General features: G+C 37.5%; 2 protein-coding genes across 4 annotated transcripts; both read left to right on the top strand.

The window, feature by feature from the left end:
* The first annotated feature begins 21,531 nt into the window (after positions 1-21,531).
* LOC142522253 (phosphoglucomutase, cytoplasmic) lies at positions 21,532-43,770 on the top strand. 3 transcript variants are annotated; one of them, XM_075625488.1, is made up of 19 exons: positions 21,532-21,733; positions 21,823-21,914; positions 22,861-22,942; positions 23,912-23,967; positions 33,023-33,136; positions 33,236-33,298; positions 40,849-40,968; positions 41,089-41,189; positions 41,470-41,529; positions 41,625-41,724; positions 41,824-41,981; positions 42,055-42,150; positions 42,250-42,313; positions 42,405-42,486; positions 42,604-42,779; positions 42,879-42,955; positions 43,030-43,165; positions 43,242-43,358; positions 43,495-43,770. In XM_075625488.1, exons 2-19 carry the CDS (start codon positions 21,834-21,836, stop codon positions 43,564-43,566), a joined length of 1,755 nt encoding a protein of 584 aa, XP_075481603.1. In that variant the 5' UTR covers positions 21,532-21,733; positions 21,823-21,833; the 3' UTR covers positions 43,567-43,770. The 3 variants fall into 3 exon arrangements, with proteins under 3 accessions (XP_075481603.1, XP_075481605.1, XP_075481602.1); XM_075625490.1 differs by having other exon boundaries at positions 21,532-21,706; XM_075625487.1 differs by having other exon boundaries at positions 21,533-21,702.
* Positions 43,771-51,968: 8,198 nt separating this feature from the next.
* Positions 51,969-53,930, top strand: LOC142521895 (uncharacterized). Its single transcript, XM_075625071.1, has 3 exons — positions 51,969-52,863; positions 52,981-53,313; positions 53,398-53,930. Exons 1-3 carry the CDS (start codon positions 51,969-51,971, stop codon positions 53,928-53,930), a joined length of 1,761 nt encoding a protein of 586 aa, XP_075481186.1.
* The last annotated feature ends 18,159 nt before the right edge of the window (positions 53,931-72,089 follow it).

Consider the following 72,089-nt stretch of genomic DNA (forward strand, 5'->3'; position numbering starts at 1 on the left):
TTGAACCATGGCTAAGGGCCCTAGGCCAGCCACAATCCGCATCACACCAAATCTTAACCGAAGGGTCCAACCGAGAGCAACGTGCATGCGTGTGTAGTGTTTATGCTATGATCGATGTCTTGCGTCGTTCCAGTGGCCATTTGATTGACCATGGCTCGATCTAGACATCTAGGAGCATGATATGAACCGTGGCTAAGGGCCATAGGCCAACCAAGATCCACACCAAGCCACAAAAGAAACGAACCATATGCTGAAAAATGGAAGGGCCGAATGGGGAAAGGGGCTGTTCTGACGTTTTGATTAAAAACCGATGAACCATGGACCAAGCCACCAAAAGGGCAACTTAGTCACGTCTTAGACATGCTAGGGAAGTGATCCAACCATGGCTATAGGCCCTTGGGGCAGCCAAGATCAGATCCAACCCCTTGACACAAAACTGAAATTTTCGAACCACATTTTTCTGCACCTAAGGGACTTGCTGTCATTCTGAATTTCCAGCAAGCATGGGGCTGGTTTGAATGGACCAACATGGTCTTAATGCATCCTAATACATGTATACAAGCCGCCTTGGGAGCCTGGAATCGAACCAATCACCTGAAACCACAAAACTCAGAAAAACGTGAAGCTTGTCATGAAAGGGCCGAAATTCTGCATGTGTGTTCCAAAAATATTTTGACATGTATCTCGGTTTTTGCTTGCTAAAACATGATCATGTACTGAAAAATAAATGATAATATGACTTGATTGAGGTTTGAAAGAAATCTAGACATGCCTGGTTTCGTTTCGAAAGAAAACGAAAAGAAGAGACGAGACGGCGCGGAGGAGACGGAGTGGCTTGCTTCTCTACCTTTCTTGGCTCTCGATTTTTCTCCCTTTCTCCCTAGCTGCTATCCACGTTTTTTCTACTGAAAAGGGGTCTTATTTTCGGTGGAGGTGGAGGGGGGAGTGATGGTTATGAAGGTGAGGAGAAGGGTGCACAAAAATAGGATCATATCAAGACCAAGTCCACTCCCCTTTTGAATTTGAATTTTGAATTGATATCAAATGAGTTGGTGGATGCTTCTAGGAGGTGGTGGCCGAAATTTAGCTTGATTCTAGACTAGGATATGTCCATTTATTTAATTAAATTGTGCTCCCAAAAATCCTAGAATTATCCTACTAATTACATGCAAAGAATTGGTCAAAGTTGGTGAGTTGGAAAATGAATCTTCTAGCACTAAGGGTGGCCGAAAAATGCATGATAAAATAAAGGAAAATGTTGATTATCTAGTCAACTAATAATCCTTGAAAGCCTTACTAATCCTTTAAATAATTTAGTGAGCTAACCCCTTAATTTAATAACTTAAATGAGTTCATTTCTTAATCACCTCAAATAATTAAATTAAATCTTCAAACCTTCCTTTCTAACTTAAATGAACTTAGTTACTAGCTAAATTAACTTCTGGAAATATTTCTCAAATCTTAAATTCTATCTCAAAACTCCAACTCCGGTCCGGCCTCACTGAAAATACTGAAATGCTAAAAATCAATCTACTGAACTGAAATAATGAAATAATTAACTTCAAACAAATGCATTTAAAATAATCATGCAATGAAGTCAATTAAATTTAAAAATCTAGAATTATGCATGGCTTATACGTCTACTGATTTACGGGTTCTACATCCCCGGCACAAGATCAATACTAAAACTCAACTTCTCGATGAGGAGGAAAATCAGAAATCTCATCGGGAAATACATCCGGAAATTCTTTCGCAACTGGAATCTCAGATAAAGAAGACTCCTTCTTCAAAATATCAATAGCGTAGATAAGATAACCTTCATCTCCGCTAGTCAACAATCGGGACATTTCCAAGGAAGATACCAATGGAATTTTGGCTTGGGAACCCTTGCCATAAAAATTCCACTTGGGTCCATCAATCGGTCGAAATCGAACCACTCCATGACAACAATCAACAGTAGCTCGATTTGTTGTCAAGATATCCATGCCAACAATACAATCAAAGTCGTGCATTGGGAGGACAATCAAATTCAGAAATACCACATTATCCTCATATATCAATACACAATTATGCACAACTCTTTCAGACAAAATAATCTTCCCGGCTGGCGTGGCTATCGACAAAGTATCATACAACGGGGTACACTCAATATCGTGAGATGCAACAAATGCATGAGATATGAATGAATGAGATGCTCCTGTATCAAATAAAACACGTGCAGGATAATCGCAAAGTGTGCAAATACCTGCAATCACGCCTTCAGGAGCTTCTCTCGCCTGATCCTGATCCTCAGTCATGGCATACACTCTCACTTGAGGAGGAACTTGAGCACTCTGACCACCCGGTCCTCGATATCGTGGGACACTCGACTGCTGAAAAGATGGAACAGGAAGAGCAGGTCTCATCATAGTACTAGGGCCACCTCTAAATCCTGGCTGGGGTTGAGCAGAAGTTGTACCCATGTTCGGACATACTCGAGAGAAATGGCCTTCCTGCCCACATTGATAACAAGTACCAAACATACCTCGACACTGCTCGATAGTATGTTTACCTCCACAATGACTCTAGTAGGGAGCAATCACACGAATCCCTCACTGTGATCCACTAGAACTCGAAGAAGACGAAGAAACAGAGCCAGTCTTCTTGAACTTCTTACCTCTCGGCCTCAAAGTAGGCTGCTGAGCTGACATCGGAGATGGAGGAATATATTGTGGACCTCCCCGCCTAAGTCCAGCCTCGGCTGCCTTAGCTCGTTCAACTGCCTCTGCGTAGCTGGTAGGCAATCCAGAAACAATATAAGTATATAAAGCAGGATGTAATCCATTTACAAACCTGTTATATTTTGCCCTCGCATTCCCAGCTACGTGAGGTGCATACTTCAACAGAGTAGAAAATTTCGAAGCATACTCTGCAACAGACATCGTTCCCTGCTGCAGATTATTGAATTCATTCTCTTGAGCAGTATAATAGGATGGAGGGGAATACTGCTCCAAAAACTGGGCCTTGAAGACATCCCAAGTGACTTCAATCCCGGCCTCTTTCAATCCAATCTCAGTGGCTTCCCACCAAGATTTAGCTCGGTCTTTCAACTGATACAAAGCAAATTTCAGTCTCTGAGCCTTGGAATACTCAACAATATTAAACAAGTGCTCGATATCCTTCAGCCAGGCCTCAGCTCTTTCAGCACTCTCACTGCCAAAGAACCTCGGTGGTTTGAGATCCTGGAATCGAGCCATCACTACATCCATGGACAATCCTTCAAATTGTCCAACTATCCTCTCAGTACTGCTACTCGCAGTTTCATTTGTGGGATCCATCTACAAATCAAATGATGAATATCACAATTCAATATCAATTTCATAATCTCATCATCTCATATCATCAATCTCATCAGATACATACTCGAATCAAATCAAGTAGGAGCAAGTAATACAAATAAGTCAAACACAAGCGCACAATTCATTTGTGCCTATTCAAGTGTACACAAGACTCAATCGAGCATTCCCAGCTATGCTCTGATACCATCTAGTGTGGGGCCCTTAGCTCCTAATCGCTATTACAATGCAATCTGATTAGGGTTAACTAATTACAGCGTAAAGCGAGTTTAAAATTTTTTTACAATGAGCCCAAATCATTTTATTTGAATACTAAAAATAGTATTTCATCTTAAATCATAAACACGCCCACACGTAATCAAAACTAATCATATAAAAACAACTCACATCCTCGGGACATGCCCCGGTATATAGATACATATACATATATACTGGGAACAAGACATAAACATAAAACCTCAGCCCAAGCTGTGGCTCTCTCCAGAAGTACCCTCTCCGGTCTCCTGATATCCTGGAGTACCTACCATTGTCCAAACACAAAGACAACAACAGCCCCCCTTGGGGGTGAGCAAAGCTCCGTATGAACAACCAATCATATATACCACAGATATCTAAACAATGATATATGGTATGCAATGCATGTATGTCGTGGAGGTACCAGGTCAAATGCCCATCCACTGAGCACATGTCAGAATCAATCGAATCGCTATCAAATCAATGCTCGAGCTGGCACACCGGCCAAGGGATACTCGTATGATAGCATCGGCAAAGCGCCATCAAATCCCAAATCTCATATCCAATCATATGGGGCCACAGTTGTCTATGCTTTACGGGTCATATAATACCGGCATAGTGATTGTGTTCACAAACCCCGGAATCCAATCCAATCATATCAAGGTATCCAAGGATCATAGCTCAACGTGCATGTCATGTATCGATGTATGCATAAAATGATGTGTGTTAACAAAACATTTATTTTATACATCGATATCTCAATCTCAATGTCATGTATGCCACATCAATCAACAAATAAGGCATATAGACACATAATCTCATTCCAATCAATCAAATCAATCCGACATATATCATATAATACAGATACCTGTCGTATGTTACCTGGTCGCAACATACCTCAATTCTTCGTTTCCAGTTGATGTAGCCTGAAGATATTGATATTACACTTTATCTAAATCAATTACATACTCATTTCAATCAATAACATACTCCAAAATCATTAATATGAGTTTCAAATATCATTTGAAACTTCAAAAATTCATATCAAATCAAATTCATATCATAATTCAATTTCGACTTCGAATATAAGTTTCTTGTCGGTTATTCTACTACATATAGGAAATTCAACTTCAAATACATGCTATTCCAGCACTTTGATATTTAGAGCTGCTGGAACTAGAAGAAAATTACCTCAGTCAGAAGCCCTCGACGCGAAGATCACAAATATATAATTTGTTTCGCCTTTAGACAGCGTTTCGAAGTCAATTTGGACGAAAGAAAATGAAGATCTCTCGTTTTTTTGAAGTTGCTAAAAGATAGAATGAAGAAATCGAATAGCAAAATCATTCTTATCCTTCAACCGTTTCGGCGCTCGGGCGGTAGACTTCTCGCGCCCGAGCGCGAGAGGTTCTGCCCCCGAGTTGTATTTGTGCCGCGCTCGGGCGGTCAAAAGTTACCGCTCGGGCGCGGAACATCCTGCCCGAACACAAATCTCATATATCCTGGCGCTCGGGCGGTCATTTCCTACCGCTCGGGCGCCACATGTTCTGTACAAATATTGGCGTCCGACTTCTCTACTCGAGCTCTTACAACGTCAACTCATATTCAATATTCATTTTCTCAATTTCATTGTCATAATATACATCAAATGTATAATCACATATCAAATTCCTGAATTATCGATAATCATATAAGATTTACGATAATACGATATACGGTCCTTACATCAGAAGCATGTTTATTATGTCAGCCATGCTCTCAGAGGCCCTGAGCTCCGATACAGTGAAATGGAGAAAATACCTTTGGCTTTGGTTATGACTGCTCGGAAACTGCAACCTTATTTTCCGTCGCATCAAATTATTGTGCTTACCAACAGTCCTCTCGGAAGAATTATGACTCATTCTAAAGTATCCGGGAGGATGATCAAGTGGACAGTGGAATTGAGAGAATATGACATTGAGTACAGGTATAACGTACCGTACTTCTAACTATTTTAAAATTTACGGAAAAATTAAAATTTTCTTAAATACAAAATAAACTTTCAAATTTGCATTAAAATAACTTGCTCGTCTAAAAATGTTTGCAATAAAAACAACCACAACCAATTTTTCCAAAAGTAATAATCGTTTAAACATCATAAACCACTTCATGAAAATCAGATTATTTGAAACAACATGCATAAAAGTATTCGTAAAAACATGGGCGGTCCTCAGGTTTAGCCTCCTGCGCAGTCCAAGCAAGCTCATTGATCCCCACCCTCGTCTGCTCAAAGTCGTCCTCACCTGCATCGATCAAGTCTAGTGAGTCTAAAGACTCAACATGTATAAACTAGAAATAACAAGTAATACGTAATAAAATCACATACATCTTTCAAATAGAGTGTACATACTTGAAACTTGAACATGCATATATAAGCTTGAACGTGCATACATAACATAGACAGGCAATCAACGTTAAACTTTTCTTGAACATGCTTGCCTCATACATACTTGAACATATATAAATTTCATCATTTTTCGTAGAGATATGTTTCAAAACAAGTGACCCATACATAAATGTGCCTGATCAGACTAAACCACAGTACTGGGCTAGCAGGAAAAGTCCACTACCACATACATGAGATCCCCGGTCATGTTTTACCGGGTGGATTGGTCCATGGTCATACTTTACCGCTTTTCAATCCTAATCTAAACTCGGTCATGATTTCCGTGGTGGAGAGGTCCTCGGCCACGTTCACCGACTTCCAAACCCGTTCATAATTTGGTCACAAGACATTTAGCATACCTCAAAAACTTAAAATATTTTCTTTTGCACGTCGAACAAACTTACTTGGTGTTGATGGATTCTTTGGATCTCGCTTGGGGCCACTGCTGCACATACTAATATGAGTTCAAACACTTATCTTTCATAACTTAGACGTATTAGTCATGCTCACACCTAAAAATGACAAATTACCTTATGACGTTCTAAATCTCTCGGGGCTCGACCTCGTTTAATCATCGTACTAAATCATGACACCAAACCCCAAAACAATCCCTAAAAAAATTAATTTTTTTATTATGGAGGACACAGACCCCGTGTAAGGGTACGGGTAGATGCTGAAATTTTTCATTTCGAAGGAAACAAGGGCACGAACCCCGTGTCGGGGTTCGGCTAAGGATCCTTTAAAATGCAGCAGCGATCACCCGTCAATCCCTAACAAAGCTTGCAACAATAAAACTAAATAAATCATTTAAAATGTCTCATTCTTAACTTAAAATAAAATACCACATTTTAAATTTTTTAAAATCGTCGTCGGTTTCTTTTCCTCGATCCCGCATCGAATAATTGCATGAAACATGAAACTCGAGAAAACATTTTAACGTGCATCATATAAACATAAATAATTAAATTTCATAAATCATGCATCGCTAAACTCATTTTAAAATTAAATAAATTATTTAACAATTTAATTAAATGAATGGGTTTTACGTGTGCTGAATTTTGGCTCTACAGTTCCTCCCCAACTTAAATAAATTTCGTCCTCGAAATTAAACTTTCCAAACAGTTCCGCGTAGCGAATTCTCATATCTGCCTCGGCCTTCCAAGTGGCCTCCTCCACTGCCTTGTTCAGCCACCAGACTTTCACCAGCTTAATTACTTTGTTCCGAAGTCTCCAGTTCCTGTCGGTCTAGGATTTGGACAGGTCTTTCCTCATATAACAAATCCGCCGCAAACTGCAACGGCTCATAGCTCAAAACATGCTAAGGATTCTCTAGGTATTTCCTCAGCATCGAGACGTGGAACACATTGTGTACACCGGCCAGATTCGACAGTAGGGCTACACGAAGTCCATGGTGATATTCTCCCATTTCCACTCGGGGATAGAGAGCGGTTTAAGCATCCCTGCTGGCCTATGATGCTCTACCTTCACCTACTGACAAGTGAGACATTCAGAAAAAAATCGGCGGATGTTTCTCTTCATACCTGGCCACCAATACAGAATCTATAAATCCTTGTACATCTTGGTACCTCCTGGATGAAGGGAATACGGAGATGTATGTGCCGCTGTCAGAATATCCTCTATGATTGAATAAACACTAGGCATCCACATCCTTCCTCTGTATCTCACAATACCATCGGACACTGCGTAGAGTACACTGCCCTTGGCTTCATCCTTCAGTCTCAGTTTCTGCAACTGCTCATCAGAAGGCTGACCTCTACGGATTCGGTCAAACAAAGAAGACTGGACTGTCAGATTAGACAGCTTAGGAACTCTGCCCTTAGGATAAACCTCTAACCCAAATCTTTGAATCTCTGACGGCAGAGATCTCTGTACTGACAGCTGTGCTACGACTGCAACCTTTCTGCTCAAAGCATATGCCACAACATTAGCTTTCCCCGGATGGTAGCTAATCTCACAATCGTAGTCTTTCACTAACTCTAACCACCATCTTTGTCTCATATTCAGCTCTTTCTGTGTGAAGATATACTTGAGACTCTTATGATCAGTAAATATCTGGCATTTCTCGCCGTACAAGTAATGTCTCTATATCTTCAATGCAAAGACAACGGCGATTAACTCAAGATCATGAGTCAGATAATTTTTCTCATGCACCTTCAACTGTCTAGAGGCATAAGCTATGACCCGACCATGCTGCATCAACACTACGCCTAACCCGAGCTTAGATGCATCGGTGTACAACACGAAATTGTCTTGCCCTGCTGGCATGGCTAGCACTGGCGTTGAAATAAGAGCTTGCTTCAACGAATCAAAGCTCTTCTGACACTCTCCACTCCATATGAATTTAGCATTCTTCTTAGTCAATGAAGTGAGTGGCACTGCAATTGAAGAAAATCCCTAAATAAATTTCCTGTAGTAGCATGCTAAGCCTAAGAAACTACGGATATTTGACGCATTCTTCGGCTCAACCCATTCCTTAACTGCTGCCACTTTGGCTGGGTTCACCTCGACACCACTGCTAGATATTATATGCCCCAAAAATGCTACCTTTTTCCAACGAGAATTAACACTTACTGAATTTTGCAAACAACCTGCGGCTCTGCAAGACCTGCAAAACTATACCCAAGTGCTGAATGTGCTCCTGTTGGCTCTTCGAGTAGATAAGAATGTCGTCAATGAATACTATGACGAACTGATCTAGGTATGGCTGAAATACTCGATTCATGAGGTCCATAAATATCGCTGGAGCATTCGTCAATCCAAATTGTATTACTAAGAACTCGTAATGCCCATACCAGGTTCTGAAGGCTGTCTTATGAACATCTGCATCCTTCACCTTCAGCTGATGATACCCAGATCGTAGATCTATCTTAGATAACATCGTGGCTCCCTGCAACTGATCGAACAATTCTTCCATCCTTGGTAGTGGGTATTTGTTCTTGATCATTACCTTGTTTATTTCTCGGTAATCGATACACAACTTCATGCTCCCATCCTTCTTCTTTACGAAGAGTACTGGTGCACGCCATGGAGAGAAACTAGGGCGGATGAATTCTTTATCCAAGAGCTCCTGAATCTGCTGCTTGAGTTCTAACATATCAGCTGGAGCTAAACGGTACGGTGCCTTTGAAATTGGCATAGTGCCTATCATAAGGTCGATGGCGAACTCCACCTCTCTCTCTGGTGGAAGGCCTGTGACGTCGTCTTGAAAGACGTCAGGAAAATCTCTGACAATCGGTACATAAGATATCGACAAAGTGAGTACGTCAGGTGCAGAAACAATGCTGTCAAAAAAAGCCTGACAACCCTTATAAATAAGTCTCCGTGCCTGCATACAAAAGATCATGTGAGGAAAACTTCTCCATCTATCTGGATCAAGGAGAAACTGCTCCATGCCCAAAGGTCTTACCAACACTGACCGTTTTTCGGAAATCAATGAGAACTCTGTTCTTTGTCAGCCAGTCCATTTTCAAGATAATATCAAATTCTGGCATCGGCAACACGATTAGATAGGCATACACTAGGTGGCCTTGCAGTTCCAGATCTATGTCTCTGACCACGCTAGTAGCTGACAATTCTTGCCCTGATGGGACTGTCACTAAATAGCTCACGTCGAGTCCAATAGACTTGACGTCCAGATGATTAGCGAACATCTCCAAAATAAAAGAGTGAGTGGCCCCTGAATCTATCAAGGCCTTCGTGGCTACCTTCTTAATGAAAAGATTTCCTGAGAGACGTTGGTACAACACAAAACTTATATCCCAAAATTCTAATCTTAACATCAAGCATAGTAGAAAAATCTTTACACAAATCACCCAACAAATACTAACTAGCGCACTCATAATCCCAAATAAAGATTCGAAACATGCATAACAAAATAATGCGGTGCTGAATTAAATAAGTTACCAGTCAGCATGATCGTGTCTGGGTTCGCCTAATCTGCCTGCATGGCAAACAATCTACCCTGGGTCTGCTGACTCCACTGTGGACAGTCCTTCAACATATGATCGCTGGCTCTACATTTGAAGCATTTGCCCGATCCCATTAAACAATGTCCCGGATGCTGACGGTGGCACTTCGGGTACATTGGGTACTCATCGGGCTTCTGTGGAGCCTTCAGTTGACGAATAGGACCCTTGCCTTTCGGCGGTATCTGAAATGGCCTCTTTCCCTGCTGTCCATGGAAAGGTCTCTTAAACTGAGGTCGTTGTTGTTGCTGCTGCTGAGGTGCTTGATAGGGCCTCTTGCCCTGCCTATCAACCTCAATGTCTGCTCTGCCGCCAAAGCTCTCGACACTGCAACTGCATAAGTCGTAGGACCAGCAACTCGAACATCACGGCGCAAGATCGGCCGCAACCCATCCATAAAATGCCTCGGCTTCTCCTGGGCATCATTTGCAATCAGGGGCACAAAGTGACACCCCCTCTCAAACTTCCTGACAAATTCTGCCATGCTGGTGTCTCCCTGTCACAGCGAAATGAACTCACTGGTCAGGTAGGAGCGTACTTCTTCAGTGAAGTACTTGGAGTAGAAAACCTCCTTGAACCCATTCCACGTCAGTGTTTGTAAGTTCACTGACACTGATGCGCTTTCCCACCAAAGTCTGGCGTCTCCTGCCGAAGGAATGTGGCACACCTGACCATGTCTGCATCCTACAACTCCACAAACGTAAAGATTATCTCGATGGACTTAATCCATCCTTCCACTATCATCGGGTAAGTAGTCCCGAGAACTCCTTCGGATCCATCCTCCTAAATCTCTCGTAAACTGCCTCTGGTCTGGGCCTCGCCCTTGTATCCACGGTAGCTTGGTTCCCCGCAAACTGTGCAAATAACCGAGTCATTCCTGCAAGCATCTAGGCCTGCACATCTGGGGGTGGACGGGGAGGAGTGACCCTCTCCCCATCTTGGGCTTCCATATTCTCATCGCCTGCTTCACGCACAATCCTACGTCTGGGAGGCATACTATTCCAACATTTACCCAACACGTAAACCCAACATGCATGAACATAATACTAATATCATAAGATGCACGTAAATTGAACTCAAACATGCACAAGCTGAAATCATGACTGGATACATTTTACATGAATGAATTTAAAACTTACAGACTTGAGGTGTGACTTCGTGAGCTTCTCGCAACTGGCAGTAGGCATAACCCTTTACAAGAACACCGCTCTGATACCAACTGTAACGTACCGTACTTTTAACTATTATATAATTTGCAGAAAAATTAAAATTTTCTTAAATACAAAATAAACTTTCAAATTTGCAATAAAATAACTTGCTCGTCTAAAAACATTTGCAATCAAAACAACAACAACCAAGTTTGCCAAAAGTAATAATCGTTTAAACATCATAAACCACTTCATGAAAATTATAGTATTTGAAACAACATGCATAAAAGTATTCATAAAAACATGGGCGGTCCTCAGGTTTAGCCTCCTGCGCAGTCCAAGCCAGCTCATTGTTCTCCACCCCTCGTCTCCTCAAAGTCATCCTCACCTGCATCGATCAAGTCTAGTGAGTCTAAAGACTCAACATGTATAAACTGGAAATAACAAGTAATACGTAATAAAACCACATGCATCTTTAAAATAGACCGTACTTACTTGAAACTTGAACATGCATATATAAGCTTGAACATACATACATAACATAGACGTGCCATCAACGTAAAACTTTTCTTGAACATGCTTGCATCATACATAAACTTCATCATTTTGCATAGAGATATGTTTCAAAGCAAGTGACCCATACATAAATGTGCCTGATCAGACTAAACAACAGTACTGGGCTGGCAGGGAAAGTCCACTACCACATACATGAGATCCCCGGTCATGCTTTACCGGGTGGATTGGTCCATGGTCATGCTTTACCGCTTTCCAATCCTGATCTAAACTCGGTCATGATTTACCGGAGTGGAGAGGTCATCGGCCATGTTCACCAACTTCCAAACCCGTTCATAATTTGGTCACAAGACATTTAGCATAACTCAAAAACTTAAAATATTTTCTTTTGCATGTCGAACAAACTTACTTGGCGTTGAGAGATTGGTTGGATCTCGCTTGGGGCCACTGCTGCACATAATAACATGAGTTCAAACACTTATCTTTCATAACTTAGATGTATTAGTCATGCTCACACCTAAAAATGACAAATTTCCTTATAACGTTATAAATCTCTCAGGACTCGACCTCGGTTAATCATCGTACTAAATCATGACATCAAACCCCAAAATAATCCCTAATTTTTTTTTAATTATGGAGGACACAGACCCCGTGTAAAGGTCCAGGTAGATGTTGGAATTTCGCATTTCGAAGGAAAAAAGGGCACGGATCCCGTGTACATGCTGGAATTGTAAACCAACAGAGAAACACTACACTTATGGCTTATTCCTCCTAACTCGATCATACGGACCATGAACCAACGCCTCGAGACCCATCCTAGGATGCTACGACATTAACTCAAACCCATACAAATGCCCCCAAACGACGACGCACTCCAAACAATGCAACACAACCCGTAAATACGACATTTTGACACCAAAACGCATCCTACGACTTCTAACACAATCAAGTGCCTATCAACGCAAACCGACACACCAAAAATCATCCCAACATCATACTCAACATATTTAAATACAGCAGCAATTACCCGTAGATCCTCAACAAAGCCTGCAACAATAAAACTTCAAGAACACATCAAGAACGTATTTTCAGAAAATCGGAGTTTGATCAGTCCCACGAAAACCATCATAACTCGCTCATTTCTTATCCAAATATTTTTAATTTACTGTTAAATCGAAGGTATCGAAGAGTTCTACGATTTATATGTTGAAAGAGTTTCCAGAAAATCGACCGAAAAATCACAGTATTTAAAATTACTGCATATTTTGAGTTTTGAGATCCAAAAATCGTTTCAAAAGAGATCCAACCATTTGTGCTCAAAATTTTGCATAAAATACACATGTTTTTCATAAAATAAACACCAAAATTATTATTATGACAAGATTGATGCGAAAACGAAAGAATATACATGCCTTTTGATTTTTAAAATTACCGAAACAACGACATCGAAGCGGGAAAGATGCGAGGGTTGATCCGGGACAAACGTGGCATGATTTTCTTAAAGAAAAGTGACGAAAACTTGCTAGAAAATTGAAGGGAAAGGGGGCGGATGCTCTTGCTTTTAGAACCATAGGTTTTCTTCTAAAAAAGTATGAATTGAAATGTGTATGTGTGTGTTGTGTGATAACCGAAGTGTGTGTGTTTAAATGTGGGTCTGTGAGTGAGTTTTGATAGTGGAGAGGGGATTAGGGATTTTTATTAAGGAAAATAAATTGCTTAATTAATAATTAACTTGCTAATAAAATATAATTCCCACACTAATTTTACAAAAACTCCACTAATTAAAATAAAGGCACATGTGACAACAATTTAAAAGTTTAGGGTCATAAAATCACCTAATAATTAAATTAGGCTATAAACATGCTTACAACTAAATAAATCATTTAAAATGTCTCATTTTTAACTTAAACTAAAATACCACATTTTAAAATTGCTAAAATCGTCGCCGGTCTCTTTTCTTCGATCCCGCATCGAATAATCGCTTGAAATATGAAACTAGAGAAAACATTTTAACGTGCATCACATAAACATAAATAATTTAAAATATTTAAATTTCATAAATCATGCATTGCTAAACTCATTTTAAAATTTAATAAATGATTTAACAATTTAATTAAATGCATGGGTTTTACGTGTACTGAATTTGAGCTCTACAACAGGCCCTGAGCTGCCATGAAAGCGCAGGCCCTGTCAGATTTCTTGTCTGAGATGATTCAGCCAGATGAGAAGGAGATCTAGAGAGTATTTGTGGATGAGGCATCTAACCTCTCTGGATGTGGGGCGGGAGTGGTGATAATAGCTCCTACGGTTGAGAAGATTAAATTGACTCTAAGAATTGACTCCCAGGTGACCAATAATGAGGTAGAGTACGAGGCTGTTCTAGCAGGCATTCGAGCTGCCCGGGAGATTGGAGCCTTCCGGATCATTTTATACCTCGATTCACAATTAGTTACACATCAGATAAAGGGAGTTTATGAAGTTAAGGATGACAAAATGCTAAAAATTTTAACGCTCATAAAAGCCCAGGTCGAATCTTTTGTGGATTGGAGTATTGAGCAAATCCCGTGGGATGAGAACGGGAAAGCAGATGCTTTGGCCAAAATAGTCACCACTTTATCAGAAGTCATTACTCGAGGAGTATTGCATGTTACCCAACTAATTATTTCCACGGATGAGGAGATATTACCTGTACCAGAGGATTCTTGGATGACACCACTGATCAAGTTCATTGTTCACAACGAATTACCTGAAGATAGAACTCAAGCTCAAAAGATCAAAAGACAAGCTCCTATGTTTGTTCTTTTAAATAACATCTTATACAAAAGATCATTTCAGGGACCTCTGTTGAAGTGCTTATCTATGGGAGATGTGAATTATGTACTCCGGGAAATTCACGAAAGATGTTGTGGAGAGCATCTCGGAGCAACAGCGTTGGCCCGGAAGGCAATTCTTGCTTGATTTTGGTGGCCGAGTATAAGCCAAGACTCTGCACGGGTAGTCCGAGCGTGTGACATATGTAAACATCATTCTAAATTTCAACACAGTCCGGCTACTCTTATGAAGCCTATTTAGGAATCTTGCCCTTTTGATCAGTGGGAGATGGACATTGTGGGTCCCTTTCCAGTTGTCCGAGCTCAAAAAAAATTTCTTTTGGTGGCAGTCGACTATTTTTCAAAGTGGGTAGAAGCTGAGCCCCTGGCTAGGGTTACTGAGAAGGAAGTTTTGAAGTTTCTGTGGAAGAACATTGTATGCCGGTTTGGAGTGCCCAGGAGACTAATTTCAGATAATGGAAGGCAATTTCAGGGAAAAGAGATCACATCCTCGTGCCAATAAATGAAGATCACTCAGTCTTTCACCTCTGTTACTTACCCTCAAGCAAATGGTCAGACGGAGGTTGTAAACAGAATTATTGTGTAAGCTTTGAAAACTAGGCTGTAGGGCAAAGGAAAAGACTGGGTGGAAGAACTTCCTAGTGTTCTCTGGCCTATTACTCAACCCTATCCCTATGTTAAACAAAATACATATAAATATAAACAGTTAAAATGAGGAAATATTTAACTTATATGGTATGTATGTATCGTTCTATTTCAATGCAAATAATTTTTATATTTTTCTTTTCGTAATCAGATGAAAAGAATAAAGATTCAAATCTTTACTTATATCATTTTTTGATCCACTTGCGAAAAAAAATTGGATTATTTCTTCTTTATCTTTGATCTATTTATCTATTTTAAAATTAAATCAGTGATGAGTCAAGGAAAGACTTATCGGATTAAACATGCTGCTTATTGGCGAATTTACTTCAAAAAAGATAGTATTTCTAAATAGGAAACTTTTTCAATTATAGATATTTTTTTTTATAAATACTTTATTAATATTAATGATTTCTTGTCAGTTGAATCTTTGGTATTGAAAAAGTAGGAAATAGGATAGATACAGGACTACTCCCCGATCACCTACTCAAGAAACTCCCTTCAATCTGGTGTATGGTTCTGAAGCAGTCCTTCCTGTTGAGATTGGGCAATCTTCTGCCCGGGCAGAATCTTACCCGGATGACAATGATTAGAGTCAGGCAGTGGAGTTTGATATGGTGGAAGATAAGAGATAGCGGGCTATGATTCGAATTGAAGCTCACCGAGACCGGATTATGAAAACATACAACAAGAGAGTTCGAATCCGAGACTTCAAATAGGCAATCTGGTGATGAAAAAGGTCAATCCAGCTGGAGATGTTGGTAAATTGGAAGCTCGGTGGGAGGGACCTTTTACGATAATCAGGAGAGTTAGTTCGGGAGCTTTTTATCTGGAATATATTCAAGGACGCTCTCTCAAAAGGTCATGAAATGTATTTCATTTGAAAAATTATTATTCTTAAAGATGAAATTATTATTCGAAGACATAATAAATTTTTTTTCTTATCAGAAAGTGCATTAAATATTATAGCTAAACGCGGGAGGTTCCAAGCCCCGACCAATCTATGAGTCCCGGGTCCAGCTCCCCGGCCCAAGGCTTCGTACCCTAGTTATTTAATAAGCCCAGGGCTCCGTACTCTGGCTCGGGGATCTGTTCCTCGACCATTCAAAGTCCCGAGACCAGCTCCCCGGCCCAGGGCTCCGTACCCTGGTTATTTAATAAGCCCAGGGCTCCGTACCGTGGCTCAAGGCTCCACACCTCGACCATTCCAAGTCCCGGGACAAGCTACCTAGCCCAGGGCTCCGTACCTTGGTTATTTAATAAGCCCAGGGCTCAATACCCTGGTTCGGGGCTCCGCACCTCGACCATTCTAAGTCTCGGGACCAGTTCCCCGGCTCAGGGCTCCCCTACCCTGGATATTTAATAAGACTAGGGCTCAATACCCTGGCTCGGGGTTCCGCACCTCGACCATTCCAAGTCTGGGGACCAGCTCCCCGGCGCAAGGCTCCGTACCCTGGTTATCTAACAAGTCCTCGAGCATTTACTAAGTACAAGGATTTATACCCGATTCAGGGCTCATCATCCCGACTACTTATTGAAAGTACCGACTACTTTGCAACGCTTAGAAAACTTCAGAAATTCAACATTCACAAGCAGGTTATGAATAAGAAGAATCTAATTATTTCTAAGGCCGGGTATATATGAAGTATTATCAAGTTATTTGAAGCAAACAGTTAAAATGGAAGAAAATTTCATTGATAAAAGCCCGAAGGAAAAGATTACAGGAGAAATCGAAAAAAGAAAAATACAATCCTATTCTACATCTATAGGGCTGGACCCTAGCTGCTCTGTTTCTTGGGCTTCCTCCTTCTCCTATCCGGCATCCTTGGGAAGGGATGCTATGGCCTGCTCAAAATCAGGGAAGTATTCCCTATCCTCAGGCAGGAGCCTGGCCTCTGCAAATTGCTCCCGCCATTTGTCGAAGCTGGTCTTGAATTCTGAGGACTGGAGGAAGGAGGCCTACCACTTGGTTCTGCTATATTCGACCACAGCCAGGGCACTCTCAGCAGCTTCCGCCCGGGATTTTTGTAACTTTATTTGCTCGGATAAAGAGTTGTTCCTCAACTCCAAGACAAATATAGTCCCTTGCATAGAACGAGGCCCTCATTGACATTGTCTCTGGCCTTCTCCAGATCTGCTTGGGCCACTGAGAGTTGATGGTTGTCCCTATCCAAAGCAGTGTATAGGCCAGCCGTCTTTTCTTCGTGAGTAGATCGGACCCGGGACGGCTCTCCTTGTAGTTGCTCGTGAAGCTCTTGCATGTCCCGGGCCTGATTGCCTTTAATGGTGGCCGCCACAGCTACCTCTTCAAAGGCCGATACCAGCATTTGAACACCCTGTATGAAGAGAAAAAAAGGGTAAAAAAAAATAGAGAAGATGAGAAGATTAAAAAAACTTACGGTAGGAGCCGATTTGAGCCTTCAAAAAATTTGGCGGTGGGACTGGAGTTTTTTAGATCTGCTTACTCAGCAGGAAGAAGCATCTGCTTGAGGCGCTTGATTCCCGTCAGAGTAGCTCCCTCCAGGAAGATATTTGCCCGGGCAGGAGGCTCCGTTGAAATGGGCTCATTAGCTGATTGATTTTGAGGAAGAGGGGTGAATGGAGTTGTTTGGGAGGTGCCCTGACCCCCTTCTTTGTTGCTCTCAGACAGAATCAATTCCGGGCTTGTTACAACCTTTCTCCTCCTCTGCAAGAGCGGAACATGATCTTCAGGTTCTTCTTGGGAGTCCGAGCGAGTCACCTCCCGTTCTTGCTGAGTTGTTGCCCGGGTAGCTTCATTCTGCCGGGCCGCCTCCTTCTCATCTTGTTTGTTTTTCTCGACAGCCGTTCTCCTGGTAGCCGCTTTCTTCACTCCGGTCGCCTTTCTCGGCCGCCCATTTCTTTGTAAAGGCTTCCTGCATTTTTGTGTTATCTGAAGAAAAAACGAGATTAGATACTCAAAGTTAATGGACATAGAAGATAAAAATAAAGTGCAAAGATTTAAAGTTACTAGTTTGAGAGCCCGAGACAACAACTTCTTCTATAACTTAATCGATTGGATCTTCTGCCCGGGCACTCAATCTGTAAGCTACTAGATTCTCCTCAGAAAAAAGGGAAGAAGAGGAGTATTTTTGTCCCCCCACCAGTTCTTGGCTTCGGGTAAAAGGTTCCTCAAATTTGTAGGATCGGGGAAGAGCAGGTTGATTAGGAAAAGAAGGGAGAAAGTTGACCAGAAAAGAAAGGGGATCCGAGAGATGAATATAAAAAAAACTTCCCTTCCATCCCTTCTAGGAAGAAGGGATTTCATCCAGGAATCGAGTTTTGAGCCGGACATATAGGGAGAAAGCATTATCTCCCAACCGGCAAACGAAGAAATAGTGAAGAATGAGAGGAGTGATAAGAAGATTGTGCATCCTAAAAAGGACGTAAGCCGAAGCCATAATCCAGAAAGAATTGGGGTGGAATTGATTTACAGGGACGCCAAAAAATTTAGCGGTGTCAATATAAAAAGAAGGAATGGGGAAGCGAAGACCATTTTTAACCTGGTCTCGGAAAAAAATGGTGAAACCAGGAGGAGGGTGGTCAGCCCTGTCAAAAAGACCAGGAATTAAGATTGGGAAAGAAGAAGGAATAGAGCCAAGTGTCCGGAGTTCCTCGTCAGCCCCCGAGCGCATTGTGCAGCTCATTGAGGAGAACCAAGAAACTCCCGGGGCCTCAGATTGAGGAGGGGAAGAGGCCCGAGATTTGCCCTTACCCTTGCCCTTTTTTAGAGCTCGGGAAGGACTAGAAGAAGAAGGTTTGGATATTTTGGATTTGGGTTTTGAAGAAGATTGAGTTAAAAATCATTGTGGAGGAGGAGAATGGGAGAATTTGAGTGCATCGCGGTGGACTCGTAGCTAGACGAGCCTCGCGCATTTGCTTCAGAGGTGGAGGAGATGGAGTTCGACATTTTTAAAAGAAAATGAAGAAATACTTACGAGGAGAGCGGGGCGAATAATTGTTGATCGAAAATGACCTGAACAAGGGAGCACCGCAAGTCGGAGAAGCTGAGCGAGAATGATGGAGAGATTTGAAAGTTGTAAAGTGCTAAATGAAGGAGGTTCTTCGTTTTATATAGGCGAAGGGAAGTGATCTCCACCGTCGATCTAAAGGTGAATCGGATGGCAAGGATGTATCTTGGAAATTGCGCGGGAGATGAAAGGACGTGCACGGAAATCGAGGTGTGTCAGATTAATGATATTCTTGGAATTTGATGTGTCTCGGACTGTTTAAATTCTAGGACACACGTCATCATGACATCAGCCCTACTACCCAAGAATACTAAACAACAAAAAATTCTTAAAGTTTGGGAGACATGAGGCCCCCAGAATCTTATCTAAAGTGCAGGAGACATGAGGCCCCAACATCTTATCTAAAGTCCGGGAGACATGAGGCTCCGACATCTAAAGTCCGGGAGATATGAGGTCCTGCCATCTTATCTAAAGTCCTGTAGATATGAGGCCCTGACATCTTATCTAAAGTCCGGGAGACATGAGGCCCTGACAAATCTGATCTTAAGTTCGGGAGACATGACATCCCAGCATCTTATCTCAAGTCCAAGAGACATGAGGCCTCAACATCTTATCTAAAGTCCGGGAGACATGAGGCCCCACATCTTATCTGAAGTCCAAGAGACATGAGACCCCGGTACCTCATCCCATCTCTAGGAGACATGAAGCCCCCGATGTTTTTATAGACAAATTGATCATCTTTCTGTTGGAGTCCAATAATGACTAATTGGGACAACTAGTATGACTCTAGCCCGACTATTTAAGGGATGGCTGGTGATACTCCCATAAGAGCCCGGGTCATGGATGACCCGAGATATTACATGGATAGCCCAAAAAGCGTAGTCAGTCGATGGGATGAATTCTTCAGCAGTCGGGATGCATTCTACTTGGGCTATCTCGAAAATCGCACCACACTCGAGTGCATCAGTATGGGTTACCTTATGCTTGAAAATCATTATTGTCAGAACCAGAGCAATTTGTCAGAATAGGGTATGGGCAGCCATCTTGCTATCATTAGTAAGTGGACATTGAAAATAAGGTAATCATGAGACTTCCTCCTATAAATAGCATGTATGTTTCTCATCTGGGGGGATCTTTCGGAGACATACATTCTGAATTCTGTATCTTCAAACACTCATATATATCCTCACATATATTACCATTTTCCTTCATTTTCAACCTGCTGACTTAAGTATTGGAGTGGCCACGTCGGATACCGCTCCGGCTCCCATTCACGAGTTCATCTTCTAGTTTGTAGGTTTCAGTCGAAGCCATTTTCTTTGCTCATTTTCCTTAACCAAATTCTTATCAGATCAAGTGGATTGCCCCGATCCTGCTCACCCGGATATCATCAATAATATAACAATAATAAAATATATAATGTACATATTAAAATATATGTAAACAAAAGTTAAGAAAACAACAAGATTTTTTTATTATGAAATATTGAGTGTAGTTTTATTTTGTTTTGTTTTCCTGATGTATGTAATATGATTAAATCTATTCTATTTTATTAAAGTTGAGGACAAGATAGTAACCACATAGGAAGGACATCAACATTTTCTTCCAATTTTACCCTTATATGATACTAATATTACACTTTTCTTTTTTGTTTTTTGCTTTTTCATTTCAACACATACATTTATTTTTATTCTTTTATTTCAACAATTCAATTATCAATTTAGTCCCTCCATAATTTGTCAAATTTCACTTTAATCCATCGATAATGATAAAAATATTGTACACACACATCGCGTGTGCAGAGTAACAGTGTGTTTGGCGACATGATTTGGGAGGATTTCATGGGATTTGGATTTCAGAATCCTATTTTTACTGTTTGACAAGGTGATTCAAAAAAAGAATTCGGATTTGTTTAAAATTTTATGAGATTTCATGGCTTTTCAATGAGTATATCCAAATCCCATCAAATTTGATAAGATTTGGTAGGATTTGGATTTTAAAAACATACAATTAGCTTTTATTTAAATCCCATCAACTTTTATTTATGTTTAGATTATTTCTAAGGGTAGCTTAGTAAAATTTTAAAATTTCAAATTCGAATCTTTTTTTTCTCCAAACAAGAAATGGATTTGTAAATACCATTTTTAAATTTTAAACCAAACACCAAATGTAATTTCAAATACTTGAATTTCCAAATCCAAATCCAAATCCAAATCCAAATCCAAATCCATATCTTAGAACAACCAAACACACTTTAACTAGTGTGAATGAGCTACCTATTAGAGAATCAAGATTAAATAAACAATAATCCAAGAAGATAGCTGGGAAAAAAGATTAAAAAAATTAAGATAGAAGATGAAAATAGGAGTGAAAATCGGGGATCTAGTGGTTTACGAGAACTGTATAGAATATTTGATGCGGCCGAGAATAATCCATTTCTCACCCATGACTCATCGCTTCATCGTCTCTTTATATACTTGCTTTTCCCCACTTCTTCTTTATTAATGTTCTTCGTTTACACTCGCTCCAAATCCGTCACCTTCTCATCCCTTCACCCCTTTTCCGAAAGATTCTTTCGCACATTTTCACATATACCCGCGTGCGTAATCTGATTCAGTTGAATTCTTGCAGTTAGTTTGATGATCGTGTTCTGTTCTTAGCTTGAGCCCCATTTGTGTTCCATTCTTGTTTTTCGTGTTAAAATTGGGTTCTGTTTCAGGTTGAGTGAAGATGGCGGTGTTCAAAGTTGTCCGCGTCGAAACCACGCCTTTTGATGGCCAGAAACCCGGGACATCTGGTCTTAGGAAGAAGGCGAGTTTTTTGGATTTTTTTGTGGGGAATGTGAATTTGTGTTTATTTTAGGAATGGAATTCAATGAGAAACTTTTGGTTTGTGGGACGTTTGTTTCTTTTTTGGTTTAAAACTGTAGCCTTCTCTCTTGGCTACTGCTGATTCATAAGCCTTACGGTGTTGTATATCTTTTTTTCTCTTTTCTTATTGGTGAAAGACTTGATTGGCTTATCAAAACTAGATCTGTCGTGTTATTTTTAAGGGTTAGTGATCAACATTGATAGATCTATTGGTTTTAACGTCATGGAGTATCATCATAAGATGGATAAAATTGATCCTGTTAGCGTGGAATCTCATGCCATGATGTCATAATCACTGATTTCTATGCGAATTATGTATGGTTGTAAAGTGAGATCTCATGTTTTTGTTTGGTGGATTGTCTTATTTAAGTTTCTTTTGGTGCAAATGCTACATGATGTTTTTATGTCATGAATTATCTTGTGAGCTTGTCTTGAATCATATGGAAAGGAAAATAGAAGGATTGACATGATCATCTTCTAGAAAAGAAAATAAAATAGTTAATAGCTCTAACTATCAAATACAGAATGGTCGAAATCAGTAGCATAATACTTAAGTTTTTAATTCATCCGTGGAATGAACTGAATCTTGTGGTTTCTTCTATGATCACAGAACATCAAAATGGGAATTTCCCAAATATGCAGTTCCATGGATTAGTAGTAACTAGTAACAGAAAGTGTATTTAGTTATTTTGGAATGGCGGTACAGTCAGTTTTGAATGAGAAGTCCAGGTGAAGCAATTACTATGCAATTCTATGTCAAGAGAGGACCCCGATTCGTTTATTTTTGAAATTTTCAAAGTTGTTTATTTATTAGACTTTTAGTCTCAAGTAGTGGTTGATGTTCTCTCATAGTTGATTCTGATATAAAGTTTTCATGTATGATTCAGGTTAAGGTATTTAAGCAACCACATTACTTGCAAAACTTTGTTCAGGCCACGTTTAATGCCCTTGGGGCTGACAAAGTCAGAGGTTGGTGTTTTTCATTCGTATATATTGTATTTGTGATTCGTCAAATTCCTTTGTTCCTGTTCTTGAGTTGAACCAAAAGTGAATTGTCATGAATTCTGAGGTAGAAAACTTTGCATCTCCTTTTCTGTATCACAGTTTTTTAATTTCTATATCTGTTGTGATTTGTGAAAGGTACTGCAGTATTTACTAGAAAACATGAAGATCATCATAGATTTAATGTATTTTAACATTCTGAAAACAGGTCTTGACTTTTTATTAGGCATATCTAATGATTGACCATTCTTAAGGAATATGTGAATAATTTTCCTTTTTCTGTATATGATGCTGGCACACACTTGTTAGTGCATTTCATTTCTTTTCATTTGGATGCATACTCATTTTAATAATATGAACATGTCGGTTTGAAGTCTTCCTAGGGTCATTTTATATTGAATATGTAACTACAAAGAAACAAATTACAATGGTCATTTGAAATCTGTGTATAGTATAAACAGGCTATCCGCAGGTTTAAAGTGCCTGCCCTTTTCATTTATCTTAGGAGTCTTCTGATTGTTCCAATATCAATCTTTTTTTTAACTCAAGTTTTTTTTTTATAACTTACCGAGTCTTAGATTCTTTTTCTGCATAAAAAAACAGACATGTTTTGGCTGTTACACTTTTATTTCGTATTTGGCGGTTTGAGTTGCTCCTGTTTGGGACTTTCATAAATCGAATCAGAGGAAGATATTTTTTAGTCATTATGAGATTTGGATTGTATCTGACTTGATTTTCCTGTCAGAGAACTTTTCGTATAAATGCAGTTACGATTTGGTTTATTAAAAGAGCGATGGACGAGAAAGAAAGGCATACATGTCTGTATCAACTGGTTCTGAACAACGCATGCGCGCAAACACAAACCTATATGCACATACACCCATGAACTAAATGCATGTCAATTGCTGTAAGTACCTAAATTAGCTTGGATTTCAGGTGCTACACTTGTTGTATCGGGTGATGGTCGCTACTTCTCAAAGGATGCTATTCAGGTAAACCAATAACCCTTTCTGTTTTTATCATTCGTAATTTGGATAGTTATTATTGATGCCAATGGTAATTCTATATGATTTATATATATATAAGTTCATTTAGTCTTTGTTTGAATACAAATCACATCTTGATGTTTTCAATATCACGGAAAAGCAAAGTTTGGACCATGCATGGTTGTTTCAGAGTGCCGATTTGTAAGAATGTTAATGCTTTTTTTAAGATATGCAAGATTTTGGAATCAATAGGTCTTATCCCTCATCTATTGGTAAAAAGCTCCGATTCATATTTATTTTGAGAATTAATACTGAATTTTGAGATGGTGCTTGGATGGCATGCTTTTGAAGTCAAGTGATTAATGTAAATGTTTTTTTTGGGGGATTTTGTTCATTATAATATACTAGATGTGTCTAAAAGGTACAATTGAGATAAAAAAGAAGGGATGGAAATGGATTGGTAGTTGGACGAGAAAATTGAGATGTAAAAACTGAATATTTTGATGTGGATGTATCGGGGAAGAAAAAATTGGGTGAAATTTATTTTAAATAAGAAAAGAAATAAAGCAATTAATCGAATACACTCTTAGCTTATCAACGAAAACCATTATATAACTCAAGTGTTGAAAGTTGGAACAAACAACCTACTTTTGGCTCTTCCTGCGTGGACGATGTTTCCCACTGGTGTCATGCCAAAGATAGTCATTATTCCCGTCTTCAAGCTTGTTGCACTATTTTGCTACCCACAAATGTAAGGTGTCAAGTTTTAGTACTAGGTAGAGCACAAATATTGTAGCGTTCTTACTCGAGCACTACTAAACAGACTAATAGGCATATAAAATTTAAACTTGATAACAACAATTAAATTGTGGAAACCAAATAACTTAATCATCTTACAATCAAAACGAAAACAGAACAATAATCTCAGTCTTAAACGTTAATACCACCATATCGAAAAATAGTCTTGAACAAGAATACAAGAAACCAAATAAAACCTCTACTGGATCACCACCGAAAACCCAACTGCTCTAGCCACTGCCCTGGTCGTCCGAACCATTCAATCTAAGACCTGCCCTATGGAATGGGTGCGCAAGATGAAGACAAGGACATGAGCGATAATCGCCCAATAAAAAACTGTACGAGCATGCAAACTGATACCATGCATGTAAAATACAATATGCTCGGATATCAAAGATCAAGTTAAGAATATCATGCTCAGTATAGTGTGTGTAAAAATATTTAATTTTGTTGAAAATAAGAGTTCAAATTATTGAATATTGAAAATAAGAGTTGTAAATATTGAAAATTAGTGTGTGATGATGTATGTAATGATGTAGTTATTTTTAGATTATTTCCAAAGAAATTCTATAAATAGGTCTCTCAATTTGTTAAGAAAAAAAACAATTGAGTGGAGAAAATTTTATATAGTGTGTAGTTTAATATATTTTATGAGTTTGAGATTTTTACTTTTTACCGTAAAGTTTTACTTTTAACACGTTATCAGCATGATACTCGAAGGTTCGGTTCTCCATATTTTCCAAGCTCCAAAACACAAGTAAAATGTAAAAATATTCAAAAACAAGTATATTTATTTTACTGTTTATATATTTTTATTTTGTATATATTTAATATATAATATCATGTTATTATATAAAAGGAGTCTATGACACCTCATTGTAATAACGTGATGTGATATATTATTATACTGTTTATATTTTTATTGTGTTATTGTTTATTTATTGTATATACATATATGAATAATATCATTTTATTATATAAAAAGAGTCTACGACACCTCATTATAATAAAATGATGTGATTATTTCACTGTTTATATATTTTTATTTTCTATATATTAAATATATATATATATTTGTATTATGTCACATTATTATATAAAAAGAGTTCCCGACACCTCATTATAATAATGTGATGTGATATACGTAAATATTTAAACATGATTAACATTATATAGTATATACATCATATTATTACCATAAAATTTATATATACATACATTTATTTTTTTAAGATTTTGTAACAGTAATAAACGGCTAGTTTTTACCCTATAAATATAATTTTATAAACACATTCAATCAGTTTAAACTTACTCTTCCTCTCTAAAAATTTTTTTCATCAAAATTTTCGAAGAAGAAGAAGATTGTTCTTTCAAGGTTATTTTGTATTATTATTTTGGTTGTTATACTCACTAGTCTTGTATTTATCGAAGAATAACCGCCTCATGTTTTTATTTTTATTTTTAAGAATTCTTGTACTTATAATTTATCCGTTACTTTGTATTGTCATATTAATAAATTTAGAACTTGACTAATAAAATGCATTTTTATTTTTATAGTACCACCATGTCAAATTTGGCAAAGTTCGAATTTTTTGAGCTCGACATTATGGGAAAAAAATTATATGCCATGGACTCTCGACGTAGAAATGCATCTCGAGTCATTGGGATTAAATGAGACCATTAAAGAAAATGGTATCTCATCATCACAAGAAAAAGCAAAAGTTATGATATTTTTGCTTTTCTCCATGACATCGGTCTCGTATTTGTCGAGCCCCCGAACACCTTTGTAAGCTCTATAAAGAATCAATAAAGGGAAAAGAAAAAGAGACAAAGTTCACTGAAACGTCTACAATTGATTGCTAGACCAATGATTATGAAAACAAAACTCCATGTTTCTATATAGGCTGATTATGAAAACAAAACTCCATGTTTCTATATAGGCTGCATTAATTCGCATCAAACCAAGTGCATATCATAAATACTCGCCATTGCAGCTTGTCTTTGGTAAAGAATCAGACATTTCTCATTTGAGAATTTTTGGATGTAAGGTATATGTGCGTATTGCACCGCCTCAACGAACAAAAATGGGACCTCAAAAAAAGATTGGAATTTACATCGGTCGTGATAGCCCATCAATCATGCGATACCTTGAGCCTCAGTCAGGTGACGTATTTATAACACGTTTTGCTGATTGTCATTTTAATGAGGAAATCTTTCCAATGTTAGGGGGAAAAAAGAAACATATCGAAAAGGAAATTACATGGTATACATCATCATTGTTACATCTGGATCCAAAAAATAAACAATGTGAAAAAGATGTACAACAAATTGTGGATTTGCAAAGAATAGCAAATCAAATACCAGATGCATTTGCAGACACAAAAGGGGTAACTAAATCATATATACATGCCATAGTTGTACAAAGCGCTCGCCTCGCTCGCTTAAGCGCGAGGCGAGGCGAGGCGACTTGGATGCGATCCGAAGCCCATCAGGTGGATGAAGCGCACGCTTCTGTGCGCTTCTGTTGTGATGTTGGAGCGATCGCTTGTGCGCTTCTGCACAATTGTTTTTTTAAAATCTACCCAAGTCCAGTTGCAGCCCAAGTCAAGGTTTAGCCCAATTCCCGAATCCAAATATATGCCCAGCCCAAGTCCATACTTAAAAAATCTCTAACGTTGCTTAACAACTCTCCCCAAGTCGCGTGCTGTTGCATCTTTGCGTGCGTCTCCTCTCTGCCTCTGCCTTATCGCCGCTGCTCTGCCGTGCCGCCGCCTCCGCTTTGTTCCTAGACCCTAATTTAAGAATTTTGTTAAAAAATTTAAATTGTGTTTTTTTATTTTTAATAATATAATAAGTGATTTGTATTTATATTTAGTATTTAACCATGTCAAACACAACAATTTTATCAAATCGAAAAGACATTGCTTGGAATTAATATTTCCGGATCCTAAAAATCCAAATATTGTATGTTGTTTTTATGGTAAAACGAAAAGACATTGCTTGAAATTAATACTTCCGGATCCTAAAAATCCAAATATTGTATGTTGTTTTTATGGTAAAATAACAAATGATGGGATTTATCGGCACAAACTACATTTGGTTGGGGCAATAGAAATGTGAAAGCTTGTCCGAAGTGCATATGACTTTCGATCTCGAAATGCATCTACTTCAAAAGAAGCGTCATCATCCACTTCAGCAAAAATAAAGCAATCTTCAGCTCGAACTAGTCTTGTGGACGAAGAAGAAATCGACATAGATGATGAAACTAAAGAAGAAGAAGATATGGTGGATACAAATCAAGTGATGGGGTTGATGACGTAGATTTGGAAGATGAATATGACGATTATAATGACATTTGATATTTCATCTATCACATTTTCAAAGACTTTTTATTTTATTTTTGTTTTTTTGATAATATTTTTGTTTATTGTGCTTTTTTCCGTAAAGCATGACGTAAATTTGGAAGATGAAGATGACGATTATAATGACATTTGATATTTTTCTATCACATTTTCAAAGACTTTTTATTTTATTTTGATTTTTTTGATAATATTTTGTTTATTGCGATTTTTTCCGTAAAGGGTGCGCTTCGCTTTGCGATTAGTGCTTGAAGCCCCAAGACACTCGAGCGCTTTTTTGCGTCTCTCGCTTTTAACAACTATGATAGATGTTGTAAATGTCCCTGCTCGAATTGAAATTCCAAAGAAAGAAATGGAAGACGCTCATTATGTCATAAAACGATTGAAGCGTGGAAGGTCAATCGGTTCCAAGGATAAAAATCCTCGAAAAAGAAAAAGCATAGAGAAACACGATGATCATAAAATAGAGAATGATATTTCGGCAGAAATACATGATGATGAAAATGTTCTGTTAGAACCACAAACTGATGAGAATCCTGAAATCTCTATCAATTATATTAATATTGGAAAAATATGGAACCAAAAAGATATAAAAAAAGTTGATATATTTTCTTACAATATCACATTTGAAATCATAAATGACAATGAAGATCATGAACCAAAGTCTTTTGGTGAATGTAAAAATCGACTGGACCAGATAAAATGGAAAGATGCCAACCAGGTTGAATTGGATTCGATAAATAAACATAACGTTTTTGGACATATAGTCCTTACACCTGAAAGTGTAAAATCTGTTGGGTACAAATGTAGTTTTATTGGAAAGCGAAATAAGAAAAATGAAATAGTAAGATATAAAGCTCGACTTGTTGCACAAAGTTTTTCTCAAAGCCTGAAATTGATTATGAATAAACATATTCTCTCGTTATGGATGCAATTACTTTTCCGTATTTGATTAGTTTGGCGGTATCTGAAAATTTAGAAATACGTCTTATGGATGTTGTCACAGTTTACTTTTACGGATCACTCGATAGTAATATATATGTGAAAATCCCTGAAGTATTTAAGATACCTGAAGCACAAAGTTCAAAACCCAAAGAATGTTATTCTGTGAAATTGCAAAGATCATCATTATATGGGTTAAAGTTCTCCGGTCGAATGTGGTATAATCAGCTAAGTGAACACTTAATAAAAAAGAGATATGTAAACAATTCAATATGCCATTGCGTTTTCATTAAGAAAACAACATCCATATTCGTAATTATTGCTGTATATGTTGATGATTTAAACATCATTGGAACGAATAAAGAAATTCAAAAAGTTGTGTTGTACCTGAATAAATCAAATCCTTTAAATACTCCAATGGTTGTTAGATCATTAAACATAGAAAAAGATCAATTTTGTCCATGTGAAGATGATGAAGTTATTTTTGGTTCAGAAGTATCATATCTAAGTGCTATTGGTGCCTTTATGTATCTTGCAAATTGTACAAAACCTGATATCTTTTGCTGTAAATTTATTGACAAGATTTATCTCATATCCAACAAAGAGACACTGAAACAAAATTAAACATTTATTCCGTTATCTACGAGGAACGACAGACTTGGGACTTTTGTATTCAAAAGATACCAATCAAAGTATAATTGCTTATGCTGATGCTGGGTGCTTATCTGATCTACGCAAGACACGTTTTCAAACCGGATGTGTATTTACTCGTGGAGGCACTGCAATTTGTTGGCGTTAAAAGACACAAACACTCGTAACAACTTAATCAAATCACGTCGAGATTATTGCACTACATGAAGTAAGGCGTGAATGTGTGTGGCTAAAATCAATGACCCAACATATTCAAATCTCATGCCGATTATCATTCGACAAAAAGCATGTGACACTATGTGAAGATAATACTGAATGTGTTACTCAAATGCAAGAAGGATACATAAAAAGCGACAAAACTAAACGTATTCCACCTAATATATTCGCATTCACCCAAGAGCTTGAGAAGAATAAAGATATATTCGTTACATTCAATCAAGTGAAAACTCATCAGATCTCTTAACAAAGCCACTTCCTACGACAATATTCAGAAAACATATATATAATATTGGGATGCGCAATCTACGAAATTTGTGAAGAATCGTTTGTGTTAACATGAGGGGGAGTTTACGTGATTGCACTATTTTTCCCTTGCTGCGAGTTTACGTGTATACTGACTGTCCTTTATTCATTGCTGCGAGTTTGGCTGTGTCCACTGCATACAATCAGGCCGTCTTCTTCAATCCCGATCTCTCACTGGGCCACTGGTAGCTGTTGATAGTCATTTACTTGAGCAAGTCGTTTGTTTGGTTAGGAGATTTCGCAACTATTGTACCACCAACTGCTGCATCAACCGTCGTCCATGTCTGGCCATTCAACCCGTTTTGAAACAAATCAATCTGCACCCAGTCTTCATATCCGTGGTTTGGGCATCTTCTGAGCAGTTCCTTATAACGCTCCTAAGCTTCGTAAAGTTGCTCATATTCGTTCTGCCGGAAGGTGCTGATTTCGATCTGCTTCTTTGCAGACTTGGCAGGTGGAAAGTATTTCGCAGGGAATTTTGTAGCCAATTCTTGCCAAGCAGTTATGCTCCCTTACGGCAGTGATTCCCTGAGAGAAAACGTAAACAGACGCAATCTAATAATATCACCAGGAACATTATTAATATTTACCGTGTCTGTAATCTGCATGAATGTCCTCCGATGCAGATGAGGATCTGCAGTTGCTGCTCCCCCAAACTGGTTCTGCCGAACCATGTTAATTAGTGCTGGCTTTAGCTCGAAATTGTTAGCATTTATCATTCCACGAGCTATGCCAGAGTAGTGGGCGTTGCTCACCGTTTTGAAATGGTCTCTGATAAGCACCACAAGAGGGAGTGGGTTTTCGATATTTCTGTATTCAGCCATTGATTTAACCTATTCTCTTCGTGCTTTTCTCAAGGCTCTTGCGGTCTTTCAATTTCTGGGTCAAAAAGCAATGAGTCGAGGTCTGAGTTTTTTGCTTAAACAGTAACTGAGAAGAACCAAATTTCTGAATAAATAATAAAAAACAAATCTAAATTTAAGTTTAGACTAATTTCGTAGCGATATTAATATTAAAATTAGTTAGAGCACTCACCGTCAACGACGCCAAAAACTTGTTGCATTATTTTGCCTGCAAGTGTACGATGTTAAGTTTAGTACTCGGTACAGCAAAATATTGGTCCCAGAGAGTGTGCAATTTAATTATAAATTAGTTACACAATTAAAATAATCAGACTTTATTTAGAAAATTTAATAGAATGTTTGTTGTTATTTATGAACTAAAATTAATGAAAGCGTGCAAACGATTTAAAATTAGTGAGAATAAGAATCTAGAGATACGATTTCACTTAGTTTTCGCTATATTAAATTATCATTGACATCTATATTTTATAATTTCAACCCGTTTACTGTCCAAGAATTCTCAGCTATTCCTAATCCATTTCCCAAGTGGTGCGTAAGAATCAATTATCTAAAGTCGATTTCAATATCCCTATTAAAAATCAAACAATAAATAATTTCAATAGCAAAATAATTCTTTTAATGTTTCATTGGAGTTATAGGCCCTACGAACTCTACAAATACAAACAACATATTTTCCTACGGTTCTATTCAAAATCCTCTCTCTCGAGTGATTGATCTCAAATAAATATGACAATTTGATCAGTAATTGAAAGTAATAAGATCCGAAAAATATAAATAAACAAAGAAGTAATTCGGATAGATAAATCAACAATTCATAAATAAAGATTCGACCAAGCTACGTCGTCCTCTAGATTTAATAAATTATTTCATGAATGAAAAACGACAAAATAAATTCATGTTATTCAACATCACTAGAATAAAATTAAGTAAGAAGAAGGGAAGAAGATTTGAATAAGAGTTGCGACTCCTCCCCGGTGGATGCGCTCTTTGTATTCGTTCTTCGTTCTCGCTCTCTCTCCCTTTCTCTAGATTTTTGTGCGTGACTACGGCTCTCCTCTCTCCTGTGGCTAGGGTTTCGATCATTACAAGTGCGTGAATGGTTGCGAAAGCCTAAGAAAAAGCCCGTCAGATTTTTGTCGCACGCGGGTGCGTGAACTTCCGCGCAGGTGCTCTTGACTCTGCTTTCTCCTCTCCTACGCGCGTAGCTGCACATGATTCCTCGCACCCACCCACGCTCTTCTGTTTACTCCGCCTCCTGGGCCCGCGCCGGTGTTTGCGCCTATGGATTGTTCATCTGCTCGTGCGGCTGCGCGAGATGCTGCGCAGCTGCACGCGAGCTTCTGCCCTGGAATGTCGGCTGCGCGAGAGCTTCTGCCCTGGAATGATCAACCCGCATGGATGCGATTGTCTTCTGTTCCACACTTTGTGGTTGCTCGTACGCTCTGCGCTCATGCTTGATTCCTGGAAACAAAATAAACAACTACCAAAACAAGTAAATCCGCTCGATATTCGCACATTTTCATACCAATTCCTTGGGTAATTGAAGTGCAAAGCTTGCGCTTATCGAAGCTACATGCTCACATTGTTGAGAAGTTAAGATACACAAATCATTACTTTGGATTAAAAAAAGGGAACAATTAATTAGATGGAGAGCATCTCTCTCGTGCGTTCTTTAAATTTGAAGGTTTTGAATAATGAGAGTGTTTCCTAAGCTAAAGCAATAATTTTTTCTTGGTTCACTTGTATAAAGAGATTTAATTTTAATGTCTTTGTGTCGCTTCAGAACTGTAAAGTCTATCGTATATGATGATAATTTATTGATTCTGTTGTAATAAATTAAGTGTCTTTACTTCTGGTTTTGGATAATTATGATTTTCCTCTGTAATGAGATTCTTAATACGAATTTTTTTCATTAAAAAATGGTAGATCATTATTAAAATGGCTGCTGCTATTGGAGTAAGGCGTATCTGGGTTGGTCAAAATGGATTGCTGTCCACTCCTGCCGTATCTTGTGTTGTACGTGAAAGAGTAGGCCATGATGTAAGCAACAACTTGAAAAACCTACATGGAACCATTTCTCCAATTTTTATATACATTCACAAATGTAATTTTTGAAAAGTATTTGTGAAACCTGTGCAGGGATCCAAGGCAACTGGGGCATTTATACTGACAGCAAGCCATAACCCAGGTGGGCCCCATGAGGTATGTTCTTGATGTTACGGGTTTTCTATATGCTTATATGTCCTGAAGCATTTTCAGAAAATATTCGAAATGGAAATTTGTCTGTTTAATTGAACTCATGAGATCTAATCAGATGACCCATACTATCAGACCAAAACCATGTCTTATGTCCTGTCGAAGTGTTTCAAGTATTTGGGTTTTGTTTTGTGCAGTGAGATATTTGACGCTCACTTTTGTGTTCATACTTTGATTATCAGCTTTTTAGCTCCTATGTGTCTCACATTGAACTCTTAAAAACTTTTAAATTATTTAATGATATATTCATTTTCACCCATGTTCCATTGATTATATATAAGAAATATCTTAATGCCTCTTTCATTATTGTCTGTAATTTTGAATCGAATTTCACTTGAATTTATGTATTGTTGTTATTCATATTTGAAGAAATTGACTATTTTCTTGAACTGTTTTTTGCTACTGTTGCCCGCTTTGAAACTTGAAAGTATGTGTGATACCTCTTGTCCCACATGATAAAAATTAAAGATTTAAAATGAGTTTATAGTGGTCTACAATGGACTTCTATAACTTGAGTTATTCATTTTCGTAAAGTGAGGACGAATACGAATTAGTTACTGTAGAGGCCCATTGTCACATGTGCGGACCTGGGCGCGGGGCATGACAGATGGTATCAGAGACGGTCACCGGCAAGGAACACTAGAAAATAAGTGCTATGCAGGGCAAAGTGTTATGTGCATGGGAGCCACCTCTTGAACCTGCGGGGCTAAGTGCTACATGACGGGAGCCACCTCTTGAACCTGTAAGAGCCATTTCTAGATTCTCGGCGCTGGTGGATCGAGGGGTCAGGCGCGACGAGGACGTCGCTTCTGAAAGAGGGGTGAATGTGATGCCTCTTGTCCCACATGGTAAAAATTAAAAATTCAAAATGAGTTTATAATGAGCTACAATGGACTTCTATAGCAACTTGAATTAATTATTTTCGTAAAGCGAGGACAAATACGAAATAGTTGCTATAGGGGCCCATTGTGCAGTCACACAGGTGCAGGCCCGGGCTCGGGACATGACAGTATGCCTATTTTGTCTCAGCACATTCAAAGCGTAGTCAATGTACTCAGTTATCTACTCTATTCACTTTTTATCAACCATTTTTAAAATGAGGCAAGCAAATGCCTTTTTCATTGGCATACAACATCCCTTTTATGCTGACTGATATCTTTGCATGTAACCACAAATTGGAATTTTATCTTCTTTTTCAATTTTTGTAATAATAAATTTGACAGCTCAACCAAAAATTAAAGCCGCCAACTCCTCAAATTTTGGTTCCCTTTGCTGACTTAAAAGTTGATCAATTTAAAGCGTGACTAATTAGTCTTCCATGATTCTTTTACACTCAATGTGGCAAGTGAACATTGATGGGATGGAAAGGTTTGCAATAGTAAAGAGTGGCATAGAATGGGCAACATCAGAGAAATGTGACTTGCAAAAACTTAGCACATTCTACTTTTACAGCTTGGATTTTCATCCATACATTGACTTATTCTTATGCCGAGTTGGGCGTGTAATTGATCCGCTCTTTAAGAGATAATTTTGAGGACAAACAAGAACAGGGACACCATATGTCTGGTACAAAATAATCTTATTCTGAATCACCATACAACATTACACTATATATACAAACTTATTTCTATTTTAAATTCACAATCTAACCTTAATCCGTAGATAAACCATATGGAATAACTATCAATCAAATATTCTGACACTAATTTCAATATTTTCTTTCCTTTCCTAGGCTCCCCCTCAAGTTGGAGTAAAGATATCTGTCATGCCCAACTTGCAGATGAAATCTTCGAAATTGGGTTTGAAATGACTCTTTGTTAAGGCATTGGCAATCTATTGTTCAGATGTAACAAAGGGCATACAAATTATTCCTTTTACAAGCTTTTCTTTGACGAAGTGTCTATCAACTTCTATATACTTTGTACGATAACGTTGTACTGGATTATTCACGATGCTAATGGCTGACTTCTAGTCTCAGAATAACATCATTGGCACTTCCTTGTCTAACTTCAACTAGCGTTAGCCATGGTAACTCACACACTCCATTCGCCATAGCCCTGAGCTCAGCTTTTGTACTATTACGAGCCACAACATTTTGTTTCTACTTTTCCATGACCTAAGATTTCCCCATAGAAAAGTGTATGCTACATATCTTAAGGTTTCCAAAAGACGGATTAAAGAAATAAGAAAACAGCTGAAATATTTTAAAGATCTCTACAAACTATTAAAAGAAGAAGAGAACGAGATCTCAGCTGTTATAATACAAACGCATATCCACTGGTTATGCCAGGAGATAAAATCAGAAGAACAAGACATTGCTAGATTAATGATCTAGAAAAGGACAAATCAAGAAAAGGTGAAGGGACCACTCAACCACTATAGAAAGTCGTCCACATGCAAGCTGGAAAGACTCATCAAGAGTTGAAGCCTTCTATAAATGGGCTCGTGGTCATTGGATTTTCCACATCTTATCATCTGCCATGCCATAAACTCCATTGCATACTCTAGACGTTTCCTAGTTTTGTGTTCCTCGAGAAACTCTAGTCCAAGAACCAGTCGATCTGGTTCTTTCCCTGGAATTCTTTTGATATGAACTTCCAATTCTCTGATATTGATTATTCCTTGGTAAGTTCATATCATAGGTTGTTACAAATAGTATATGGTATTACAAGGAAATTGATTCCTTTGTGTTTCGTAATATCAAATACTATTTCTACGTCCTTCCACCCTTCTGGACATCTAAGTTTTCCTATGGTAGAAAAGCTTTTTGGCTCATGTTGGGTTTCTTGGACAGACGCTTTTCTCCACCTGTAACTTGTAATTCTATCTCCCTGAAAAGATAGTCTTCTTGATTCCAATCTAAGACTTTGATTCCTTTGTAGAATCGGTTTGTCTTGTATTTGGATATCTGTTTCCTGTATTAAAGGAAACTCAACTCTTTCATGATAAATTGCCTGGGCAACTTTTCCAAATATCTCAGGTATTTCAATGAACTCATTTTTAATAAACAATTCTGAATGATGTGTATTAGATAGAGCATATGAAATTTGATATGTGATAGAATATGGTATATTTCTTTTCATCAGTCCTTTTTCCTTGAAATTCTGATGTAATGTCAAGGCTCGACTGAAATCTCGATCTTCTAAGTTGTAGGCAATTCTCTGATGAATTACTCCTACAATCTTTCTTGCGCAGAGATTTCCCGAGATAGTTCCCAGTACTGAATCTTGAAGGTTACCTATTCTTTTATCGCATATAGCAATATCAATGGGTGAATCTATTCCTTCTTTGAAAGTAGCTTTTATCATAATCTGGATTGCTCCAATATGAATCCAGGACATAGTCCTTACCACTTCTATCTGGAGTTTTTGTAATTTCTCTTTAATTTCTTCGGAAGGAATTAGTTGCATCTCCATTCTATTTCCTGTAGGAATTGTCATTTACCTCCTGGAAACTTTATAGATCAGATGATGCTTTCTGTTTCTTAGGCCAAGACTTCGTAAGAACTTTTCTACCTGTCCTGCAGAGAATTCTTGATATCTCTGAAGACTAGAATTTTCTCTCATGATCCTTTGGACCATGTTATGAGATATTGTTGTCTGACTAAAAAACCAGACAAATCTTCATGTGTTTCTTGTCGAAACACCTCGTCTTCAGTCAGATTCCGATTCAGTTCCATCAGATTCTTCCTGACTCAAGACTTCTTCTTCCTCATATATACTTTTCCTCTGAGTCGATATCCTCAAATCGGTATACCTGAATAAGATCTTGGTAATAAACTGCTTCTTCATATCCGGAGATGGATCGAAGCGTTTAATACCTCGTTTCTCATTTTCTGGGCAATTGGTTGAGATATGACCTCTTGCTTCACATGTCCAACAATTACAATCTTTAAAACTTTCATTAGCTCGAGTATGAGCTCTCCTAAAAGTTTTCTTTGTAGGTGTTCTTCTTGTGCTTCGAGATGTACTCGATGCTTGGGAAGATATCCTACTTCTTGATGGTCCATTTCTTTGCCCAGATTTATAAGATCTGGCCATCTGTCTAGACCATACTGTTCTTGGTTTCCAAGAACTTCTTCCACTTTTAGCATAAGGATGAGTTCTAAAATTTTTCATCTTATGCTTTTGTGGTTTACATCCAATAAATGTTGGAAGATCATTTTCCTTACAACACAAATGAGTTCTTTTGTTGATACCCTTTAGGCGTTTGTAATTCTTTTGTAAGGCTGCCATATGACTCCATTCTGCCAATTCTCCTTTGAGAATAGAGGCTCTTCTTGCCAGCGTATCTGGATTGCCAGGGACGTATTCCTTTATAAGCATTTCTCTCTAGGGACTCGGCATTTTAGCGAAGAAAAGCTGCATCGCTATGTTTTCTTCAACCCTTGAATTCCATCTATATTTAGTGAACAACATAATATATTCTTCCACTAAATATATGTCATGTAATTTAAGGCTATATAGAGCTTGAATATATTTCTTCCTTTTCTCTGCATCTTGACTGTTAAAATAGTCTACCCCTATAAATTGTGCTTTAAATAGGGTAGCCATTTTTCCAGCTATCTTACTAAGAGATTCTCCAGCTAAGATTGACTCTTTGGTTTCCAATGAAGTCATGTCCCAAGCAATTTTTGCCGATCTTATTAGACTCATTTCTAAGAGTTTAATGAATCATTCTCTGTTGAGATCAAGTGTTCCTGCAGCGATTCTCATAGCAAATGTCCAGTCATCTATGAGATCTTCTCTGTTTTTGAAATCGAATACATCAAGGTTAAGCATAACCCCATAAAGATGCATAGGTTATAAAACAGTTTTCCCATAGGGTGTTTGGTGCAAGGGAATATGATTCCTTCTTGTCCTTGTTCCCGCTGGGTGTGACTCTCCACCAGTATGGAAATCGGGTTGAGATTCTCTCATATTTATATTCTGAGATCCCACACTTTCCCTTGGTGGTCCTGAGAAGATGACCAGGTTATAGAATGTGGTTCACCTCCCGTTGTGTTCATCTTTAGATCTACGACTTTGAGATTTGCAAAAGATTCTGCAAGCTCTTGTAGATCCTCTAGACCAATCCTTTCTAAAGTTGTCATCAGATTAATTTCTTTTCTGAGACAGATTTAATTAGATTGATCATTTTTTGTTCTTCAGTCAAAGGTTTTGACACTACTTTGGTCTTTTCTTGTTGATGTAACAAGGGTTCAGTTCCAAAAGACGGTGGTAACCTTCCTTCTGAAGTTCTCTTACTAGAACTTGTTTGTTGTTCCAGGATTTGAATTCTTGTTCGAATATCCTTTAATATTCCAAGAATTTCTTCCTGGTTTTCAAGGATTTTCTCCACATTTTGTGGTACATAATACAACATATTGCCATAATTTTGTACCGTCTTTTGAATTTCTCTAAGATCTCCCGAGAGTTTAGAGGAATCCGGTACTATTTCTATGAACCTGTTATTTTGAATCACAAGTTTACCTTAATATTATGATAAATTCCTTCTTGTTATCTAACTTTGGTTAGATCTTTCTGTTTCAAACATTCCAGAGTTCTGGAATAACTCTTGTAAATACTTAATCCCTAGATTCGGATTCATGTTAATTGAGAAAATTCACCTCCTCAAACATTTAATTACTTCATAATAATGAACTTGTATGTTTGAAATAATTTTACTTAGGCTGTGATACTATTTTAAGCCCAAAAAACCAATCAGTTAATATGTAAGGGTTTTTTTGTCAACTTTAAACTTTTTAGGGAGTTTGGACAGAGTTTTTGAGGTGTGGGGAGTTAGGGTAAAGTTGAGTTTGAGTTTGGGGATTTAAAACCAATTTTCCCTTTTATGTTTTAAAATATTTATTCTAACATAAATATATATATTTTTTAAAATAAAAAATGTGCATTTTTCTTTGGTAAGGCACGCGCCTCAGGCTCCATGGCCCTTTTGCGCCTTGCGTCCTTGACAACTATGATCCCGTCATTTGATCAGTAGCACCTGAATATATTATCGAAGGACATATAGATAGGGTGGAAAGATTAAAACAAGTAGATCGCAAGTTTGTACCTTTATGGTCTATGGAACAAGACACTGGAGTAGATTGTGAAAGAGGTGTGGATTGAAAAAGCTTATAAATTATTCTAACTGTTCCTTATTGAAAGAAGCAGTTCCCGAATATTTTTCAGCGCTGTTTTGTTCTTCCAGTCCAGATTGATGAGCCCTTGAACCCCCCACTACCTTTTTGTCTCAAAGACTTTGGTTTCCAGTTGGGTGGTTTGCCATGTAAGTAGCAACATGTTTCTGTAGTATGCCAGGGCTTTTTACAATGTTCATACATGATTTCTCCCTTTCTTGGCTGAACAGTATGCTGTCGGTTTTGAGGTGCAGTAAGAAAATATTTGCTGAACAGGGCTGAAGTTTCTGAATCTGATGATGCCTTCTCGCTCTACATGATTTTCCTTCTGCCTTCTTCCCTCTTTACTGCAACAAACACTTCACTTAATAATTGCAAAGGATTTATTCCCAGAATTCTTCCTTAACTTTATCCAAGACACGGTTAAGCCCTGCCAAAAACAAATATACCCGGTCACCTTCCATACGTCGTGATATTTCATGCTATCATTTTCATACTCCATTTATAATCATAGCATAGATCCAGTTCCTGCCATAGCCCTTTCATTTCATTGTAGTATTCGATGACAATTTTTTCTCCTTGTCTAGACTGCTAGATTCTAGTCTTCAAGTCAAATATCTGGGATGAATTATCCAAATCAGAGTAAAGTCTCTCGAACAGCCTCCCAAACCTCTTTTGCGGTGGGTATGAAACAAGCCACACGATTACCATGGAGTTTTCAGATTTCTAGCCTATCCACTTTGGATCATCTTTGGCAGGCTCTGCCATTTCTCACGTTAGGTAACCTAAACGCCATTTATATCAATGTCAAGCTTGATTGACTGAGCTCACTCCAAATAATTTTTGTCATTCAACTTATGGATGGTCAATTGAACGGAGCCTTCGAACCCAATATGATTCATAGGATATATTCGTACCACCACTCTAGCCCGAAGGTATTGTACACTGGTCTTCGTTCGATTTTGACATGCTCGCAAAGTTTGCAACGGGTATCTGAGACTAGGTACAAAATAATCTTATTCTTAATTACTAATCACAAAACAACCCTACACTATATATACAAAAATTATTTTTATATTACATTGATGATCTAACCTTAATTAGTAGACAGACCGCGAGAATAAATATCAATAAAATATTCTGCCACTAATTACAATATTTTCTTTCATTTTCTTCAAATTTACCAAAGAAGACTGTGTAATAAGAGCTTGTAGTATGCCGGTACATACCTTGACTCATTCTTGCACCTATCATTGCAGGAGGGGATGGCTGTGGAGCTATATCTGAAATTTTCGTTCTTTAACTGCATGTGGTTGCAATATTTCATGTGCCTTGGATAACTATTTGATTCCATATTTATGTCTTTCTTTAACAGGATTTTGGAATAAAATACAACATGGAGAACGGTGGACCTGCGCCGGAAGGAATTACTGACAAGATCTACAAGAACACTACTACAATAAAGGAATACTTCATCGCGGAAGGGCTGCCGGAGGTACTTGGAACTCATATCCATTTGTGCATACAGACATGCATATATGAACTTGCACTCACATGTATGTATGAATTTTCATAATTAAACAAATTTCTTCATGACATTCAAAGTACATTGCAGGTGGATATCTCTAGAGTAGGATTGACTAGCTTTGCTGGTCCAGAAGGGCAGTTTGACGTTGATGTTTTTGATTCAGCCGACGAATATGTAAAATTGATGAAGTATGTTCTTTTCAAATTATTTGGACTTTGTATTTTCCTGCATTTGTCCAAATTTATACAAAAATATTGTGCATTCCATAATTTCTTTTGAGTCGGAATGATAATTTGGAAGTCAATCAGATTATTGCCCATTCTAATAATAAATTAATAAACATGCCAATTTTTAGCTGATGATTTCCCCGTGAAATTGATATCAGCGTTGTCTTTTTCATGGAAATTCTCCTAATCTTGTGACACAATTGCTGTTCCATTCCAACTTTAGTTTTCTGATACTTCCCAGGTCTATTTTTGACTTCCAGTCCATCCAGAAGTTACTGTCATCTCCAAAATTCACTTTCTGGTATGCGTAATCTTGTTTTGATGACCTGTAGATTATTTTTTCACCTTTACTTTAATAGTTTATTTGTTTGCATTAAATTTTGCATTTGTTGTTAGTTATGATGCTCTTAATGGAGTTGCTGGGGCCTATGCGACACGTATATTTGTGGAAGAGCTTGGTGCAAATGAAAGCTCTCTACTGAACTGTGTGCCAAAGGTTTCTTGCTTTTACTCTGGTTTTTGACTAAATCATAATTATGGTAATGAATCATTGATGCAATATTTTTTTCTCCTTTTTTCCCTGTAATCCGAACAGGAAGACTTTGGTGGAGGTCATCCTGATCCCAATCTGACCTATGCAAAAGAATTAGTCGCACGTATGGGCCTCAGTAAGACAAACAGTGAACAGGATCCACCAGAATTTGGCGCTGCTGCTGATGGAGATGCAGACCGCAATATGATTCTTGGCAAAAGGTGACTCTTTGGACATTAATGTTTGTTTTTGCAGACGATAATTTCATGCTTTTGACTTGTGCGCTGCTCTAAGGTTTTTTGTGACTCCGTCTGACTCTGTCGCTATCATTGCTGCAAATGCTGTAGAAGCCATTCCTTACTTTTCTGATGGTCTAAAAGGAGTTGCAAGGTTTGGCTCTAGTTCTTTTATATATTTCGAGTTTTTTTCAGCTCTTATGCATGTGAATTTATGGATAATGCACAATTTATATATTTAGTCCTGGTGCAGGAGCATGCCCACATCAGCTGCTCTTGACGTTGTAGCGACGAGCCTGAATCTGAAATTCTTTGAGGTAGTGTGTTAAATAAACTTTCCAGGATGATTTTGTTCTTTTAATGCACTAGTTTTATTTGTCTGATAATGATTCTGTTCTTGCTGGTAAGGTGCCCACTGGCTGGAAATTCTTTGGCAACCTGATGGATGCTGGAATGTGTTCTATTTGCGGTGAAGAAAGCTTTGGAACCGGTAAGATAAAACGTTTTATTCTCCACAATGCACAGGTGAATCACTGGCATTTTATTTTCTCAGCCGGAATGAGAGGACTACCACAGTTGTTTCTCATGTAACACTTGGATGTCACAGGTTCGGACCACATACGAGAAAAAGATGGAATCTGGGCTGTATTGGCCTGGCTATCTATTCTCGCCTATAAGAACAAGGATAATCTCGCGGGAGACAAGCTCGTGACCGTCGAAGACATTGTTACCCAACATTGGGGTACATATGGGCGTCATTATTATACTCGTTATGACTATGAGGTATGCACAAAACTCAGCTGGTCCATAATAAATTGTATTATACGTAACATTATTATATTTTCCTTGAATCATGTGCTAAACATTTGTTCCATTTTCAAGAACGTTGATGCTGGTGGTGCGAAGGAACTTATGGCTTATCTGGTCAAGTTGCAATCCTCCCTTGGTGAAGTTAACGAGTAAGCTTTCTTTTCCATGTAAACTTATATTTCTGTTGAATTGGTACGAGGAGTTCTGAACAATTCTCCATTAGTATTATTGTGAAAGGAATACGCTCCGACGTCTCTAAAGTCATTGATGCTGATGAATTCGAGTACAAAGATCCTGTTGATGGTTCTGTTGCAAAGCATCAGGGCATCCGATATTTGTTTGAAGATGGTTCCCGACTGGTAAATCATCTTAAAACAATTCAATTTTGTCAAGATAAAAATTATCAATGCTGATCCATTGGGGATAATGCACCAGGTTTTCCGTCTTTCTGGAACGGGTTCTGAGGGAGCGACCATCCGCCTTTACATCGAGCAATACGAGAAGGATCCATCCAAGACCGGGAGGGATTCCCAACAAGCGCTTGCTCCGCTGGTGAGATTCTTATTTTCGGTGTATATGACCAAGTATGAAATGGTTATTTTCAGTGTATATTTTAAGTCTGTTCGATTCGATTGCTTCGCTATCCTGCATCCTGACCCAACTTACTTTTTCAATTGTTGGCTTGCAGGTTGAGGTTGCTCTAAAGCTCTCTAAGATGCAAGAATTTACAGGTCGATCTGCCCCTACAGTGATCACATAGATAGATGCAGCAACCTCGAATTTTCCTATGATATGAAGTAAAATAAAAGAATTACGGATCTGGAATAAAAATTCTGCACCTATTAATATCCCAGTCATGCAGCGAGACTTATCTTTTAATAGAATATTAAAGCGCAACACAATTTTGTTGGGCAAAAAACAAATAAATCGAAGGGAGGTGTGCCTTCATTACTACTTTTGGTCTTTTCTTTGAAGTGTGGATAAAATGTATTGCTCATTTGTTTTTTAATTTCAGGATTAATATTTCAATAGTTTAACATTTTTGATATAATATAATATAAAAATATTTCGATTAATTTGAAATTCTTTGAAAAATTCTGGTGTATTTAGTTTCATATTTATATTTATTGTATTTTTATATTATTTTATTTATCATCTTCACCGGGGTATTTTTTTTGTTTTTTTATGTTTAAGATTCGTCTGAGATGCCTCATTTTACTACGGTTAATGCTTAATCTCGATGTTTATCTTTTCTTCGCATGTTTTAGAAACTTGATGTAAATTTACAGTGAGTGAAATGCTTTCATGATCTTTATGCCTTTTTAAATATAAAATATAATTTTTCATGGGTGAATATATGAAAAGTAAAAATATAGCAAGTTAATTTGTATTACTTAAAATTTGAATTATTTCTTCGTAAAAGAGTAACATTAGTCAGAATTTGTAATAATATTGGTACTCGTTCGGTTTCAAGATTTCTAACCATGCATGGGTTCATCTTCCTACTAATTAGTCCAAATTTTGTGGATGACAATCAAGTAGTTGAGATATACTCATTGGCTAATTGTCGTTTGATTAAGTTAAATGTACATCAAAATATATACACGTACATATACACACAAATATCTATCTATACACAAATATCTATCTATATATATAAGAATAATGTTACACGAACCAAGTGGATCAGGATGATCAATCAAAAAAATGATTTTTCAATTCTTCTGTCAAGTTAAGATATATAGTCTTCATCAGTGTCACGAACAACGTGAAAGGAGCAGAGGATATATGGCGACAAGTCTCCAACGCTCTAGTCAACGATCACATCAAAATAATACTCAGAAAACTAAAAACCTTTGAGAGTAAAAAAGAGAAAGTACTTTGATTGATTACATGATCCTCTTATTTATAGATTTTCCATTATAGACCAAGGTTTTTTTTTTAATCCTTAATTGGACTTTCTCAGTCCTTGATTAGTTTTAGCCTAGTTAAATTAACTAGTATAAAGTAGGTTCTTATACATCGATACGTGAGTAAAAAGTGTGAACGAATTTAATGCATAAAGGTTTACCAAGCATGCATCTGACTGCCCTTTTAATGAAAAATTAAAAATTGTGAACTTCATAAACTTGAATTCCATATTATAAATAAATGAGTCGATCCCTAGATCAAAATCCATCAATATTTATACATATTATGTTGGATCCCTGTTTTATACGCACCCAAACGCAGCGGAAGTTTTAAAAATTGTATATTTTATTTTGACAATCAAAATAGGCTTTGTTTGGACACTTGTATGGCTTATTGAATCAACATTCATAAGGCGTTAGAATCGTTATGGCTTTGGTGAATAAATCACGTGGCTCCAACTATTCCGGGGTCAGCGGAGATAGCTCTTCATGAATCCCCACGAACGTTCTTCAGATATGCTTTCTTTAATCCTCCAATTAAGTCCACGACTAGATCGTTTGATCCTCTTCCAAATTGCACTAGAAAATTTGGAAGAAGTTTTAACGTTGAAGATTAAAATATGAGAAGCGGCTCAACCATCTTTGCAAAGGGAAATGGCCGAAAATATTTGAGGATGAATGAGGCCGAATTTCGAAAATTGTGTCTCATGGAGGCTAGGGTTTAGCTCATCAACCATTATTTATAATTAAGTGATGACTTAATTACCATAAAATAATATGAGGCCTTTTTAATTAACATTAATGAGCTTGATTAATTAATTGGGCTAGTCCAACTAGTTTAATTAATTAATCAAAGTCCATTAAGAACTTTAATTATTTAGTATGTTGGATTTATACTCCTACAAGCCCATTAAACATACTTTCCACCAATTTTAACTCAACTTTTGAGTTTAATAAATTAAATCAATTATAAACTCAATATTTTAATTTATTATTTAAACTATAAATTCAACTACTTGAATTTTATCACCTCCAAAATTTAATATTTAATAAACCCAACTTTTGAGTTTAATAAATTAAATTATCAAATTTTATAAATTCAACTCCTTGAATTTATTCTCTCAAAATTTAATTATCATAAATTCAACTCCTTGAATTTACTATATAATATAAATTTAACTTTTGAATTTATTCTCTCTTAACGGGAACAAACGATCCAGTGATTGTGTGACCCTCAATGGTTCAGGGATACAGCTAGCCGTGGGTTCACAACTCCTTGTGATTTAGGACATAATCCTTTATGCGGGCTTATCCTTATTTGCCCCATTCTATGTATCAACAATTGATCATGAGAATGTCAGAAATCATATTTCTGATTAAACCCATCGAACCATGGTAAGAGCGTCTAGTAGCACCGCCCCATGATTCCTAGATATCACTGATAGTGCCTGCAAGAATCAGTCAATTATGATTAGCGTACAATACGGTCCCTTCATCTCATATATCCCGATCGAATCTGCAACCATTGGTTCACCGAGGGTTGCATATTAATTCGATAACTATGTGATAACTATAAATAGTGACATCGCATGTACGGTTGGAGAACTCTTTCTCTAACGTACGTCTCATACTTTGGCCAGAGATTCCACGCACTATAATTTCATCAGATCACATAGGATATCCACACCTGTAGGTGAGCGGTGTATCCCCGACTACAATGCACTGGCTCCTATATGTGTCGTAAGTGTACCCAACCTCGCCACCTGATGACTCTCCTTGAGATGGTAAACAAGTCAAAGCACAGCCCTAGCATATAGAGCCTCAGTGTTGTCCCGGGTCGTAAGGACTAATGGTGTACAATCATAATCACGGACTTATCATCTCGATGAATGATAAGCACTTGAAAAGTCCGAGGAAGGGTTGTTCGGTATAATCATCATATGAATACCCATCTGCATGTTTGGACATCTCTATGCCCTTATCAAGAAACACAGTACACAACATCACAGATGCTAGTGTCGAGCTCAAGCGACCGTTATGCATGTTTTAGGCGGCTGAATCGAATAGGAACGAATTTAGATCATACAATGTTTACAAATGAGTTTCAACATCGAATTATGATTCATTTGTATTAAAGTATAATAAAGGTCTTTATCTTTGTTTTTAACATGTGTATACAGATAAAGAAATAAAAAACCATGAAATAATGAATTATATTAAAATAAAGATTGTTAATTACAACTGAGTCAATAAAATCCCTAGCCAACAGTTGGCTTGCAGGGCATCTACTCTAACAATCTCCCACTTACCCTAGAGCCAACTACCCATAAACTTTAATCCCATTGCTTCGCGATGCTTTTCAAAGAATGGTCCTGGCAAGGGCTTTGTAAGTGGATCAACAACATTTTCTGCAGAGGGGACTCTTTCGACTGATATATCACCTCTTCCCACAATCTCCCGGATGATGTGAAACTTCCTCAGTACATGTTTGGATCGCTGATAAGACCTTGGTTCCTTTGCTTGCGCAATGGCACCAGTGTTGTCGCAGTACACCGGGACTGGATCAATTCCATTAGGAATAACGCCCAACTCTTAGACAAAATTCCTCATCCAAACTGGCTCTTTGGCTGCAGCAGATGCAGCAATGTACCCAGCTTCAGTGGTGGAATATGCAACGGTGACTTCCTTGGAACTTTTCCAAGAGACAGCCGCACCATTAAGCATGAATACAAAATCAGATGTCGATTTCAAATAATCTACATCACATTGGAAGCTAGAATCAGTGTAGCCTTCTAATTTTAATTCTCCACCCCCATAGACTATGAACAAGTTCTTAGTCCTTCTCAAATACTTAAGAATATCTTTCACGACCTTCCAATGTAGTGGACCAGGGTTCGCCTGATATCTGCTTGTAACACTCAGAGCGTCAGCAACATCGGGACGTGTCGATATCATACCATACATGATACTACCAATGGCTGACGCATATGGAATACGTGTCACCATCTCTATCTCTTCATCAGTTTTGGGACACATTGCCTTAGATAGAGTAATACCATGACACATTGGTAAGTATCCTCTCTTGGACTTTTCCATAGAGAATCTCTTTATAATGGTATCGATATAGGTGGCTTGGGTGAGCCCCAACATCCTTTTTGATCTATCTCTATAGATTTGTATTCCCAATACATAGGATGCTTCACCCATGTCTTTCATGGAGAATTTACTTGCTAACCATACTTTAGTTGATTACAATAATCCTACATCATTCCCAATGAGCATGATATCATCAACATAAAGTACCAGGAATGTCACTGCACTCTCACTAACTTTCTTGTACATGCACGGTTCCTCAGGATTCTTAGCAAAACCAAACTCTTTGATAGTGCTATCAAATCTGAGGTTCCAACTCCTTGGTGCCTGCTTGAGACCATATATTGATCTCTGAAGTTTGCATACCTTATGCTCACTTCCTACTGATGTGTATCTCTCAGGTTGAGACATATAAATTTCTTCTTTGATGTCTCCATTGAGGAATGCAGTCTTTACATCCATTTGCCATATCTCATAGTCATACCATGCTGCTATGGCCAGTAGTATTCTAATGGACTTAAACATAGAAACTGGTGAAAAAATTTTCTCATAGTCAATACCTTGCCTTTGAGCATAACCTTTTGCAACCAGTCTTGCTTTGAAGGTCACTACCTTCCCATCCGCCCCAAGCTTTCTTTTGTAGATCCATTTGCATCTTATGGGAACGATTCTCTCAGGTGGATCCACCAATGTCCAGACTTGGTTTGAATACATAGAGTCCATTTCAAACTGCATGGCTTCAAGCCATTTGGTTGAATCAGTATCAGATATTGCTTCTTTGAAATTCATTGGATCACATCCAACACAATACTCATCACGGCTTTGTTCTTGAAGAAGCGTATATCTTGAAGGTGGTCTAATAACCCTATCAGACCTTCTAGGAACTTGTACTTCAACTACTGGTTCTTGGGAAATGGGTTCAACTTCTATAGTTGAGGGACTATCTTGAATTTCTTCAAGTTTTATCATCTTTCCTCATCTATCTAATAGAAATTTCTTTTCCAAAAAGGTGGTATTTCTTGAACAAACACTTTTGCTTCATTGGGATGATAGAAATAATATCCAACAGAATTCTTTGGATATCCTACAAAGTAGCACAAAATGGATCTACTATCCAATTTGTCTCCCACTATCTGCTTCACGTAAGTAGGACATCCCCATATTCTCATGTAAGAATATTTGGGAGTTTTTCCCATCCATATCTCATATGGTGTTTTATCCACTGCTTTAGTGTGGACATTATTCAACAACATTACCGCAGTTTCAAGCGCAAAGCTCCAAAACGATGTAGGCAATTCAGTGAATCCCATCATGGATCGAACCATGTCCATCAAGGTTCGATTTCGACGTTCAGAAACACTATTCAATTGTGGTGTTGCTGGTGGAGTCCACTGTGAGAGAATCCCATTCTCTTTTAGATAACCCAAAAATTCAGCACTTAAGTATTCTCTACCTCGATCAGACCGAAGTGCCTTAATACTTCTTTCCAGCTGATTTTCTACTTCAGATCTGAATTCTTTGAACTTTTCAAATGCTTCAGATTTGTGTTCTATCAAATAAACGTACCCATACCTCGAATGGTCATCGGTAAAGGTAATGAAGTAGGAATGCCCAAATTTTGTGCTAACACTTAGCGGGCCACAAACGTCCGTGTGGATCAAATCCAGTAGACCATGCGCACGTTCCACATTTCCATTGAATGGAGTTTTAGACATTTTTCCTTTTAGACAGGACTCACAAGTTGGTAGAGAATTTATGCCTGACAAGTCAAACATGCCTTCTCCCACTAGCTTGTGCATCCTTCCTTGGGAAATATGACCTAGTCTAGCGTGCCATATTTGTGCGGGATTTGGATCTTCTATTTTTCTTTTATTTGTTGTTGTTTTTGTATGCATTTGGACATTGTTTAACGGAATATCTTTTAATTTTAAGTTATAGAGATCGTTTGTTAATTCTCCAGTTCCAATCAAACATTCATTCTTGTATAAATTGCAAACACCTTTAGCAAAAACACAAGAATAACCATCCCTATCAAGCATAAAAATAGAAATAATGTTTTTAACCAATTCAGGAACAAATAAAACGTCTCTCAAAAACAACTTAAAATTATTGTCCAAAATTAAAGTAACGTCTCCAATGGCAGTGGCAGCAACTCTTGCTCCATTTCCTAGTCTTAGAAAGGTCACACCATATCTAAGCCTCTTGCTTCTTCCCATCACATGCAAATCATTGCATAGATGAGAACCACAACCGGTATCCAATACCCAAGAAGAGGAATTAAAAGAAACATTAACTTCAATATAAAAAATACCATGACCAGAACGCTTCTGGGCTAGATACTCCTCGCAATTACGCCTCCAATGTCCACGCTTGTTGCAGTGCAAACAAACTTGTTCTGACTTGTCAGGCTTTGTGGGCCCCGGATTAGGTTTCTTGTTTGGCTTCTTGTTGGGTGATAAGTGAAAGATTTGCACTTAATTTATATTAGAATCCATTTTGAATTATGCTTGTTTCGAACAGAACTATGCGGTTTTTGGGTTGTTTTTGTTGTCATTCCAATAATGAAGAAAATAGTGGAAACGAAGCCAATTGGACCAAGAAAACAAAGCGGTGCGCAAAAGCGGATAAGTTGCACAGCCGTGAGCACTCCATCCGACAAAGGTGCGCGCGCGGCCGCGCCACTTCACGCGCAGCCGCGCGCGCCTAGAAACAGCATGACTAGCAGAGGTGCGCGCGCGGCCGCGCCACTTCAAGCGTAGCCGCACGCGCACAAATACAAGCGAGAGATCAGAGGCATGCGCGCGGCCGCGCCACATCACGCGCAGCCGCGCGCGCACAGATGATGCACGAAGGTCCAGAGGCGCGCGCGCGGCCGCGCACGCACAGACACGCAACCAAGGCATAGGCTCGCGCGTGGCCGCGCGACTTCTCGCGCCACCGCGCGCACGGCGTTCCAGAAAGCTTTATAAAACGCACGCCGCTAGGTCAAAAAAGGGAGAGCTAGCCGTCTTGGGTAAGAAAGACACGTGAGATCGGAGCGCATACACGAGACGAAGATTCAGAGTGCGAAGAACAGTCACAAATACGAAGAACAACGGATCCGGGGACGGAGACGACACTTAGGATTTGTTATCTTTTCCGTCGTTTTTTTATATTCTGCTGCGTGGCGATGTCTAGAACTACAAATATGCCTTGTCTTCGCTTGGATTTCGTGATGAACTAATTTCCCATTCTAGAGAATGATGTAGCTTTGTGGACACGATGATTTGACGTGGTTATTTTATATGATAGAATTCCATTTCATATTTAATTGTGTTTCTCTGTGTTTATTTCTCTGCAATTTACTGGCCATAAATTGTTTGTTGTTTGATTAATTCTATAACTCGGGAGAGGGACTAGGATTATAGATCATTAGAGACACATCGTTGAATGTTTATAGCGTTCGGAAGGCGTATAACTTTAGCGAGGCTTAGGTAAGAACATTGTTTGCATTTATCAATTAAACTTAGATTTTATTAGGAATAATTGAATCGAAGTTTGATTTATACAATTTATTCGTCACTTGGGAAGGGGGAATAAAATAATTAAGTGTTCTTGGTCATTAAATAATTGGAATTCCTGAATATAAAGTTAACTGGGAATAATTATCGTGGAAACTTGGTGAAATCATTTCTCTAGATCTCTTCTCTAATTTTTATTTCTCAACTCGGTGATTAGATTAATTCTTTGTTTTCAATTTGTTTGATTAAACAAAATCTCTTTTGATTTTTCTAAATAAAGTATTGACTATTTTAATTACAAGAACTGATATACATTTTTATACACACTCCTCGTGGGATCGACACTTGCACTCAAAATTACATTTTACTATAACTTGACGTCGTGCGCTTGCGAGCAATCAAGAAAACACGCAACAAGTTTTTGGCGCCGTTGGCGGGGAGTGTCAAATTTGAATTTATATCAGTATTGTTACCAATTAGTCTAGATTTTAATTTAGAGCTTTTATTTTTATTTTATTTTATATTAATTAAGTTTTTCATTTTTTCCTGCTTGACAGTGTATGCTACGATCGCAAAACTCAGACTTGCTGATTTTTGACCCGGAGATCGAAAGAACTGCGACGAAGTTAAGAAAAGCAAGAAGGGAAGAGATCCAAGCAATGGCTGATCACAGAGAAAATGACAGACACATCCCGCCAGAGGCTATTCCTATCAGAGATCACTTCCGACCAGTGATCAACAATCATTACTCTGGTATTGCAAGAGGAACCATCAATGCAAATAATTTCAAGCTGAAGCCTGCTCTAATCAATATGGTTCAACAAAACCAGTTCGCTGGAACTGCCACTTCAGATCCTCACGTTCACCTGAGAACCTTCTTGAAAATCACAGATACGGTAAAAATAAATGGTGTTTCTGATGATATTATTCGACTGCGCTTGTTCCCTTTTTCTCTTAGGGACCAAGCTAGAGGATGGCTCCAATCATTGCCACTAGGAAGTATCACGACATGGCAGGAGCTGGCGACGAAATTTCTGGCAAAATACTTTCCCCCTGCAAAGTCTGCACAGTTGAAGATTGAGATTAGCACGTTCAGGCAGACTGATTTTGAGCAGTTGTATGAAGCTGGGGAAAGGTATAAGGAATTGTTGAGGAGGTGCCCAAATCATGGTTTTGAAGACTGGGTACAAATCGAGCTTTTCTATAATGGATTGAATGGTCAGACGCGTACAACTGTGGATGCAGCGGCAGGTGGCACAATCTTCGCCAAATCTCCTGCTCAAGCCTATGACTTACTTGAGCAGATGACTATTAATAGCTACCAATGGCCGTCTGAGAGGGCAGGAGTACCGAGGACAGCTGGAGTTTATGCTGTGGATCCTATCACATCACTCACTGCACAAGTATCAGCATTGACTACACAGATAGCGACTATGAATAAGGTGAGTACATCAAACACTGAGGGAGCATCGTTTGTTGTTGAAGAATCGCAAATTCCTGAAGAAGTGCAATACATCAACAACAAGAATTTTGGAAGCTATGGAGGATATCGAGGTAACCCTCCCCTTAATACTTATCATCCGGGACTGAGAAATCATGAGAATTTTTCCTATGCAAATAACAAGAATGTGTTGAATCCTCCACCGGGGTTCAATACATCAAATGGGGAAGGAAAGCCATCATTTGAGGACTTGGTTGGGACATTCGTTTCTGAATCTGGTAAGAGGATGGCTAGGACTGAGTCTAGGCTTGACAACCTCGAGACACATATGGCGCATATTGGTGCTTCCTTGAAAATCCTTGAATCGCAAGTGGGGCAGATAACGAAGCAACTCACGTCTCAACCGTCAGGCACAGTTCAAAGGACAGCAGACCCAAATCTGAGAGAAGTGAATGCCATTTTTATACAACATGAAGAGATTGGTGTGGTAGGCAGAGAAGAGAAGGAGGTTGAACCCACACCTGTTCGGGATGAAAAGCCAACTCCAACCAAAAGAACCCGAGGTAAGAAATCTGAGAGGTACGATTTAAATCAATGCATTGATATTTCTTTACTTCTCTACCCCCAGAGATTTTTATAATTGCAAGCTGAATTTCAAAAGAAAAAAGGTCTTGAAGATCTCAAGAACCTACACACTAATAATGAGTTTGCAGATCAGGTGGAAGATGAATTTACCGAAGGAACACGAAGAAATCTTCCACAGAAGCTGCAAGATCCAGGGGAATTTGTTGTACCATGTGAAATAGAGGGTAAATTGGTGGAAAAAGCTATCTGTGATTCAGGAGCGAGCGTGAATATAATACCAAGTTCTCTTTACGAAAAACTTGGATTGAGCAGGATAAAGCCCATAGGACTAAGCTTGCAGATGGCAGATAAATTGGTCAGGACACCGCTGGGTATTGTGGAAGATGTTGAACTCCAGATCGATAAATTGAAGGTTCTAGCAGAGTTCGTGGTACTTGATATTGAGAATAGTCAGAACATTCACGTCATTCTAGGACGACCATTATTGGCTGCTGTTGGAGCCATCATTGACGTGAAACGAGAAAAGTTGACCATGGAAGTTGAAGGTAAAATGGTGGAAATCAAGGCATCTGAAAATTCTCACGACCTACCTTGAGCAGTGTAGTGACAGTCGAGCTAACGATGTTAAACTAAGCGCTTTGTGGGAGGCAACCCACAATGATTTTTCGCATTCATTTTGTTTACTTTATTTCATTTTAATCTTTTATTTGTTGCTTTTAATTATTTTCATTCGCGTATTAATTTGAATTGCTTTAATTTTTGCAGGTGTGATTAAAAATAAAAAATAAAAAAAAATATATAGTGGACAGACACATGCGCGCCATCACGCAGCATCTCGCGTAGCAGCGCGCTCAGGATCAGAGGGCAAGCACAGAAGCTCGCGCGCGGCCGCGCCACTTTACGCGCGACCGCGCGCGCTCAATTATTGGCAGAAGACAGAAGGGTGCGCGCGGCCGCGCCACTTCTCGCGCGACCGTGCGCGCCGCGCACAGCCCCACCTATTTAAAACCCTACATCACATTTCACACACACGCGTGACTCTTGGGAAATCGTGAATTACATGAAATTAGATGAGTCGGAGGTCAATATCACTTTTCACATATCCATGACTTTAGTAGTTGCGTTAATCTTTTCCTTAGTTATTAGCTTTTATTCTATTTTGCTCGGGACTAGCAAAAGCTCAAGTTTGAGGGGTTTGATAAGTGCAAGATTTGCACTAAATTTATATTAGAATCCATTTTGAATTATGTTTGTTTCGAACAGAACTATGCGGTTTTTGGGTTGTTTTTGTTGTCATTCCAGGAATGAAGAAAATAGTGGAAACGAAGCCAATTGGACCAAGAAAACAAATCGGTGCGCAAAAGCGGATAAGTTGCACAGCCGTGAGCACTCCATCTGACAGAGGTGCGCGCGCGGCCGCGCCACTTCACGCGCAGCCGCGCGCGCCTACAAACAGCATGACGAGCAGAGGTGCGCGCGCGGCCGCGCCACTTCACGCGCAGCCGCGCGCGCACAAATACAGGCGAGAGATCAGAGGCGTGATGCTGGCGGCCAGCCGCACGCGCACAGATGAAGCACGAAGGTCCAGAGGCGCGCGCGCGGCCGCGCCACTTCACGCTCAGCCGGGCGCGCACAGACACGCAACCAAGGCAGAGGCTCGCACGCGGCCGCGCGACTTCTCGCGGCACTGCGCGCACGGCGTTTCAGAAAGCTTTATAAAACGCAAGCCGCTAGGTCAAAAAAGGGAGAGCTAGCCGTTTTGGGAAAGAAAGACACGAGAGATCGGAGCGCATACAGGAGACGAAGATTCAGAGTGCGAAGAACAGTCACAAATACGAAGAACAACGGATCCATGGACGGAGACGACACTTCGGATTTGTTATCTTTTCCTTCGTTTTTTTTATATTCTACTGTGTGGCGATGTCTAGAACTACAAAAATGTCTTGTCTTCGCTTGGATTTTGTGATGAACTAATTTCCCATTCTAGAGAATGATGTAGCTTTGTGGACACGATGATTTGACTTGGTTATTTTATATGATTGAATTCCATTTCATATTTAATTGTGTTTCTCTGTGTTTGTTTCTCTGCAATTTACTGGCCATAAATTGTTTGTTGTTTTATTAATTCTATAACTCGGGAGATGGACTAGGATTATAGATCATTAGAGACACATCGTTGAATGTTTATAACGTTCGGAAGACGTATAACTTTAGCGAGGCTTAGGTAAGAAAATTGTTTGCATTTATCAATTAAACTTAGATTTTAATAGGAATAATTGAATCGAAGTTTGATTTATACAATTTATTCGTCACTTGGGAAAGGGAGAATAAAATAATTAAGTGTTATTGGTCATTAAATAATTGGAATTCGTGAATATAAAGTTAACTGGGAATAATTATCGTGGAAACTTGGTGAAATCATTTCTCTAGATCTCTTCTCTCATTATTATTTCTCAACTCGGTGATTAGATTAATTCTTTGTTTTCATTTTGTTTGATTAAACAAACAAAATCTCTTTTGATTTTTCTAAATAAAGTCCTGACTATTTTAATTACAAGAACTGATATACATTTTTATACACACTCTTCATGGGATCGACACTTGCACTCAAAATTACATTTTACTATAACTTGACGTCGTGCGCTTGCGAGCAATCAAGAAAACACGCAACATTGGGCTTGTTCTTCTTTGGAGGGGCAGAACGCTTCTTGCCTTTATTTGAGGCTCCCTTTTTCGTACCGTACGAAGAACCCACTAGAAGAACATGCTTTTTCTTTTAATTGTGGCCTCATAATTAGTAAGCATATTGACCAACTCTTCAAGGGTGGCCTCAAGCTTATTCATATTAAAATTAACCACAAATCCATCGAACGAGGCAGGTAAAGACAGCAAGAGAATATCAGTCGAGAGCTCACTAGGAATAACCACGTCGAGTCCCACCAACTTCTCGATGAGCCCAATTATCCTAACACCATGCTCATGGACCGAAATCCCCTCTCTCAAGCGTGTAGTCATGAGTTCTTTAACAATAGCATGTCTCTCTGAACGAGTTTGTACAACATACAATTCTTTTCAGATGAAGGTGAATCTCAGCAGCATTCACCGCCTCCTTGAACCTCCTCTGAAGTTCATTGGAAATAGAATCCAACATGTAGTTCTTAGCTTGAAGATCATGGTCCCAATGTTTCTCAAGTTTAGCTAATTCAGTCCTACTGATATCAGGAGCCGCCTCCTTTGGTGGCTTCTTATCAAGCACATACGCAATCCTTTCGGAGTTCAGAACAATCTTTAAATTTCGAAACCAGTCATGATAGTTAGGGCCAGTCAATTTGTTTTAATCGAGAATGATTGAAAGCGGGTTACGAGTAGATATCGTAAATATACTGAAAATGAAAACAGATAATGGTTACTAATAATTTTAAAATAATTCTAAGATATAAATTTTCCTCCCACTGTTTTGACATTTCCACCACCCTCTGATGAAAAAGGGAAATCGTATTTCTTTAGTGGGCACGTAGAGTTCAATTAGCCAATTATAATCCCAAATAATATCAGCCAATTATAATTTCTAAAAGGTAGAATCCAATTACATCTCTATGCAACCTCCGCGTGTTTTGCCTCACGTTTAATAAGGACCCAATAATATGAAGCCGTTTATTTTCACGTGTCAAACCAACCCATCAATATTGAATTGTAGTGGACGGTCGCCATGAATTCCCCCAATAATATGAGCCGAAGTCATGTGAGTTCTACTCAATTCACATCATATGTCCAATGGAAAGTCATAGCTTTCCGGCGTCCAGGCCTCCTCAATAATATGAGCCAGACACTGTCCGTGGTAGCGATCAACATGCAACGGTTGATGGAATGCAAGGAAAAAAATTAAACTCTTTTAATTTTTAATTTTTCGGTTTGATATAAATTTTGAATCTTATTCAAAATGAGGGATTTTAATTTTAAAATTGTCTCATCATTTTAATTTAAAAATTGCGTGCCACGAGTTTTTATGTTTGTCGGATTCATGCAACTATATTATTTAATAATATACATACATGCATACTACTATATATCGCATATATCATAATATGACATTCAACAATAAAAAAAGCTGATCGATCGCCAACACTATTAGATCCATGTGATCCATACATAGATCCAGGTCCAAAACCTTGGTGAATGCAGGGATGCAAATGCAACTATTACAAGTGCTTCCAATATTTTATATGTCTTCATCTCGTTCATCGGGCCCACCATTTTCCAGTCTTGATCTCTCACTATTTCTAATAATTACATTTAAATAGCCATGACACATAAGGGATACATCTCATGAGGTGGGAACGTGCCATAAACCAGGCCCACTTTAATAATATCAAATATTAAAAAAACGAATAAAACAATAAAACATCCTAACATACACCAAACACATTGGTCAAGGCTCTCGATCATCCTTCATGCATTTAATATCAAATATTAACATCAATTTAATTAAATAATTTAATTAATTGATAAATAATATATGCAATAATTTTATCACTAACCACCACAATTATTAAAAATATAAAAAATTAAATAAATACCTTTATTTAATTTCTAATTAATTCAATAATAATTGATTTATTGTAAAATTCAATTTTACCATAAATAATTAAAAACATATTTTAATTATGTATTTTATAAGAAAATTTTAATTTTCCAAAAATTCATTTTTTAAAATAAAAATTGAACCAATTTTTAAAAATATCAATTTTGCCCAAAAATTTGAAAAATCAGAAAATTGCACCCTGGACCCAAACAATTCAAGCCCACCATTCAGCACGCTTCCCGAGACGAACCCGGACAGCCGCCCTCACTGCCCGCCCGCTTCCCGAATGTTTCGGGCAGTGGCGGCACTTCTGTGCGCGTGGCGCCGCGCGCAGCGTGCGGATACTCCGCACTCTGCGCCGCGCAAGGCGGCGCACAGCGTGCGGACGTTCCGCACGCTGCACCGCGCCGCGCGCGCACGCTGCGCATTTCTGCGCGCAGGGCGCTGTCTGCCCGGAACAGTTCCAGGCAGATCCGAATTTTTTTTTTGTTTTCTGGAAAAAAATAATATTTATGGTGCTATAATTTTCTGAAAAATTTTCTTGTGTGGTTAGAAATAAATTATTCAATATCAAAACCATACGATTTAGAAAAAACATTTGCTCTGATACCACTGTTGGATCTCGATTTTCTACGAGCCCAAACGTAGCGAAAGTTTTAAAATTATATATTTTATTTTCACAATCAAAATAGGTTTTGTTTGGACACTTGATGGCTTATTGAATCAACATTCATAGGACGTTAGAATCGTTATGCCTTTGGTGAATAAATCACGTAGCTCCAACTATTCCGGGGTCAGCGGAGATAGCTCTTCATGAATCCCCACGAACGTTCTTCAGATATGCTTTCTTTAATCCTCCAATTAAGTCCACGACTAGATCGTTTGATCCTCTTCCAATTTGCACTAGAAAATTTGGAAGAAGTTTTAACGTTGAAGATTAAAATATGAGAAGCGGCTCAACCATCTTTGCAAAGGGAAATGGCGAAAATATTTGAGGATGAATGAGGCCGAATTTCGAAAATTGTGTCTCATGGAGGCTAGGGTTTAGCTCATCAACCATTATTTATAATTAAGTGATGACTTAATTACCATAAAATAATATGTGGCCTTTTTAATTAACATTAATGAGCTTGATTAATTAATTGGGCTAGTCCAACTAGTTTAATTAATTAATCAAAGTCCATTAAAAACTTTAATTATTTAGTATGTTGGACTTGTACTCCTACAAGTCCATTAAACATACTTTCCACCAATTTTAATTTAATATTTAATAAACTCAACTTTTGAGTTTAATAAATTAAATCAATTATAAATTCAACATTTTAATTTATTATTTAAATTATAAATTCAACTACTTGAATTTTATCACCTCCAAAATCTAATATTTAATAAACCCAACTTTTAAGTTTAATAAATTAAATTCTCAAATTTTATAAATTCAACTCTTTGAATTTATTCTCTCAAAATTGAATTATCATAAATTCAACTCCTTGAATTTACTATATAATATAAATTTAACTTTTGAATTTTTTCTCTCTCAACGAGAACAAACGATCCAGTGATTGTGTGACCTCAATGGTTCAGGGATACAGCTAGCCGTGGGTTCACAACTCCTTGTGATTTAGGACATAATTCTTTATGCGGGCTTACCCTAATTTGACCCATTCTATGTATCAACAATTGATCATGAGAATGTGAGAAATCATATTTCTGTTTAAACCATCGAACCATGGTAAGAGCGTCTAGTAGCATCGCCCCATGATTCCCTAGATATCACCAATAGTGCCTGCAAGAACCAGTCGATTATGATTAGCGTACAATACGGTCCCTTCATCTCATATATCACGATCGAATCTGCAACAATTGGTTCACTGAGGGTTGCATATTAATTCGATAACTATATGATAACTATAAATAGTGACATCGCATGTACGGTTGGAGAACTTCTTCTCTAACGTACATCTCATACTCTGGCCAGAGATTCCACGCACTATAATTTCATCAGATCACATAGGATATCCACACCCATAGGTGAGCGGTGAATCCCCGACTACAATGCACTGGCTCCTATATGTGTCGTAAGTGTACCCAACCTCGCCACCTGATGACTCTCCTGGAGCCGGTAAACGAGTCAAAGCACAACCCTAGCATATAGAGCTTCAATGTTGTCTCGGGTCGTAAGGACTAATGGTGTACAATCATAATCACGGACTTATATAAAAATAAAGATTGTTAATTACAACTGAGTCAATAAAATCCCTAGCCAACAATTGTCTTGCAGGACATCTACTCTAACATATTAATACACTTCTATATTTACTTCGTCAAAGTATACGAACATAATTTTGTCTATCGTTTCTTACTTTCATTATCATATTCGAGAACTTTCTCTACATTGATACATAATTTTTTCTAATGTCAACATAACTCGTGATAATGGTGTCTTGCCCTTAATCCAGAGACATGCGATGTAAAGTTTCATTATATGATTAAGTAAAAATAGTCTAACTTTATTTAGAAGATTCAATAATGTTCTCAATTATTGATAAATAAATAAATAAATAAATAAAATACAACGCAAATACACAAGTAAATAAATTCAGGGAGAAAATGAATTTAGATTTGAGATTTCACATAATCACCAATATATTTAATTGTTATTGACATTTGTACAATTAAACTCAATCCGTTCATTAAACGAGAACACTAAGTTAATTATTCCCTTTCTCAAGTGATAAATGGAATTATATTGTTTATTACCGATTATTTAGTTTCCTATTCAAATCTACGAGTAAATAATATATGCAAATGATATTCTTATCACAATTCCAATGGAGTTAGATGCCTTCCAAACAATATAAACACTAAAGATTTTTTTCTACGATTGTAATTTCAATCACCTCTCCCAAGTGAAAGATATAGATCATGTAATCAATTGAATTATGATAAATAATTCAAGAGCGTTAAAGAGTAAGCAAACACAAATAAACGAAAATATATTAATTCATAAAACTCAATAATTCAAAAATAACTTTTTAACCAAGCTACATCAATATCTAGACAATGGAATTAGTTCATAACAAAATACAGTTCAAAACAAAACATGTTTTTCATCAATAAACTTATAAAAACAAAGAACCAAATGAAGAAAGAAGGGAACAAGGAAGTAGAAGCGCGTCTCCGTCCCCGAAAAATTCGTTCTTCGATCTTCGTTCTTCGTCTTCCGGCTTCATCTTCCAATCTCTCGTGCTTGCTCTCATTAAAATAGGAATCATCACTGGCCTCAGAGATCAGATTTCCACGGTATTTAAGCCAAACACAAGCCACATCACTCGAATTCACGTGCTGTATGATTTTCCAATCACATCGACCCACACCAATACCAAGATAAATCCATGCAATTCGTTTCATTTCATACAATCCTGGACCCCTTGACTTACATTCAACTTACCATAATCAAAAGACACATTCATTAACATAGTTCAAAAGAACTTATTGGTTCTCATTTGGCTTAGCATGTATTAAAAAAAATATACCGAAGTGTGATACTCTGTCATGAGATATGCAACTGTACATGATCATATTCCATATTTGTCGACTATGTTTTTCAAGTATCCATAGGCTCATCTTTAGCAACTCCTCTCCACTAGTATTTTGGATACATACGACTTGGTTAATAGGTCTTTTATGCTTATAACGGTAGGCTCTGGCTTATAACTACAATAAAAGAGGTGGATTAAAAAATGAGATAAAGAAAGCTATCTTTCATTTAGTGCAATTCATCTTTCAATCCTTTTCTTTTATTGTATTGTCATCATCTTTTACCAGAATTCTCTCTTCTATTTTTTTCACCAACACCACAATACCATAAATCATACACCTTTTTTTCCTAAACAAATGGCTTTTATTTTGTCGCACTCCTTTTTTTAAATGCATGTAGGAGTTCTTAAATAGAAAAAATGACTTATTTCTCTCTGGTTCAGGCATGATTTAGTGTATACACAAAAACTTGGTAGTTGATGTGAGATTTAGAAATAATACGAATGTGATCTCTCGTGTGCCTTGGAACATTCCATTCAATTTCGGTTAAGCTAAATCCATGACAATAGGGATTAAAATGATGTAATAGGTAAGCTCGAAAAGCTCAAACGATCCAAAAAATCGCCTACCTAAGTCACACACAATATCTATATTTTGTCTCGAAGAGTGCTAAATCAAGTTCTAGATTACTCTCAATTCAATAATCAACACATATAGTCAAATCATATGTAGTGTCACAAATGTATGGTTTCCATAACTATTGAAAGAAAAAGTTCACGCATCTAATTATCATATAGGCTCAAAAGACTAACGATTGATAATATAAGCAAATAAAATATGCCCAAAATAATTCAAATGAAGACATAAATAATATGAGGGGTGCAGCGGTGCAAGGGTCGTCCAGGCCGGGGATTAGATGCTAGTAGGTTTGATATGTGGCCTAGGGTGGCTCGCGCATAGCTGTTCATGGGCTAGGACTACATGGAGGAAACTAGGCACGGTTAGTGCTTGGTTTTGGGGTGTTCAGGTGAATCGCACACGACCGTGTGCACGGGGCTAGGGGTAAAACGTCCACTACTCGTTTTTTTAAAAAGTACTAGGAATTTTTTTTTCCTTTAAACTCTCATAGAATCGGCAGAATACATATACATGCATATAAAATATTTTGCACCATTTTTATTTTAAAATAAAATCAACCAACTAGTATTTGAAAATCAAATGAAATAGTTTAAATCGTAAAATCGTCAAACTTTTACCAAACATAAAAACATTATTTGAAAATTATAGCTCATACTATAACCTCTCAAAAACCACTCACAAACATAAAAAATAAATTGTCGTAGAAATATCTTTAACATAAATGAATCATAAACTAGTGCGGAAAACTAGCGTCAGTCATCGAGTTATGTGCACCTTCAATCTAGCAAAGTCAACCATCATGACCTCCAATGTCATTATTTTCATATTCACCAGCATCGACTACACCAAGTGAGTCTGAAGATTCAACACATCATAATCTTGATAACGAGTAATACATATACAAATCACAGGCAACAGCGAAAATACTTTTATGTAAAATAAAATTTTCATGAAGATGCATAAACTTAAAACATAAATATTTTCGTAAACATTTTCATGAATATGCATAAACTTAAAACAAAAATATTCTCATAATGATGCATCAACTTTAAACATAAACATCTTCATAAACATTTTCGTAAACATTTTCAAAAACATTATCGTAAACATTTTCTTTAACATTTTCGTAAACATTTTTTTAAACATTTTCATAAACTTTTTCATAGCAACATAAACATATTCATATTCATCATAAACATATTCGTATTCGTATCCATTTTCATATCAACATATTCATAGTCATATTCATATTCGTATCCATATTCATATTCATGTACGTATTCCATTTTCCTTTCGTTGAATTCAGATTGTTAATTGTGACTTTCGTATTCGTATTCGTATTGGGCGATGGATCCATCTACATATAACCACAGTACTGGACGGCGGGGACATCAGCGACACTCTCACCCGTCAACTGAGCCTTGGCCTTATGTATTAACATATCATCATATCATGTCATTGAAAATACAATCGTCGGGCTCCCTCTGTGGCCTTCTCCTGTAGACGGGCTCCCTCCGGGGCCTTCTCCTATAAATGGGCTCCCTCTGGGGCCTTTTCTCTCACGACATCTCCAATCATATAATCGTACTCGTATCAATGGAAATACGATCGTCGGGCTCCCACTGAGACCTTCTTCCTCACGATATCTCCAACATATCATCGTATTAGTCACAATTACTTCACTTCCTTCAACGTTTCGTATTTTCATCACTTTATAAAAATAATGTATTTAATATCATTTTTCTTTTAAAAATAAGCATGCAACATATCTTTTAACGTTATCTTTTCGTCATAAAAATTTCATAAATAATTATAAAATTCCATAAACATTTAAAATAAACTATCTGACATATAAAAGTTCATAAACATTTTAAAATAAACATTTTAACATCATAAACAGTTAAAATAAAAATTTTGACATATTAAATAATAAGCATTTAAAAATAAACGTTTTGACATATTAAATCATAAATATTTAAAATAAACCTTTTGGCATATTAAATCATAAAAACATCCATAAACATTTAGAACCAACATTTAACATATTAAATCATAACATTTAAAATAACATTTGGACATATTAAACTAAAAATATTTAAAATAAACTTTTTAACATATTAAAAATCCATAAACATTAAAAATAAACATGTTAACATCATAAAACTCATAAACATTTAAAATTAACATTTTAACATATAAAAGTACATAAAAATTTAAAATAATCATATTAATATGTAAAACAGCATTCAAGAAAATAGTGATATTTACTAATTTCTAGGTGTAAAATTATCGTTTTGCCTCTAGACATAATTTCACGTTTTTTACCTTTTCTTAATTCCGACGCCTATAGACCCTCCCAAATAATTATTTAAACTTACATTAATTTTTTCATATTTTTACTAAGCTTAAATCGAGGAGTATTAAATTAATCTTTAAATATAACATATTAATGCGTTTTAATCCCGAATTAAACCAAACATTAATATAAAATTTCCATATTAAAAACTTAAACTTTTAAATAATTATTTGGCCCTCGTGAACCATGACTCGACCACCGTGAGCCATGTTTCAATTTTTATTTCAAAACGAAAACCCTAAGCCCTCGCCCAAGCCATCCTCGAACCATATCGATTTTTTATCGAGCCATGCTCGAACCATATCGATTTTTTATCGAGCCATGCTCGAACCATAATGAGCCAACCCCTTCCAAGACCACTTAGGAACCTACTGGACCAAAGCTAACCCATAGGACTTGACCCTAGTTGAAAACGGAAGCCCCAAGCTCAACCCATGAAGTGGCCGAGAACCCCATTAGACATAGGACTCTCAATCCATGCCTAGGACTTAGCCAACCCAACCAGCCCTTGAACCAGCCTCTTGTGCACCCACCTAGGACCCTAAGGACTCACCCTAGCCCAGCCCGAAGCCCCCTTGGCCGAGCCTTTCCTCCCCTGCGCGGCTGCACCAATCGCGCAACACGTGTGCTCTCGGGTTGGAGTCCTAGCTTGCTAGGACTCCTCCCCAGCCCTCTTGACTCGAGTCCTCGCATGGTTATGACTACTTCTCTGATCCCTCAGGGACCTTGGCTAGCCCTGGTCCCATCCGAGACCAAGCTACAACAGCAACTTCCCAAAACCGAGCCCCTATTATCACACACGACACCCGATGGTTCTAGCTTGAGTTTGAGTTCGTGTGCAGCATTTTGGTGGTGTCTCAAGACTATAAATTTCACGTGAAACCATTCCATATTAATACCCTAGCCATGGCAGCCCCTTAAACAACATAAAAACATGATTTTGGAACATAAAATCATAAGTTTACCACATGTATATGCAATATTACGAAAATATTCATAAGAACATCAAGATTTTCATACAAACGTTATTGAAAACAATAATACGATGTGATAGACGAGAAAAGAAGATATATGGCGTGTCTTTGCGTGTTTAACGCACGAATTCTCATTGACGATTGCGAAGAACGGTGACGAACAACCTTGGCTTGAATCTCTCTTGAAGCTTTTGAATTTTCCTTGATTAATATCAGGTGTGTGCCGTATAGAATTGTTGCAAGGGAGAGTTTGAAAGTGTAGGCGAAATTGGGCGTGGGGTTTGAAGGGTTACGAGGTAGTTTAGTATATTATATACTTAATTAATCTACTAACAAGGCTTAGGCCCATTAACAAACTTAATTAGGCCCATTTAGCCGATGAGTGTTTAATTAAAATATTTTATTTAGGAAAATTTGTGAATTTATTAGCCGGGTTGCCAATGCGTTCGTATTTTTGTTGAAAAACCAACACAGATAAAATTTACGTCCCGGCGTATAAAATCACTTCAAAACTCCTTATTTTCAAAAATAAGAAAAAACATCACCATTCATTTAAATAATTACAAAAATTATATAATAACTTTTTTCTATATTTCAGCCATCGGTCTCTATTCCTTGATCGCAACTCGAATAACCTTTAAAAATACATTTTAATTCAAACATGTAAAAAAAATATTTTAAACATGTCAAAATGCACAACATATTTAATCTATGCAATTAAAACATTTAATGAAGATACAAGATAATTTAATAGCTTGCACGCATGTGGTTTACGTAGACCTTTAAATTTTCGGGGCGTTACAATCTTCCCCCCTTGAATTGAAAAATATCCCCGAAATTCGCTTATCCTCGATAATCAAAAGTTTAGACTTAGTTCTAGTATCCCAAAAATCCACGCTTCCGATGCGCTACTCTGATAAAACTTAAATTCTAAATTGTTCTTACGTCTACTTGATCTCAATTAAATTTACCTTCTAAATCCTCGTTTTGCGAATCGCAACTTAAAACGACCCATGATGACTTAGTGCTATGTTACTATAACCTCGAATTCAACTTTTCTTACAATTCACAATGTTAAAAGATTGATGACCATACTTATCATATATTTCTTTCTTTATTTTATACCTAAAATGTTCATCAACTTATCATATTTCAACATTAAAATCTCAAACACATCCGCTAACACTTAAATTTTCAAGTCTAATATTGATTCATCCTACAATACCCTTGATTAACAGTCCTTATAACGTTATAACCAAGATATCTCAAGGTTCTAATTATTTCTTCAAGCCTAAATAATCGAAAATTCTTATCGTTTAACTCATTCAATTCTCAGTTGTTGTCAAACTAGTCCCCAAATTTCTTAACTATTGCAAAATAAATTCTTAATTTCTTCAAAAATTACCCAATTGGTCCTTAATTTCGAAAATCCTACAAGTAACCCATATGTTTTTGGCATTCTTAATTCCCTTCTACGGGTTTTCCATAACATAAATTTCGATAAATTTAAGTTTACTAACCTAAAATTAATTATCATAATCGATCTTACCTTTCATCAAAACTTAAAATCCTAATTTATACATTTTCTTATGCTCAAAGATCATCAGAGTCTTCGAATTATTATTACTTATGTGTAATTCCCAAAAATTAATTCAACTAATAACCACGAATCATTAGTATTTTCTTAGAAAAATCAATGTGTCCCAAAAGCATTCATAATATTCACGATTAACTTAAGGCCCAAAACGGTAGGACATCAATACTAAAATCCAAAATTCAATACAGTCAGATCATTTTCATCTTTCCCTAATTCCCAATAACCAAGTTCTTAAACATGTCCAATTCCACTACATAGTCAGCATGCAAGAAAATCATATAATTCCTTATTCAACATCGTAACACATATAAAAATCATAATGCATCTAATATTTTAGCATAACAAAATTATGCAACCATACAGGATAAAAATCATATATCATGCAAACTTAAACGTAAACGTCATTCAACTTCAAAACGTGTATGCACATGTAGCTTGAACGTACAGATCATGTAAACATGTAGGTAACATCATATAAATCATATAAAGCATATAAACTTACAGACTGAGGTTTGACGACTAAGCTTCCCGGCACTGATGGTGGCACAACCCTTTACAGAACCATTGCTCTGATACCAACTGAAATGTCCACTAGTCGTTTTCTTAAAAAGTACTAGAAATTATTATTATTTTTTAAATTTCATAGGATCGGCAGAATACATATACATGCATATATATATTTTGCACCATTTTTCTTTTAAAATAAAATCAACCAACTAATATTTGAAAATCAAAAGAAATAGTTTAAATCATAAAATCGTCAAATTTTTACCAAACCTAAAAACATTATTTGAAAAGTATAACTCATATTATAACCTCTCAAAAACCAATCGCAAACATAAATAAATTGTCGTAAAAATATCTTTAACATAAATCATAATCATAAACTAGTGCGGAAAACTAGCGTCGGTCCTCGGGTTATGTGCACCTTCAGTTCAGCAAATCAACCATCAAGACCTCCATTGTCATTATTTTCATATTCACCTGCATTGACCACACCTAGTCAGTAAAGATTCAACATACCATAATCTTGATAACGGGTAATACGTATACAAATCACATGCAACAACGAAAATACTTTTATGTAAAATAAAATTTTCATGAAGATGCATAAACTTAAAACATAAACATTTTCATGAAGATGCATAAACTTAAAACAAAAACACTCTCATAATGATGCACCAACTTCCACTACAAGAAAAAATAGATTCAACAACACATCAAAGACAACGGCTTTTATTAAAACTGTTGTGTTTTTTCATTTAACAACGGTTTTAACAAAAACCGTTGTCGTATCCTATAAAAACACGCTTAAAGACAACGGTTTTTAAAAAATCGTTGTCTTTGATGTGTCTACGACAACGGTTTTTAAAAACCGTTGTCTTTGATGTGTCTACGACAACGGTTTTTAAAAACTGTTGTCTATGTGCGTGTTTTTTTTTGCTACGACAACGATTTTTAAAAACCGTTGTCTATGAGCGTGTTTTTATGGGCTACGACAACGGTTTTAAAAAACCGTTGTCTATGAGAGTTTTTTTTTGCTACAACAACAGTTTTTAAAAACCGTTGTCTAAAAGCATTTTTTTTGGGCTACAACAACGGTTTTAACAACCGTTGTCTATGAGCTTTTTTTTTTAGGCTACGACAACGGTTTTTAAAAACTGTTGTCCATGAATGTGTTTTTTGGGCTACGACAACGGTTTTTAAAAACCGTTTACATGTGTTTCTGTCAAGGGTCAAAGATAACGGTTTACACAAACTGTTGTCTTTCATGTGGTTTTTGTAGAACTATGACAACGGTTTTGTAAAACGTTATTTTTTAAATTTTTTTTTTGTCAAAAAACCGTTGTAATTGTACTAAAACTTTTTAAAAAATGGCATTTAGCGACGGTACTAAATACCGTCGCATATTCAAATTCGCGACGGTATAAACCGTCGCTTATTTAAAATCTGCGACAGTTCTTGATTGCTGTCGCTATTTGCGACGGTATATACAAAACTGTTGAAAATAGCGACTGTTTTTTAATAGCCGTCGCTACTGGCGACGGTTGCAGCACAAACCGTCGCAAATTAGCGCATTGTCTATAAATATCGTCGCACCTCCCATCGAAATTTTTCTCCCTCCACATAAAATTTTACTCTCTTCCCTCCACTCGAAATTTTTCCCCCTCCACACAAAATTTTTCTCTCTTCCCTCCCCAAAAAATTTTTTATCTCTTCCCTCCACAAAATTTTTCCCTCCACGAAAAATGTTTTATCTCTGCCCTCCACAAATTAATTTCGGAGTTCAGATTATAAGTAATATTATTATATGACAAAGATTTAAATTTTTTATTATTATAAATAATAAATTATCAAATATTTTTTTTTATTTTCCGTAAAACATTAGCGACGGAATTTATGTGGAAAACCGTCGCTAATTAGCGACGGGAAACATATACACGCCGTCGCAAATTAGCGACGGAAGTCATATAAATACCGTTGCAAATTAGCGACAGTAACTTCGTCGCTAATTAGCGACGGAATTCATATCAACACCGTCGCTAATCAGTGACAGTTTTCCTATAAAAACCGTCGCAATATTTAGTTTAACAACGATTTTTCAATGCTACGACAACAGTTTTTCACCGTCGTCTTTAGAAATGTACGACAAAGGTTTTTCACCGTTGTCTTTGAGCGCATCCTTTAACCACAGGACCTTTAACAACGGTTTTATAAGACCTACGACAACGATTTTTCTCCGTCGTCTTCAGAGTCTACGACAACGGTTAAAAACCGTTGTCTTTGAGCATACCCTTTAACCACAGGGCCTTTAACAACATTTTTATTTGACCTATAACAACGGTTAAAAACCGTTGTCTTTTGCCTTTTTTCTTGTAGTGTTCAAACATAAACATCTTCATAAAGAATTTCGTAAACATTTTCATAAACATTTTCGTAAATATTTTCTTAAACATTTTCATAAATTTTTAACAACATAAACGTATTCATATTCATCATAAACATATTCGTATTCGTATCCATATTCATATCAACATATTAATAGTCATATTCATATTCGTATCCATATTTATATCAACATATTCATATTCATATTCATGTACGTATTCCATTTTTCTTTCGTTGAATTCAGATTGTTAATTATGACTTTTGTATTCGTATTCGTATTGGGCGATGGATCCATCTACATATAACCATAATACTAGGCGGCGGGGACATCAGCGACACTCTCACCCGTCAACTGAGCCTTGGCCTTACGTATTAACATATTATAATATCATGTCATTGGAAATACGATCGTCGGGCTCCCTCTAGGGCCTTCTCCTGTAGACGGGCTCCCTCTAGACCCTCCCTAATAATTATTTAAGCTAACATTAATTTTTATATATTTTTATTTAGCTTAGATCGATGACTTTTAAATTAATATTTAATTATAAAGTATAAATCCCGAATTAAACAAAACATTAATAAAATCATCATATTTAAAACTTAGACTTTTAAATAATTATTTGGCCCTTGTGAACAATGACTCGACCCCCGTGAACCATGTTTCAACTTTTATTTCAAAACGAAAACCCTAAGCCCTCGCCCGAGCCATCCTCGAACCATATCGATTTTTCATCGGGCCATGCTCGAACCATCATGAGCCAACCCCTTCCCAGACCACTTAGGAACCTACTGGACCCAAGCTAACCCATAGGACTTGACCCTATTTGAAAACGGAAGCCCCAAGCTCAATCCATGAAGTGGCCGAGAACCCCATTAGACATAGGACTCTCGATCCATGCCTAGGACTTAGCCAACCCAACCAGCCCTTGAACCAGCCTCTTTTGCACCCACCTAAGACCCTAAGGACTCACCCTAGCCCAGCCCGAAGCCCCCTTGGCCGAGCCTTCTCTCCCCTGCGTGGCTGCACCAATCGCGCAACACGTTTGCTCTCGGGTTGGAGACCTAGCTTGCTAGGACTCCTCCCCAGCCCTCTTTACTCCCTAGGACTCCTTCTATGATCCCTCACGGACCTTGGCTAGCCTTGGTCCCAGCCGAGACCAAGCTACAACAGAAACTTCCCAAAATCGAGTCCTTATTATCACACACGTCACCCGATGGTTCCAGCTTGAGTTTGAGTTTGTGTGTAGAGTTTTGGTGGTGTATTAAGACTCTAAATTTCGTGTGAAACCATTCCATATTAATACTTTATCCATGGCAGCCCCTTAAACAACATAAAAACATGATTTTGGAATATAAAATCATAAGTTTACCACATGTATATGCAATATTACGAAAATATTCATAAGAACATCATGCTTTTCATACAAACTTAATTCAAAACAATAATACGATGTGATAGACGAGAAAAGGAGATATATGGCGTGCCTTTGCGTATTTAACGCACGAATTCTCGTTGACGATTGCGACGAACGACGACGAACGACCTTGGCTTGAATCTCTCTTGAAGCTTTCGAATTTTCCTTTATTAATATTAGGTGTGCCTTGTAGAATTGTTGCAAGGGAGAGTTTGAAAGTGTAGGGGAAATTGGGCGTGGGGTTTGAAGGATTACGAGGTAGTTTAGTATATTATATACTTAACTAATCAACTAACAAGGCTTAGGCTCATTAAAAAACTTATTTAGGCCCATTTAGCCCATTAGTGTTTAATTAAAATATTTTGTTTAGGAAAGTTTGTGAATTTATTAGCTGAGTTGCCTATGCGTTCGTATTTTTGTTGAAAAACCAACACAGATAAAATTTACGTTCCGGCGTATAAAATCATCTCAAAACTGCTTATTTTCAACCCAACCTCGTAACATGATGACCCTCAATGGAGTCGGTAAACGGATCAAAATGCATGCTAGTACGTATAGCCCCTATATTGTCCCATGTCAAATGACTAATGGTGTACAACCATAACTGCGGACTATTCCACTCAATAAGTGAGAACCACTTGGACAGTCTGAGGGAGGGTTGTTCAGTGCATCATCACATGATCACCCATCTGTGCGAATGGACATCTCCATGCCCTTGCCAAATGAAACATGACGTTTACGTAACAGATGCTAATCTCAAGT

The sequence above is a fragment of the Primulina tabacum genome, chromosome 13 (genome assembly GCF_025594145.1).
Source record: "Primulina tabacum isolate GXHZ01 chromosome 13, ASM2559414v2, whole genome shotgun sequence".
Lineage (NCBI taxonomy): Eukaryota > Viridiplantae > Streptophyta > Magnoliopsida > Lamiales > Gesneriaceae > Primulina > Primulina tabacum.

Excerpts from the sequence above, each read along its gene's own strand:
- LOC142521895 (XM_075625071.1), top strand. The coding sequence starts at position 51,969 with ATGGCTGATCACAGAGAAAATGACAGACACATCCCGCCAGAGGCTATT. Across the intron at positions 52,864-52,980 it reads AAGCTATGGAGGATATCGAG|GAAAGCCATCATTTGAGGAC; the intron begins GTAACCCTCCCC and ends CAAATGGGGAAG. Across the intron at positions 53,314-53,397 it reads TCCAACCAAAAGAACCCGAG|CTGAATTTCAAAAGAAAAAA; the intron begins GTAAGAAATCTG and ends TATAATTGCAAG.
- LOC142522253 (XM_075625488.1), top strand. The coding sequence starts at position 21,834 with ATGGCGGTGTTCAAAGTTGTCCGCGTCGAAACCACGCCTTTTGATGGC. Across the intron at positions 42,151-42,249 it reads GGTCTAAAAGGAGTTGCAAG|GAGCATGCCCACATCAGCTG; the intron begins GTTTGGCTCTAG and ends GTCCTGGTGCAG. Across the intron at positions 42,780-42,878 it reads ATACTCGTTATGACTATGAG|AACGTTGATGCTGGTGGTGC; the intron begins GTATGCACAAAA and ends TCCATTTTCAAG.